General features: G+C 35.2%; 8 protein-coding genes and 1 long non-coding RNA gene across 13 annotated transcripts in view; 7 read left to right on the top strand and 2 right to left on the bottom strand.

Moving 5' to 3' along the window:
• SOS2 (calcineurin B-like interacting protein kinase) overlaps positions 1-1,534 on the top strand; it is a 7,481-nt gene extending 5,947 nt beyond the window's left edge. Inside the window, exons 12-15 of one of the 2 annotated variants that reach the window (XM_069291846.1) lie at positions 207-323; positions 840-896; positions 981-1,055; positions 1,162-1,534. In XM_069291846.1, the coding sequence (XP_069147947.1) occupies positions 207-323; positions 840-896; positions 981-1,055; positions 1,162-1,257 (345 nt within the window). In that variant the 3' untranslated portion in view covers positions 1,258-1,534. The remainder of the gene's footprint in view (positions 1-206; positions 324-839; positions 897-980; positions 1,056-1,161) is intronic. The other variant, NM_001247281.2, reaches the window with a different exon arrangement.
• A 416-nt stretch (positions 1,535-1,950) lies between these two features.
• Positions 1,951-8,026, top strand: LOC112940508 (uncharacterized). 3 transcript variants are annotated; one of them, XR_011213283.1, is made up of 5 exons: positions 1,951-5,605; positions 5,713-5,785; positions 5,878-7,172; positions 7,297-7,350; positions 7,451-8,026. It is a non-coding gene; the product is annotated as an uncharacterized lncRNA (long non-coding RNA). The 3 variants fall into 3 exon arrangements; XR_003244810.2 differs by having other exon boundaries at positions 1,951-6,147; positions 6,273-7,172; XR_003244809.2 differs by having other exon boundaries at positions 1,951-7,172.
• A 1,118-nt stretch (positions 8,027-9,144) lies between these two features.
• On the bottom strand, positions 9,145-12,887 carry EBF1 (EIN3-binding F-box protein 1). The gene is made up of 2 exons (NM_001247929.2): positions 12,621-12,887; positions 9,145-11,761 (listed from the first exon to the last, which is right to left on the bottom strand). Exons 1-2 carry the CDS (start codon positions 12,643-12,645, stop codon positions 9,873-9,875), a joined length of 1,914 nt encoding a protein of 637 aa, NP_001234858.1. The 5' UTR covers positions 12,646-12,887; the 3' UTR covers positions 9,145-9,872.
• A 14,420-nt stretch (positions 12,888-27,307) lies between these two features.
• On the top strand, positions 27,308-27,742 carry LOC138340688 (uncharacterized). The gene has a single exon (XM_069292616.1). The coding sequence runs from the start codon at positions 27,308-27,310 to the stop codon at positions 27,740-27,742; it is 435 nt and encodes a 144-aa protein (XP_069148717.1).
• Positions 27,743-46,677: 18,935 nt separating this feature from the next.
• Positions 46,678-48,713, top strand: LOC104644834 (receptor-like protein 9DC3). The gene has a single exon (XM_010315476.4). The coding sequence runs from the start codon at positions 46,932-46,934 to the stop codon at positions 48,396-48,398; it is 1,467 nt and encodes a 488-aa protein (XP_010313778.2). The 5' UTR covers positions 46,678-46,931; the 3' UTR covers positions 48,399-48,713.
• Positions 48,674-52,157, top strand: LOC138340577 (receptor-like protein 9DC3). Its single transcript, XM_069292447.1, has one exon. It carries the CDS (start codon positions 49,095-49,097, stop codon positions 52,005-52,007), a length of 2,913 nt encoding a protein of 970 aa, XP_069148548.1. The 5' UTR covers positions 48,674-49,094; the 3' UTR covers positions 52,008-52,157.
• A 2,440-nt stretch (positions 52,158-54,597) lies between these two features.
• Positions 54,598-57,988, top strand: LOC138340575 (receptor-like protein Cf-9 homolog). Its single transcript, XM_069292445.1, has one exon. It carries the CDS (start codon positions 54,748-54,750, stop codon positions 57,664-57,666), a length of 2,919 nt encoding a protein of 972 aa, XP_069148546.1. The 5' UTR covers positions 54,598-54,747; the 3' UTR covers positions 57,667-57,988.
• Positions 57,989-58,148: 160 nt separating this feature from the next.
• Positions 58,149-60,428, top strand: LOC138340576 (receptor-like protein 9DC3). The gene has a single exon (XM_069292446.1). It carries the CDS (start codon positions 58,544-58,546, stop codon positions 60,317-60,319), a length of 1,776 nt encoding a protein of 591 aa, XP_069148547.1. The 5' UTR covers positions 58,149-58,543; the 3' UTR covers positions 60,320-60,428.
• A 279-nt stretch (positions 60,429-60,707) lies between these two features.
• On the bottom strand, positions 60,708-63,846 carry LOC101258626 (elongator complex protein 6). 2 transcript variants are annotated; one of them, XM_010315473.4, is made up of 6 exons: positions 63,687-63,846; positions 62,960-63,212; positions 62,588-62,660; positions 61,895-62,103; positions 61,610-61,756; positions 60,708-61,080 (listed from the first exon to the last, which is right to left on the bottom strand). In XM_010315473.4, the coding sequence occupies exons 2-6, from the start codon at positions 63,170-63,172 to the stop codon at positions 60,958-60,960; spliced, it is 765 nt and encodes a 254-aa protein (XP_010313775.1). In that variant the 5' UTR covers positions 63,173-63,212; positions 63,687-63,846; the 3' UTR covers positions 60,708-60,957. The 2 variants fall into 2 exon arrangements, with proteins under 2 accessions (XP_010313775.1, XP_019067200.1); XM_019211655.3 differs by having other exon boundaries at positions 62,960-63,174; positions 63,687-63,825.
• Positions 63,847-72,089: the final 8,243 nt, after the last annotated feature.

Genomic DNA, 72,089 nt, shown 5'->3' with positions numbered 1-72,089 from the left:
TAGATCAAATACGTCGCGATTATTTTTTCGTTTAAAAAAAAAAGTGTCAGATATGATCTGAATAGCTTATATTTTTAATGATTGAGTTATTTATGTTTCTACAAATTTAAAAATGCTGACATGTGTAGTAGGTTGTCTCTTTGCTATTAAGGTTTTGACAACTTCCTTCTTATAACAAAGAGTAATTTCCTCTCTCATTCTTACAGGATTATGTCAAGCGTCAAACTCGATTTATTTCCCGCCAACCTGCTAAAGTCGTCATTGAAACTATTGAAGCAGCTGCAGAGTCGTTGGGTCTTAAGGTCCACACACGCGATTACAAGGTATATTTCTAACTCTCCATATTCAGGGACAAATGATTCTCTTTTATTCAAATTTGAATTCAATCAGAATGAAGCATTGTTGTAACTAAATAATCAGTTTCCCATTGGATCAACTGTAATTTTCAGCATTTTTTTTTACCCTTTTCCCACAATCTATTAAACAGCAATTTCCTTTCAACATCAAAGAAAATGGAATATACAGGAGGAATTCACCCCTTCAATTTTTCCTGCTCTTTATAAGGAGCAAAATCGTAACTGTGCCACATAAGCTTTAGTCGCATTTTGCTTAACACTGAATGAATGATGGTTGTAAATTTATCTGTTGCTTAAGATGCAAACATCTTGGAACTAGGGGCAGATCTATAATTTTATAACACAGAGCGAGGAGTACCACTCCTTTTTGTCACTGGATACAAACTAATGGTAATTCTATCGTGTTCTTAAACGAGAATACCCTGGGTAAGTTTCTCGTTATTGAGTGGGAATTGATTTATTGAACCACTCTTCTCATTGCAGACAAGAATTGAGGGGGTAACGGCAAATAGGGCTGGTCAATTTGCTGTTGTGCTGGAGGTAACTTTAAACTTAATAAACCGATTCATCTTAAGATCGGTGTTTCTTATTTTCATTTGACCACTCTTTCTATAATTTGTGAAGGTTTTCCAAGTAGCCCCTTCCCTTTTTATGGTTGATGTTAGAAAGGCTGCTGGGGACACTCTTGAATATCACAAGGTTGCTTCTACACTCAACTTTGACTGATTTTTTTTTTTTCACTATAGCTTGCATTACATACTTATATTTAGCTTCTGCACGAAAATGACGTTATGTGCATTTGCAGTTCTACAAAACCTTCTGCACGAAAATTGACGACGTCATTTGGAAACCGAAGGAAGGCATGTCAAATGCTGTTCTGCTTAGGACAAGGACTCGCTGAACCAGATTTCTGGGAATGAAGTGAATCACTTATCAATTTGATGTGCTCCGAAGACGTTCGTTGTGTTAGGTATAGTGTGTGTAACTGCATGTTGTTAATCTTTTGTTCACTACATATCTTAAGTGATAAATCATGGGCTCAAAAGCAATACAAGTAGGGTTGTAAATGAGACGGTTCGATCAGTTGTAACCAATTTTTCGGATATTATATAATGTATAACCAAAACTAGACTTTTCAAAACCATCCCAATAATATCGGTTTCTCTTTGGTATCGGTACAGTTAGTTTTCATTTTTAAAAAAAAAAATAAATTATCACCTCAAAGTATACTATTAGTAGAATATTTCTTTATTGCAAACGTGTTTGCAAAGAAGCACTTCAATTCTTCACCAAGAAGTCAAGAATGTAAAACCTTATTGCCATATTGTTTGATCTTAAACATTTAATACGAGTGCTTGCGTAGGTTTTAGTGTATTTTTTGATAGAATGCCTATTATAATATCTTTTAATTTTAAACTTAATTAACTAAAGGTTAATTAAAGAGCAAAGTCCCACAGTTCTAAACCTACATATTGTTTTTTTTTCTTTCAAAATTCTTCATGGACGTCCGTTAATACCTTAGCTACGGATCGAGTTGTCCAAGACGGTCAAAATGATCAATTTTCAAGGTCAAACAAGTCCCGGAGAAGGTTAATCCCCCATTTTCCTGATTTTTATGTGCTATTGTGCAAGAATTTTTAGTGATTCAAAATTCCGATATCATATTTGCCAAAAATATTCATGGACGTCTGATAAGACCTTAGTTATGGATCCAATTGGCCCAGACGACCAAAATGACCCATTTTTAAGTTTAATCGGGCTCCGGAGTAGGTAAATCCCCAATTTTATCGATTTTCGTGTGATATAGTCCATGAATTTATGGTGATCCGATTCCAATGTCATTTTTGCTGAAATTTTTCAGACCTTAGCTATGGATTCAGTTGACCCTGACGGCAAAAATGACCCATTTTCAAGGTCAAACGAGCTCCAGAGCAGGTAAACCTCCGATTTTGCCGATTTTTATGTCTTATAGTTCACCATCTTTTTTGGTGATAAAAAGTTCCGACGATATTTTTTTTGAAATTTTTCACGGAAGTCCGTTGATACCTTAGTTATGGACCCAGTTGGACCAGACAACCAAAACGCTTCATTTTCAAGGTCCAACGAGCCCCGGGCAGGGAAACCCTCATTTTTGCTGATTTTTGTGTGTTATAGTCAATGAGTTTTTGGTGATTCAAAATTCCGACATCTTTTTTGCCAAAATTTTTAGTGGACGTCCGTTAAGACGTTAGCTACGGAATCAGATTGCCCTGACGACCAAAATGACCAATTTACGAGCCCCGAATTAGGTAAGCCCCATTTTGTTGATTTATGTGTACTATAGTCCATAGATATTTAATAATCCAGAATTCTAACATCTTTTTTTGTCAAAAGTTTTCATAGACGTCTATTAAGATGTTACCTATGGAGCTAGTTGGCCTTTACGACTAATACAATCCATTTTGAAGGTGAAACGAGCCCCAGAGCATATAAATCCCCCTGTTTTGTCGATTTTTGTGTGCTATAGTTCACGATCTTTTTTGGTGATCTAGAGTTCCAATGATTTTTATCCTCAAATTTTTTGTGGAAGTCCTTTAAGACGTTAGATATGGAGCCAATTGGCCAACACGGCCAAACCGATCCATTTTGAAGGTCAAACGAGCCGCGGAGTAGGTAAACCCCTAATTTTATCGATTTTTAATCCGAAATTCCAACGTCTTTTTTGTCTAATTTTTTTTAGGACATACGTTAATACATCATTATAGAGCCAATTGACCCTGACAATCAAAACAACTCATTTTCAAAGTAAACTTTATTTTGTCGATTTTTGTGTACTATAGTCCATGGATTTTTCGGTGATCCAGAATTGCGATGTCTTTTTTGCCCAAACTTTTTTTGGACGTCCGTTAAGACGTCATATATGGAACGAGTTGGTCTGACGGCCAAAACGATCCATTTTGATGATCAAACGAGCCTCAGAGCTGGTAAATCCCTTATTTTGCCGATTTTTTAGTGCTATAGTCCACGATCTTTTTTGGTGATCCAGAATTTTGATGTCTTTGTTAGCTAATTTTTTTGTGGAGGTCCTTTAAGACGATAGCTATTGAGCCAATTGGACCTGACGGTCATAACAACCCATTTTGAAGGTCAAATAAGTCACGGAGCATGTAAATCCCCGTTTTGCCAATTTTTGTATGCTATAGTCTATGAATTTTTGGTAATCCAGAACTCTAACGTCTTTTTTGCCCTAGTTTTTCGTGGAAGTTCGTTAAACGTTAGATATGGAGTACGTTGGCCCTGATGGTCAAACAACTAATTTTTAAGGTCAAACGAGCCCTGAAGCAAGTAAATCTCATTTTGCCAATTTTCGTGTACTATTGTCAATGGATTTTGGGTGATTCAGAATTCGGTCGTAGTTTTTGCCCAAATAATTCATGGACGTCTGTTAAGATGTTATCTATGGATCCAGTTGGCCTTGACATCCAAAATGACTCATTTTGAAGGTCAAACGAGCCCCAGAGCAGGTAACCGATCATTTTACCGATTTTTGTGTGCTATAATCCACATTCCTTTTTGGTGACCTAGAATTTCGACGTCTCTTTTGCCCAAATTTATTGTAGACATTTGTTAGCACGTTAGTTATGGTACAAGTTTGTCTTAACAGTCAAAACAAATTATTTTAAAGGTCAAACGAGCTCAGAGCAGGTAAACCACCGATTTTTCCATTTTTGTGTGCTATAGTCCATCGATTTTTGGTGATCCAGAATTTCGAAGTCTTTTTTGTCAAATTTTTTCGTGGACGTCCATTAATATGTTAACTATGGATCATGTTAGCCTTCATGGACAAAACAACTTATTTTCAAGGTCAAACAAGCTTCGATGCAGGTAAACCCCATTTTACCGATTTTTCGTGTACTATAGTCTAAGGATTTTTGGTGATCAAGAACTTCGACGTCTTTTTTGCCAAACTTTTTTGTGGATGTCCATTAAGACGTTATCTATGGAGCAGTTGGTCATGAAGGCCAAAACGGGCTATTTTGAAGGTCAAACGGGTCCTGGAGAAGATAAAATCTCTTGTTTCGTCAATTTTTGTATGTTATTGCCCACAATTTTTTTGGTAATCCAGAATTTCAACGTCTTTAAGACGTCCGTTAAGACGTTATCTATGGAGCTAGTTGGCCCTAACAGTCAAAAGTACCCATTTTGAAAGTCAAACGAGTCTCGGAGCAGGTAAACTATCCATTTGGTCGATATTCATGTGCTAGTCCATGTATTTTTGATGATATATAATTTCGATGTCTTTTTTGCCCAAATTTTTTGTGGTCATTTGTTAAGATGTTACATATGGATCCATTAGCCCTAACGGTCAAAATGATCCATTTTAAAGGTCAAACGAGCCCCGAAGCAGTCCATGGATTTTCGGTGATTCAGAAATTTGATGTCTTATTTGTGGACGTCCGCTAAGACGTTATCTAGGGAGATAGTTGGCCCTAACGGTCAAAACGACCAATTTTAAAGGTCAAACGAGCCCCAGAGCATGTAAACCCCTCATTTTGCAGATTTTCATGTGTTATAGTCCACAATCTTTTTTGGTGATCCAGAATTCTGGCGTCTTTTTGTCAAAAGATTTTTTAAACGTCCTTTAAGACGTTAGCTATGGAGTCACTTGACCACAATGGCCAAAACGACCCATTTTTATGGTCTAACAAGCCTAGAGCTGGTAAATCCCCCATTCTGTAGATTTTCATGTGCTATATAGTTCATGGTATTTTTTGGTGATCCACAATTTTGATGTCTTTGTTACCCTTATTTTTTGTGGATGTCTGTTAAGACGTTAGCTATGGAGCTAGTTGGCCTTGACGGTCCAAATAACCCATTTTGAAGGTCAAACGAGTCTTGGAGAAGGTAAACCTCCTATTTTTCCAATTTTCGTGTACTATAGTCTATGAATTTTTTATGATCCAGAATTTCGACGTCTTTTTTGCTTAAATTTTCCCTGAAAGTCCGTTAAGACGTTTTCTAGTGGAGCAAATTGGCTCTGACGGCCAAAAAAACCCATTTTAAATGTCAAACGAGCACAAAAGCAGGTATACCCCTCATGTTACCAATTTTCGTGGGCTATAGTCCATGATCTTTTTTGGTGATCCAGAATTCTGATATCTTTTTTACCCAAAATTTTTGTGGATGCCCCTTAAGACGTTAACTATGGAAATAGTTGGCTCTGACGGTCAAACCGGCCCATTTTGAAGGTCAAATGAGCCCCAGAGCAGGTAAACCCCTTACTTTATCGATTTTCGTGTGCTATAGTCCATGAATTTTTGGTGATCCAGAATAGTGACGTCTTCTTTACCCAAATCTTTTATGTACGTCCGTTAAGACATTAGCTATGGAGCCAGATGTTCTGAAGGCTAAAACGACTCATTTTCAATGTCAAACGAGCCCCAAAGCAGGTAAACCTCATTTTGCCAATTTTCGTGTGATATAGTCCATGGATTATTGGTGACATGAGATTCCTACGTATTTTTTGTTCAAATTTTTATAGACATCCGTTAAGACGTTATTTATGAATCTGGTTGGCCGTGACGACCAAAACAACCTATTAAAAGGTCAAACGAGTCCCAAAGCAGGTAAACCCATTATTTTTATCGATTTTCGTATGCTATAGTCCACAATCTTCTTTGGTGATCCAGAATTCTATTATTTTTAATGCCCAAATTTTTGTGGATGTCCATTAAGATGTTAGGTGTGGATCCAGTTGTCCGTGACGGGCATAATGACTCATTTTGAATGTTAAATAAAGCCCTCGGAGAAGGTAAATCCCTAATTTTGCTGATTTTCGTGTGCTATGGTCCATAAATTTTTTGTGATTCAAAATTTCGACTTCTTTTTTCTAAATTTTTTCGTGGAAGTTTATTAAGATGTTAACTATGAATCCAGTTGGCTCTGACGGCCATAGTGGCACATTTTCAAGGTTAACGATCCCCGGATCAGGTAAACCCCCATTTTGCCAATTTGCGTGTAATGTAGTCCATGGATTTTAGGTGATGTCTTTTTTGCCTAAATTTTTTGTGAAAGTCCATTTAAACGTTAACTATGGATTCAAATTGCCCTGACAAGTAAAACAATCAATTTTCAAGATCAAACGAGCCCCGAAGCAGGTAAACACCATTTTGCCAATTTTTGTGTACTTTAGTCCATGAATTTTTAATGATCCGAAATTTCAACGTCTTTTTTGCCCAAACTTTTCATGGACGTCCATTAAAACATTATCTATTAAGCCAATTGGCTCTAACGAATAAAATGACCCATTTTGAAGGTCAAACGAGTCCTAGAGCAGATAAACCCTTCATTTTGCCTATTTTCGTGTGAGATCGTCCACGATCGTTTTTTGGTGATCAAATTTTTTGTGTACGTCCATTAAGACGTTAGCTATGGAGTCAGTTGACACTGACAGCTAAAACGACCCATAGTTAATGTCAAACGAGCCCCAAAGCAGGTAGATTCCATTTTGTCAATTTTTGTGTGCTAGTTTAAGGATTTTTGGTGATAAGAGATTTCGACATATTTTTTGACCAAATTTTTATGGACATCCATTTACCATTTGTCCCTAACGGCCAAAACAACCCATTAGAAGGTCAATCGAGCCCTAAAGCAGGTAAACCCCTCATTTTACCAACTTTTGTGTGCTATAGTCCATAATTTTTTTAGTGATCTAGAATTCTAACGTTTCTATCGTCCAAATTTTTTGTGGATGGCCATTCAGATGTTAGGTGTGGAGTTAGTTGTCCCTGACCGCCATAATGTCCCCTTTTGAAGGTCAAACGAGCCCCAACGAAGGTAAACCCCCAATTTTGTCAATTTTCTTGTGCTATGGTCCATGAATTTTTGGTGATCCAAAATCCCGACTTCTTTTTTACCCAATTTTTTTGGAAGCTTATCAAGATGTTAATCATGCATCCAGTTTATCCTGAAGGCCATAATGGCATATTTTCAGGGTCAACGAGCCCCAGTGCAGGTAAAACCCTATTTTGCAGATTTACGTGTGTCCATAAATTTTAGGTGATCCAGAATTCTGACGTCAAAATTTTGCCAAATTTTTCGTGGACGTCCATTAGAACATTAGCTATGGAGTCATTTGGGTTTGACGACTAAAACGATCAATTTTTAAGGTCAAACAAGCCCTGAAGCAGGTAAACACCATTTTGCCAATTTTCGTGTAATATAATCCATGAATTTTTGGTGATATGAAATTCTAACTTATTTTTTGCCCAAATTTTTGTGGACATCCGTTAAGACGTTATCTATCTATTTTACCGATTTTCGTGTACTATAGTCCATGAATTTTTTGTGACCCGGAATTCTGATGTCTCTTTTAACTTAAAGTTTTCATAAACGTTCATTAAGACGTTATCTGTAGAGCTGGTTTGCCCTAACGGCTAAAACAACTCATTTTGAAAGTCAAATGAGCCCCGAAGCAGGTAAACCTCTCATTTTTGTCGATTTTTGGTGTTCTATAGTGCACAATCTCTTTTGGTGATCAAAATTTCATCATTTTTTTTGCCCAATTTTTTTTATGAATATCAGTTAAGATAGCTTTGGAGGCAGTTGGTCTTAACAGCCAAAATGAACTATTTTGAAGGTCAATCGAGCTAGGAGATGTTCTCCTTGGTCAATACTCGTATATTTTAATTAATCTGACATAGTTTAACCACAAATACAAAATTTGAATTAATAAAAAGATTCTTTAAATTTATATTATAACATTTATGTTACAAAGTTTTTTCATCAAGAAAAGAGGAGGAGGATGGATTTCTACTTTGATTCTTGTGAAAAATAAGAGCAAATTTCAAATCCATAGGCATAATAGTTGAGGGTTTTCTAAATAATTTAACAATTTACAATATTTTTGAAAACACAGAAACTGTAATAAAAGGGGATACAATCAAATCTCTAAAATATTATTATAGATAACACATAGTGTATAGCTAATAGTTAAAATCACACATGATATTTTTTTACAAGTTCCGCTCTTAACTACTAGTTATTCTTTTTTTTTATCTGAACTATCACCATTTAGCTAATAAAGTATATTTTTAATACGTAGATTATAATAATTTATATTGCCTAGCACAAGAAAACTAAAAAGCTATCGATATCACAAAAAAATAATAATGGAGATATGTTTCAACTATAATCTATATAGTATAGCATAATATTTTTTTTAAAAAAAATTAAAAGAAACATTATCATTAAATAGAATATCATTATAAAGAATAATTGTTTAATTTATTTATTTGTAGGCCAGCAAAGGTTCCCAAAAATTATTAGAAAAAGACTATATATAATAAGTACTTCTTTTGACTTTAAATAAAGGTGAAGAAAGAGACAAAATTCACCAAATATAATTTGAAAACATATCACTAAAATATTTGGTCAGTACTGGACCTACAAGTTCAGTACATTGAATCTGAAATTTAACATATCTAACTCCAATTCATTGAATCTGCATTACATTAGTGGTCAAATAATGTGAATTAAATTATTTTAAAATAATAAATTTTAAAATAATTTTTCCTATTTAAGAGGTAGAATAAAAATACTCCATTTTTTGACAAAATGAACCTAATTTTCGATAGAAGTGATACACACCCCTTTAATACCCTCGATCTTCCGACATAAGTAATAGATGTGATATACACTAATACCCTCAAAATTCCGAGGAAAGTGATATACACCCCTTTATTCTTACCAAACTTAGATATTTTCAACATTTATCTCAATTTTTCGTTACAAGATCAAACGTTGTTTTAAGACAAACAAACTATTACTTCATTATATATAGAAAAAAAAAACATAGCGGCAAGGAGTACAAATCTGAATATATGGAACCTGGTAAAAAAATAGGACATTGATAATCCTATCAAAAAACTAGGGACTGGTTAAAAAAACAACCTATATAAGGTTGTAATGGCCAAGCCCCTGGGAATAACAGGCACCACAACAACAGAAATTTGCTCAAAGCAACTAAAGACTAAAAGACACATAATAGAATACTTACAGTGAAAACACTAAAGACTCTTGAACATGAAAAAAAACTACACAACTAGTGTCTGATTCCTGCAATGTAGCTAAGCACAAAAGAGGCAAATGCGCGATGAATCTTGTCTATCGCAGTTTTAGCTGAATGATTCAAACCGCCTGGCTCTCGAGGAGCAGCATGAGTGAAAATTTTAATCTCAGTACTAGGTGACTGTATTCTCAGGAGACCATGGCATGATGGAGGTAAGTCTCCAAAAATGGCTGAAACAGGGTTTCGATTTGACGAAGCCCTGCAAAAAATGGTGGGAAAAAGATGTATGCCATAGCGTCCTGGAAAACAACCGAGACACTGAAGTATTAGATAGCCACGAATATATACGGGCTAAAAAAAGAACACTCATGTTTGCTTCTGTAATTGCCAGGCTGAATGAACCAATTTAGCTTTCTGCTTATTCGTTTTGACCATTTCGAATGCATTTCCTTGTGCCCTTTGTGGGTTTAGGAGAGGATGTCACACCTCCACAAAGCCTCCACAAGAAGCTCGACTGAGCTGCAACTAACGGAGCAATGCTGGAGATTCAAGCCGAGTAGATTCTCTCCTAACTTTTTAAGAGAAAGGACACTCTTGTTCGATACCATGGAGCAACCTGATAAGGAAAGGACCTGCAAATTCACTTGCACTCCACGGGATAAAGCAGCTACACCAGAATCAGTTATTGCACTCTTAGAAACATCAAGATCAATAAGTAATGGGCAATAATCTGCAATTGCCACTAAACTTGCATCGGTAACCTTCCTGCATCCGTCGAGATTCAACAATTCAAGGGTCTCGCCATGTCGCATAGCCAATGAAAGCACCACTTGGTCTGTCAAGTTCAGGCAGTCGCTAAGGTTCACCTTAACAAGTCCTTCACAGTTCTCCAAGAGTGGGAGAAGACCAGCATCGGTTATTCCACAAAGCCCACTGAGATCTAATTGATGCAGCTTGGGGCAGAGCTTACCAACCATAGCTAAGCTACTGCTCCCGAATCCTGGACAGCTTCGGATAGACAAGGACCGAAGAGATTCACATGGAGACAGCATGGAAGTTTGTAGAGCTAGATCCTTGATTCCCATGCACTTCACTAGGGAAAGAGACTTTAACTTCCTGCAGTTTGAAACTGCATTAAGGATACCTACTTGGGTAATTCTGTTGCACTCCTCCAAGATTAAACTCTCGAGAGATCCAGCCTCTTTAGCGAAAGCAACAAGACCACCGTCAGAAACAAAGCAACACTTGCGAATGCACATATATTTGAGATTTGGGCATCCCTTTCCCACAGCTTCAAGACCGACATCAGTGGCTCCCTGGCATAAGGTGATTGTCAAAGAAACCAAAGACTGGAGGCCTTGAGCATTACCCATGACCCAAAATCCCTTCTGACTCACATTACGAAGTGAACAAAGATTAAGACTGGTAATCAGCTTGCCGTAGTGACCAATGACAGCAAGCGAGAAATCGGTAATGTTTAGACCATGTAGTTTCACTTTTGTTAACATTGAAGCACCTGATGACAGAAGACTAGCAACTCCCTGATCTCCGACAAGCGGGCAGTCCTTAATTGTAAGAGACTGTAGTTTGGTGCAGTATTTTCCAACAGCTTGCAAGCCTTCGTTTCCAATATTTGGACAGGATTCAATAGTCAATGAAGTCAAGCTAGGGCAATTCTCTGCTATTGCAACAAGACCCTTGTTGGAGATTGAACGACAGTGGCTCAGATCTAGCTTTTCTAATGAATGGCATTCTCTTGCAACCTCCAAGAGACCTTCATCTCCGATAGAAGGAACATTCCACAATGATAGGACCCTAAGAGAAGGACACCCATGTGCAACAGCAGATAGACCGACATTAGTAATACCACGAACTGAGTTACTCCCTCGAATAGAAAGCTTTCCTAGTCCACCACGGGTAGACGTCCCAACTGCAATTGCAGCAAGTCTAATATCAGTAGCTTTCTTCCCTTCCACACACCTGGTAAGGTATCCATCACATTCAACTTCAAGATCTTCATCTTTAGAGATCATTATAGCGTCATTTAGATTGTTATAGCTCTTGCTCCTGCAAATTTCAGAGTTTTTCACGCTACTCAACACTGTAAGCCAGCGCTTAGAAACACAAGCTGCTGCACCCCTTTCTCGGCCTCCAGGCAATCGTCTGAGGATCTCAAATAGGCATTCATCAGGAAGAACCTCAAGAGATGGATCCTTTGATCGGTCTTCGACAACAAACGGGCCACTAATTCTAGCCCTCTTCCTAGGAGGACAGTAAACATCAGCATGACCCAAAGACAACATGAGACCCAAATCTGCAGAACAAAACGATCCACCAGAGTAGAACTCATCATCACCTGAAATCCAAGGAGAACATACACTGTCAGCTATATTTTCCCTTAAATCAACAAGCTATAGCATACTAAATTTTGTCTAGTCCATATGCCCATTTCTTATGAATTTTCACTTCAACTTCACAACAGATAAACAACCATCACATGTAAATTAAACCTTTAGATCTACCTATTATGTAGATACATCTTCAGATCAGATCAGATGGATCATTCTAGATAGAGAACCCAAAAGAGTAATCCACAGTTTCTTCAATATATTACCAATCTTTAACATAGATTCAGAACATAAGACAAAAGAAGATCTATCTAACACAGAAATTAATCTTCAAAGCCAAATATATAGCCTCATCACAACTTTTTTCCCTTTTTTTATCCATTTCAGTAAATTAATGTTCATATTCACCTCAACAATCATGCATCTATACAAAGTTTATATGAGTTAATTTCTTAGATAGTCACTCAACTTAGTTATTATCTCATAACCAACTTCCTTTTAAAAAAAGGAACATGATTGGATCTAAACCTAAAAGATCATCTTCATTTCAGTAAATTAATAAACCATATTCATCTCAAGTTATCAACAATCATGCACCTAGACATAGTTATAAACTATATTCATGGATCTAAACCTTAATAGAATTCATCTTCTTCTCAGTCTCAACAATCATGTAACTATATAAATTTATAAACTTTATTCATGATTAACAAATTACATGAATCTAAAACATAACAAATCAATCTCTATCTCAGTAATTCATGATGAAAAAAACAAAAAACTGTAACTGAAACTTCAAAATTCATTGAAATATGAACAACCCCATAACTTAAAATAACAAAGAAATGAAGTTTTTTTGAAACTCACCACTGTAATTAACAAGAGTAGGCATGATTGTTCTTCAATCCCAAACTGTAAAGCAAAAAAGATCAGATTTTGAACCAAGAAAAACACAACCCAGATTATATCCTTAACCAAGATTCGCATTCCAGATGAAAAAATCCAATTTTTTTTCAAGAACCCTCAAAAATACAGATTTTTAAAGAACCCCAACAGAGTAGGGCAAAAAATAGAGAGAGAAAGAAAGATTGAGGTTAAAGAGAGAACAAAGAAAGAATGGTTTTTTTTTTTTTTGGTTTTGAAAGTTATGTGTATAATATATATATATAAATATAATTTTTTTTTAAAAAAAGATTTCTTACAAATTAAATGTATTTGGTTAGTTCAATGAATCATTCCCTAAAACCGGTATTTCCAGTTATTCTTCAAAGCTAAGCCACTTGTGATTATACTCAGTACCTCGAACCAGCAAAACACCGTCCTGTTACCTGTTTTCGTTTTTGGTATAACTCAAAAAAATCGTAATAACTCAATTAGTTGATTAATTGATCTTTTATTTCATTTATGAAGGTTTGAGTTTTTATTTTTCTCGGAAAAAAAGATGATTTGATCTTGTTGTTGTAGTTATTGTTTGGTCCGATTTAATAATTTAGCGGTTTAACTTATTAGTTATTCATTGGTATCTTGTTATAGAATTATTAAAATATTAATTTATGAGTCGTTAATCGTCATCAGTTTAACGATAAAGATTTATGCACAAAAAGAAATTGATGAAAATTACTAACACATTGTAGAATAGTTGAGAGTTTGAAGCAATCAGAATTATTGACTTTATATACTGAATGTTATACAAGTATGGAATTAAATATTGATTTTGTATACTGAATGTTATATGTATAATCTATTAAGTTATCATCGAGTTATCGATTAACTCAATACAAGAAAATTCTATCTGAAACCATTAAATCAATAACTCATTAACAATAAATTAATATATTTTTTAAAAATTTAAATTATTGATTTCAGTTTAATTTTGAACAATCCTTCGTTCCATCCTGTCTCAATTACCTTTTTTTTAATTGATCAAGGGTCTATTAATATATTTCATCTCTATAACTTCACAGATTTTTACCTATAAAATTATATTAAATATATATCATTATTATTATATTAATTTAATGTAACTTCTAAAATTAATTTAACTCTCTCTCAAAAAGGAAGAACGATATTTATTCGGGAACAAAGTAAGTTACAATTTAAAATAAATTTGCATTTATTATTTTCTCAACAAATATTTGGCATAAAACTTCATTTTTATTTTAAGTAAAAATTGTACATGAACAAGAATAATTAGAAGTACAGCTCATTAAAAAGGAATTGCCACGTGGATTGACTCATGATGAAGTGTTACATTTTTTTAAATATTTTATAAAAAAATTTAAATGTGGCATGTTTATTATTATTATTATTATTATTATTATTATTATTATTATTATTATTATTATTATTATTATTATTATTATTATTATTATTCAGTTTTCTACAGAGTCTGAAAAGAACAGCTTGCATTTTTTGCAGTACAATGAACTTGTCCTTTAAATTTTAAAATAAAAAGTTGTTTTGTTAAAAAAAAAAAAAGGAAAATGAAAAGGACAGAAAGATAAAAAAGGCAACTTGGCAAATGGCTATTTATTAAATACATTTTAATTTTTAATTAACAAAACATATATTAATAAAGACTTTAATCACGAAATGTCACTCACGTCTAGTACTAATTTTATTTCATATGTGTATTAATGATAACTATGTAGAAATGATTATATCTCGCTAATTTATCCTCTTTAAAATATAACAATTTAATAATATTATATATTTTTAAAATAATCTCAAATTTATTGAAAAATTTAAAAATTTAATCTAAAAATACATCGATAACGCTTAATATGAAAAGAGAAAAATACCACATTTGAACGCGTGGAAGATGAATAATTGGAAGTCCAAATTGGCACCATGTTAATTTAGACATTCGAAACACTATATTTTTGTAATTTTATAATGTGAATCAACGTATTCATTGGTCCGATTAATTAATTCATGGTACGTTATTGTAATAAAAATATTTTTTAGTGATAATCAATATACACATAAATAAAATATGCTAAAATTTTTATTCATATTAATTAAAATATTATTAAATTTAGCATTGCTAAAACATGCTAATTATCGTTAACTAAATATCGCTAAAAATTTTTTTCATATACTGTATTATAGTGTTTAATATAAAGGAAACCAAAGTCCTCCCTTGCACAAAAAAAAAAATTAATTCTCATTCTCAACTGATTAAATTCGATCATATGATATCTAAGTGAAAAATAATTTTTTACCTATAATAAAAAAAATTATCATCTACTAAATACCAGATAGAAAAAAATTATTAATCAATTTTTTAAATTAGAATTTGGAGCCTAAAGAATATAAAATATTAAAATTTTAAGATGGTATATAAAATTTCAGCAATTTTACTGTTTTGATTAATATAAAATTTTATATACCATTTTATATTATTTATGCTTCGGACTCTTTTAAACTATGATGCTTCTTATCTTGAATTATCATTATGAAGGAAAAAAAAAAGTGGCTTAAAGTTATTATATGTATATGATTTCAATGGGGGTGGGGGGTCATCATCATGACTTGCATGAATGAACGTATAATTTTGACATATATATATATATATATATATATATATATATTTACGTCTCAATTAAGTGAACCTGTTTTAGAAGTTTTAATTTGTTTGAATCTTCGAAACAAAAATAACACTAATATATTAAGAAATTATAAATAAAATATAATTTTATTAATTCATCTTTTAAATTTTTTTTTGAAAAAATTATAAATAAATATAGAAATGAATTAATTGCAAAGGTAATATATATAGAAAGATTTGAACTAATGTTTTTCGTAATTTAGTAAGATGGTGAATTAATCTGAGACAGTAAGATAATCAATTACTATGAGATGGAGGAAGTAACAATCAGCATTTCGTAATAAAATTTCTTTATTTTTAATTAAAATTTTATCTTGAAACTGATTTGTGTGTTGAATTCTTTTTGTTAGAGAATACTTTCCCCTAGTAAACCTTATGCAAAGCAAATTTAAATTAATCAAATTTTTATATAAATATCAATCATCATATAAAAAAAATAATAGCAACAATTAATGGATAACATTTGATCTATTTAAAAAAAAAAACTGAAATTCAGGGACTTAAAAAAATTGTCTCAACTTGATTGATTCATTTCGATTAACAAATAATGATATAGATTAATTTTTCTTCAAACAAAAATATTATAAATAAACTAATTTTTTAACGAATTAACATAAATATATTTTTTATCAAAATTTAATGACATATTTGAACATTTTCTCTTCATAAATTTATCATAATTGTTAACCAGCTTAATTACTCATATATATATATGGCATGTTAAAAATTTGTATGTGACGGCAACATATATTGTTCTATCAATACCTAATTCTAATATAATTTAGGGACCAAAACATACATTTTAATTAATAGAAGACCAAATAGATCGAATCATACTTACATTACAAGGATCGAAAATAAAATTTACCAATAATTTAGGGACCAAATTTTTTATTATTTGATCACTATTTAATTCATAATAATACTCCCTTTTTAGTTTCATCTTTGTAAGTTCGATATATTCCTTGAATAAATCAGTTCTTAATATATAATATTTATCGATTATTTTTAATTAACTAATTCAAATGGCGTTAATATCGATCACAAATTATACAACAAAGTCGTGATTCATAATTATTACCATAAATTTAAGACAAAAAATGTGGTTAATTTGTGCTAACGTGGGGCTCTCGTGGACATATATTATTTTTGCGATAATACTAAAAGTCATTTTTTGTTACAATTTGGAAAAGGGGTATGTAAGAATAAAAAAAAATATACAATGAATTTGCTATTAATTATGTCGACGATAAATTATTGGATAAATCCATTGCATGGCTCGAAATATATATGTCATAACTTCCCAATTTTGTCAAAACCACATAGTACATATCATAGTATTTTGTTTACTTAATTTTTTTTTTAAATGACTATGGTCAATATTGCATTATCTTGACTAGATAAATAAGATTTTGCTCTGTAACGACCTGTTTAGTCGTTTTGAGCAGCAGATTTTATTTCTGGAAAAACAGGCTGAGGCGACGGACTCCACGACGGACCGTCGCAGGGTCTCGTTTCAAAACACTTAGAAAATCTGAAATTGGGTACTGAAAATCGACTCTCTGAACTTCGTGACGGAATGGCAGGACGGACCGTCACAGGCGTGACGGACCGTCATAGATTGTTCAGTGGAAATTGACTCTCTGACCCTCGCGACGACCTGCAGGACGGACCGTCGCAGGCACGACGGCCCGTCACAGGTTGCGCAAATCCCAGGCAGAATCGGAATTCCTTACATGTTTTAAGGGACGTTTTTGACTATTCTTGCCTTAATTATATCAATAAGTCTAATTACTTGGGGGTTAAAAGAAGTAACCTTAAGTTAATTAGTGGGGTATTATTGTCATCTTTTATTCTTAATTATATACTAATTAGGGTAAAAGAAAGAGGGTTTGAATAAGAAAAATAGAAAGAACAAAGAGAGACAGAAAAAGAAAGAGAACGAGTAGAGAGAGAGAAACGAAGAGGATAGCAAGGATTTTGAGAAGATAGCTTGTTGATCGCAATTCTTCGGTGGAGGTAGGTTATGGTTTTCATGCTTTCATAGTAAACTCTTAATAGAGAATGATATGTATTAGTAGTATTGTAAACCCTACTATATGCTTAATTGTATGTTTGCATGAATATGATTATGTGATTGTGATAAGATAAGCATGATGAAAATATTGAATCCCAAATCTTGAAAAGAAACTTTAATATACATTATTAATGATGATGCCTTGGTATAGAAGAAGGCTTGATGAATTAAAGTAATGGGATTGATGATGCCTTGGTATAGAAGAAGGCTTGATGAATTAAAGTAATGGGATTGAGGATGCCTTGGTATAGAGAAGGCTTGATGATTTACAGAATGATATTAGTGGATCGGAGTGTCACGTTCCGACACATAGATTTGGTGGATCGGAGTGTCACGTTCCGACACATAGAATTAGGGGATCAGAGTGTCACGTACCGACACATGTAGGGGATCGGAGTGTCACGTTCCGACACATAGTAGTAGGGGATCGGAGTGTCACGTACCGACACAAGAGGAGGAAAGATAATGAATCTTGAAAGATGATAATATACTCAACTTAATATACTTAATTCCCAAATGAGTATGGTGTTGAGGCTTGAGCCCTCATGGATGAACTTGATGGTACTTATTGATGATTATAGTACTTGTTGTTGCTACGTGTTGAGTTTTATAGTTGATTTACGATAATATTTGATATATACTGTTCCCTACTTTGAGTTGACCGATGATATCTACTCAGTACCCGTGGTTTGTACTGACCCCTACTTTTATATTTTTCTTCTTGTTATTTGTGGAGTGCAGCAAACGTGCCGTCATCTTCGACTCAACAGTAACTCAAGCCAGTCTTCGTCACACCGGATCTTCAGAGTGAGCTAACGCTTCTAGCTTGGACTGGATCTTCTCCTTCATGTCTTGATGCCTTGAACCTCCGGCATGGACTAGCTTCTTATGTATTTTTAGCTTTTAGAAACTCTTAGAATTAGTAGTTTAAAGTAGATGTTCTTGTGATGATGACTTCCAGGTTTTGGGAATAATAGATGTTGAATATTGATAGTTATTGAATTGGTTTTTATTAATGAGTTTAAGTCTTCCGCATTACTTTCTGTTGCTATTACATTGAAATGTTAAGGTTTAGATTGGTTGGTTCGCTCACATAGGAGGGTAAGTGTGGGTGCCAGTCGCGGCCCGGATTTGGGTCGTGACAAACTTGGTATCAGAGCATTAGGTTCGTTGGTCTCATCACACAAGAACAGGTCTAGTAGAGTCTTAAGGAACGGTAGGGGGACGCCTTTACTTTTCTTTGAGAAGCTATAAGACTTTAGGAAAATTTCACTCTTTCATTCTTTCTTTCGTGCTACTATTTGAGTCCAATTGGTATCTAGGCGATACGAATTGGTATCTGACCATCTTCACTCTCTTTCGTAGATGGTTAGAACTAGAGCAACAACTACGCCAACACTAACACCGGCCAGACAAGAAACAACTGAGCCAGCCACTGGGGCTGTGGCTCGAGGAAGAACAGCGGCAAGGGGCTGTGGTAGAGGTCGTGGGAGGACGTCCTCTAGGGGAAGAGGACGAGCACCTAGCCCATCTGATACTAGGGCAGTGACTCCTCCACTGACTGAGGAGGTAATAAGAGAAGGGGAGGATGGGGAAACTGAAAAAGTGCAAAATAAGGAAATGCCACCCCAACCTACCCTAGAGATGATCAATCAGGTTCTGGCTTATCTTAGCGGGTTGTCTGATCAGGGCCAGACACCCCCGGTGTTTTCTGCACCAGCACCTCAGGCTCCGGAGGTACAACATGCGGCTACTATGGCTCCCCGCATGGATGTTCCATTGGAAATAAGCACATTTCCTCGTCTGACTACAGGGCATGTAATGACAAGTGATCAGCATGAACTTTTCAGTAAGTTCTTGAAATTGAAACCTCCAGTCTTCAAGGGTGCTGAATCTGAGGATGCTTACAATTTTCTGGTTGACTGTCATGAGCTACTACACAAGATGGGTATAGTAGAACGGTTTGGTGTTGAGTTCGTGAGTTATCAGTTTCAAGGGAACGCCAAAATGTGATGGCGGTCACATATCGAGTGTCAACCAATAGAGGCACCACCTATAACTTGGGCCTCCTTCTCTAGCTTATTTATGGAGAAGTATATCCCCCGAACTTTGAGGGATAGAAAAAGAGATGAGTTCTTGAGCCTAGAGCAAGTTAGGTTGTCGGTCAATGCATATGAGGCTAAGTTTCGTGCACTATCCAGATATGCCACTCAACTCTGTTTTAGTCCTCAAGAGCGAATTCGTCGGTTTGTGAAGGGGTTGAGGTCAGAATTGCGGATTTCGGCCTTACAGATAGCGGCAACGGCAAAATCCTTCCAAGAGGTGGTAGACTTTGTGATAGAAGTGGAAGGAGTGAAGCCAGACGACTTCACTACGACATCGACATTAAAAAGGTTTCGAAAGGGAGGTGAGTTTAATGGTACTTACACTAGAGGGCAGGGTTCGGGAAGTTACTCAGTTCGACCAATTCAGTCTTCACTACAGACTGTAGTTGGGGGACCACCTCAGACCGGTCAACACTTCTCCGAGGGGCCTATGCTTGACTCCAGAGAATGTTATGGATGTGGGGAGATTGGACATATTAGGAAAAATTGTCCCAGACAAAGTTATAGACCCCCAATAGCTAGAGGTAGAGGTGGTCATGGTAGAGGCCGTTAATCTGGAGGACGTGGTGGTCGAGGTAATGGTGGTCACCAAAACGGCAGAGGTAATGGGCAAACTGGGGCCACCACATCACAACATGGTAGGGGCAACGGACAGACGAACGATAGGGCCCATTGTTACCTTTCCCTGGGCGGTCTGAAGCGGAGGCATCTAATGCTGTCATCACAGGTAATCTTCTGGTTTGTGATTGCATGGCTTCCGTATTATTTGATCCTGGATCCACGTTTTCTTATGTATCTTCCTCATTTGCTAATGGTCTAAATTTACATTGTGAATTTCTTGATATGCCTATTCGTGTTTCTACTCCGGTGGGTGAGTCTGTGGTAGTTGAAAAGGTATATAGGTCTTGTTTGGTAAACTTTGTGGGGAGCAACACTTATGTAGATTTGGTTATCTTAGAAATGGATGATTTTGATGTGATTCTGGGTATGACTTGGCTTTCTCCGCAATTTGCAATCTTGGATTGTAATGCTAAAACGGTGACGTTAGCCAAGCCTGGGACAGACCCGTTAGTGTGGGAAGGTGACTACACTTCCAATCCGGTCCGCATCGTCTCCTTTCTTCGTGCTAAGAAAATGATTAGTAAAGGGTGTTTAGATTTCTTGGCACATCTCAAGGATGACACTACCCAAGTACCTTCGATTGAGTCGGTTTCAGTAGTTCGTGAGTTTCTGGATGTGTTCCCTGCAGATCTTCCTGGTATGCCACCGGATAGGGATATTGACTTCTGTATTGATCTCGAACCAGGCACACGCCCCATTTCTATACCCCCTTATAGAATGGCTCCCGCGGAGTTAAGAGAGTTAAAGGCACAACTTCAAGAGTTATTGAACAAAGGCTTTATTAGACCAAGTGCATCTCCTTGGGGTGTTCCGGTTTTGTTTGTAAAGAAGAAGGATGGGAGTTTTCGAATGTGTATAGACTACAGACAACTAAACAAGGTAACCATAAAGAACAAGTATCCTCTTCCCCGCATTGATGACTTGTTCGATCAGTTACAAGGTGCTTGTGTCTTCTCTAAGATTGATTTGAGATCCGGTTATCATCAATTGAAAATACGGGCAACGGATGTGCCAAAGACTACTTTTCGAACGAGGTATGGGCATTACGAATTTTTAGTGATGTCTTTTGGTCTAACGAATGCCCCTGCTGCGTTCATGAGCTTGATGAATGAGATTTTTAAGCCATATTTGGACCTCTTCGTGATCGTATTTATTGATGATATATTGGTATACTCAAAGAGCAAGAAGGAACATGAAGAGCATTTGAGAATGGTATTGGAAATGTTGAGGGAGAAAAAGCTTTATGCCAAGTTCTCTAAGTGTGAGTTTTGGCTAGATGCAGTGTCCTTCTTGGGGCACGTGGTTTCTAAGGATGGAGTGATGGTGGATCCTTCTAAGATTGAGACAGTGAAGAATTGGGTAAGACCAACTAATGTGTCAGAAATAAGGAGCTTTGTTGGGTTAGCTAGCTACTACAGTTGATTTGTCAAGGGATTCTCTTCTATTGCTTCCCAATTGACGAACTTGACTAAGCAGAATGTTCCATTTGTATGGTCGGACGAATGTGAGGAAAGCTTTTAGAAGCTCAAGACTTTGTTGACTACCGCACCTATCCTTACCTTGCCAGTAGAAGGTAAGAACTTCATTGTTTATTGTGATGCATCCTATTCTGGTTTGGGTGCAGTACTAATACAAGAGAAGAGTGTGATTGCTTATGCTTCAAGGCAATTAAAGGTGCATGAACGTAACTATCCAACTCATGATTTGGAATTGGCTGCGGTAGTGTTTGCATTAAAACAATGGAGACACTATTTATATGGGGTTAAGTGTGAGGTCTACACGGATCATCGTAGCCTTCAGTATGTCTTTACTCAGAAGGATTTGAACTTGAGACAGAGGAGATGGATGGAACTACTGAAGGACTACGACATCACTATTTTGTATCATCCGGGGAAGGCGAATGTTGTAGCGGATGCTTTAAGTAGAAAGGTGGGAAGCATGGGAAGTCTAGCTCACTTGCAAGCTTCTAGACGCCCTTTGGCTAGAGAGGTTCAGACTCTAGCTAATGACTTGATGAGATTAGAAGTAAATGAGAAGGGAGGATTGTTGGCTTCTGTGGAGGCAAGATCTTCCTTTCTTGACAAGATTAAGGGAAGACAGTCTGATGATGAGAAACTAAGGCGAATCCAAGATAAAGTATTGCGAGGGGAGGCTAAGGAAGCACAAATCGATGAGGAAGGTGTTTTGAGAATCAAGGGAAGGGTATGTGTACCCCGCGTCGATGATTTGATCAACACTATTCTGACAGAGGCTCATAGTTCAAGGTATTCTATACATCCGGGTGCAACCAAGATGTATCGTGACCTAAAACAACACTTTTGGTGGAGTAGAATGAAGCGTGATATTGTTGAATTTATTGCTAAGTGTCCAAACTGTCAACAAGTAAAGTATGAACACCAAAGGCCCGGAGGAACACTTCAGAGAATGCCCATTCTGAAATGGAAATGGGAGAGGATCGCAATGGACTTCGTGGTTGGTCTTCCCAAGACATTGGGAAAGTTTGATTCTATTTGGGTGATTGTTGATAGGTTAACTAAATCTGCTCATTTCATTCCGGTCAAGGTGACTTACAATGCAGAGAAGTTAGCCAAACTTTACATCTCGGAATTGGGTACTAGGTTGGACCTTAGTACTGCGTTCCATCCTCAGACCGACGGTCAGTCTGAGCGAACAATTCAAGTGTTGGAGGATATGCTTCATGCATGTGTGATAGAGTTTGGTGGCCATTGAGATAGTTTCCTACCTTTAGCAGAGTTTTCATACAATAATAGCTATCACTCAAGTATTGATATGGCCCCATTTGAAGCATTGTATGGGAGGAGATGTAGGTCTCCCATTGGTTGGTTTGATGCATTTGAGGTTAGGCCTTGGGGTACTGACCTTTTGAGGGATTCGATGGAAAAAGTGAAGTCTATTCAAGAAAAGCTTCTAGCGGCGCAAAGTAGACAAAAAGAATATGCAGATCGAAAGGTTAGAGACTTAGAGTTCATGGAAGGTGAACAAGTCTTGTTGAAAGTTTCGCCCATGAAAGGGGTGATGCGGTTTGGAAAAAGGGGTAAACTAAGTCCAAGGTACATTGGACCATTTGAAGTACTCAAGCGAGTAGGGGAGGTGGCTTATGAGTTAGCCTTGCCCCCAGGGCTGTCCGGAGTACATCCGGTATTTCATGTGTCGATGTTGAAAAGATACCACGGGGATGGAAACTATATTATCCGTTGGGATTCAGTTTTGCTTGATGAGAACTTGTCTTATGAGGAGGAGCCTGTTGCTATTTTAGATAGAGAAGTTCACAAGTTGAGGTCAAGAGAGAGTGCATCCATCAAGGTGCAATGGAAGAATCGACCGGTTGAAGAAGCCACTTGGGAGAAGGAGGCGGATATGCGAGAAAAATACCCACATCTGTTTACAGATTCAGGTACTCCTTTTCGCCCTTGTTTTCCTGTTTGTGATCGTTCGGGGACGAACGATGGGTAAATTGGTATCTAATGTAACGACCTGTTTAGTTGTTTTGAGCAGCAGATTTTATTTCTGGAAAAACAGGCTGAGGCGACGGACTTCACGACGGACCGTCATGGGCACGACGGACCATCCCAGGGTCTCGTTTCAAAACACTTAGAAAATCTGAAATTGGGTACTGAAAATCGACTCTCTGAACTTCGTGACGGAATGGCAGGACGGACCGTCACAGGCGTGATGGACCGTCATAGATTGTTCAGTGGAAATTGAATCTCTGACCCTCGCGACGACCTGCAGGACGGACCGTCGCAGGCACGACGGCCCGTCACAGGTTGCGCAAATCCCAGGCAGAATCGGAATTCCTTACATGTTTTAAGGGACGTTTTTGACTATTCATGCCTTAATTATAAAGTTCGTGGGTTTATATTAATAAGTCTAATTACTTGGGGGTTAAAAGAAGTAACCTTAAGTTAATTAGTGGGGTATTATTGCCATCTTTTATTCTTAATTATATACTAATTAGGGTAAAAGAAAGAGGGTTTGAATAAGAAAAATAGAAAGAACAAAGAGAGACAGAAAAAGAAAGAGAACGAGTAGAGAGAGAGAGAAACGAAGAGGATAGCAAGGATTTTGAGAAGATAGCTTGTTGATCTCAATTCTTCGGTGGAGGTAGGTTATGGTTTTCATGCTTTCATAGTAAACTCTTAATAGAGAATGATATGTATTGGTAGTATTGTAAACCCTACTATATGCTTAATTGTATGTTTGCATGAATATGATTATGTGATTGTGATAAGATAAGCATGATGAAAATATTGAATCCCAAATCTTAAAAAGAAACTTTAATATACATTATTAATGATGATGTCTTGGTATAGAAGAAGGCTTGATGAATTAAAGTAATGGGATTGATGATGCCTTGGTATAGAAGAAGGCTTGATGAATTAAAGTAATGGGATTGAGGATGCCTTGGTATAGAGAAGGCTTGATGATTTACAGAATGATATTAGTGGATCGGAGTGTCACGTTCCGATACATAGATTTGGTGGATCGGAGTGTCACGTTCCGACACATAGAATTAGGGGATCGGAGTGTCACGTACCGACACATGTAGGGGATCGGAGTGTCACGTTCCGACACATGTAGGGGATCGAAGTGTCACGTACCGACACATGTAGGGGATCGGAGTGTCACGTACCGACACATGTAGGGGATCGGAGTGTCACGTTCCGACACATGTAGGGGATCGGAGTGTCACGTTCCGACACATAGTAGTAGGGGATCGGAGTGTCACGTACCGATACAAGAGGAGGAAAGATAATGAATCTTGAAAGATGATAATATACTCAACTTAATATACTTAATTCCCAAATGAGTATGGTGTTGAGGCTTGAGCCCTCATGGATGAACTTGATGGTACTTATTGATGATTATAGTACTTGTTGTTGCTACGTGTTGAGTTTTATAGTTGATTTACGATAATATTTGATATATATTGTTCCCTACTTTGAGTTGACCGATGATATCTACTCAGTACCCGTGGTTTGTACTGACCCCTACTTTTATGTTTTTCTTCTTGTTATTTGTGGAGTGCAGCAAACGTGCCGTCATCTTCGACTCAACAGTAACTCAAGCCAGTCTTCGTCACACCGGATCTTCAGGGTGAGCTAATGCTTCTAGCTTGGACTGGATCTTCTCCTTCATGTCTTGATGCCTTGAACCTCCGGCATGGACTAGCTTCTTATGTATTTTTAGCTTTTAGAAACTCTTAGAATTAGTAGTTTAAAGTAGATGTTCTTGTGATGATGACTTCCAGGTTTTGGGAATAATAGATGTTGAATATTGATAGTTATTGAATTGGTTTTTATTAATGAGTTTAAGTCTTCCGCATTACTTTCTGTTGCTATTACATTGAAATGTTAAGGTTTAGATTGGTTGGTTCGCTCACATAGGAGGGTAAGTGTGGGTGCCAGTCGCGGCCCGGATTTGGGTTGTGACATGCTCAAGTTATGATTTGAATCGCATTCTAATGAAATTATTGAGATGTTTTTAGTTATCGAAATTAAATTTGAGAGTAAAGCTCAGTTAATTTCGAATATCATATTTATATAAAAAAATTATAATCATTCATAGAGGTAGGCATATATATACATAGGGACTAGGTTATGGAAACGAAAATGGTGGAAATTTGATTATATAATCAATGAGAGAGAAGATTACAAAAGCTAACATATCATGCTATATTGCTAGATAACATTGATTCCAAAGACTAAATCAAAGCAATTATGACAAAAAGAAAAAAAAAAGTGGATTTAAAAATTAAAGTTTATTGATTTTGACGATTTTTAGTTGTTATTGAATCTATAATTTATTCCGTAGACATTTAGATATGCAATTTAAAATCATAATTTTAAATTTCTATTGGACATGTGATTTGAGATTATAATTTAAAACTAGGGTTTGGATATATATGTGATTTGGTAACATGATTCTAAATCTCAAATTTTCCAAGCAAAAAAGTTATATATATATATATATATATATATATATATATATATATATATATATATATATATATATATATATATATATATATATATATATATATATATATATATATATAAAAACATTATTATTGTAAATTTTGCAAGGAAATAAAGCATATTCGCGTGATGAAATTGTTTGTACCGTGTAAAATGATTATATGTTAAAAAATAGTCAGTTGTTAGTTTTTGTTGAGGGGTAGATCTTTATAGAATAACATGTCTTTGAAAGTGTTGGTGTATATATCACAAAAGTATAATAAATTACAGCTGAAAAATAAAATGAATAAACAAATCACTTAAACTGGTACATGGATATCTCGCTCTCTTATAAAAAATTCAAGCCCATGATGGTATTAATCTATATCGATATTACATTATATCTCTTGACATGTCTCCTCCAGCATATAACAACTCAACAACGTCTTACAATTCAAATAATTTAAAATTTTAGTTGAAGAGTTCAAAGCTTCACAAAAAAAACATATCTCCCTTCAATATAAAATTACTCTCTTTTATATAATAAATTATTTAAAGCCTTAAAATACTTTTCATTATCACAATTCTCTCGTTCACTACACTAACCTCAATATAATCCTTCTTTATTTTTCTTCACTTTATATTCTTGTACTATTACCCAATGAAGAAACCATCTTTATATAGGTAAGAAACTTTTCTTTATATTTATAAAATTATGAATACAAAAAATATATGAGATAGTAAATTAAGTAGATAAATAATCTTAAAATTGATGAAATAGGAATAGGTTGAAGTAAATATAATTAGTGAGTCAGTTAGTCTTTTATCAAGTTAGTTAGAAATTAGTTGTTAGCATCTTAACTTGCACATGATAGGTAGTTAGATATAATTAGTCACATTATAAATATGTTGTAACAAACCAATATTGCAATTTCAATTTTCTGCAATATACTATATACAATTTTCTCAATGAGCTTTCTTCTTCTTCATCTTCTCCATCTTCTCCATCTTCTATTCTCTTCATCTTCATAGATTTAGCTACAGATTTTCAATAATTCAACATGGTATCAGAGCAGAAACTCATGATTATAAGTTAGATCCTGCATAATCTTTGTAGAATTCTGTAATTTTGTTGAGATTTTCTGTTGATTTGATCTTTAACAATGTCTAAAACTGACATTGATCATAATCATCCACTTTATCTTCATCCTTCAGACACTACTGGAGTTGCTATCATCTCAATACGATTGACACGATCAGAAAACTACTCATTATGGAGTCGAGCGATGCGAATCCAACTGTTAGGAAAGAACAAGTTGGGATTGATCGATGGTACCTTGAGTGTAGACAGTTTTGATAAAGAACTTAGTCATCAATGGAATCGTTGCAATGCAATCGTAGTGGGATGGATTATGAGTTCAGTAGGAAAGGAGTTACTTACAGGAATATTATATGCCAAAGATGCCAGATCAGTCTGGGAAGATCTAAGAGAGCGTTTTGACAAGGTCAATGCATCAAGGATCTATCAGTTGCACAAAGGAATAGCAACAATTGTGCAAGGTTCAGATAACATTTCAGTATATTTCTCAAAACTTTGAGATTTATGGGTCGAATTCGACAGTATGGTTCCCAATCTTTGTGATTGTCCTAAATCCAAGGATTTTGTTGCACATATGGAGAGTCAAAAGCTAATGCAATTTTTAATGGGACTTAATGAATCATATGATCATGCGAGAAGCCAAATTCTAATGACTACTCCTACACCTAGTGTCAACAAAGCCTATTCTATGCTTATTGAAAGGGAAAGCCAAAGAACTATGGCAAGCACATCTATCATGGGACAAGAAAATGAAGTAGCTACACTTCTTGCTAGTAAGAGAGATGGTTATCAGAAATCACAAAGAAATTGGGAGTTGCAATGTCAGCATATAATGTTCATACAGAGAGAGATGCAGAGATGACAGAGAACAGTTCTAATGATAGGAATATGCAGAGAGCACCAACTTTTAACAATGGACAGTATGATCAGATAGTAAAATTGCTAGATAAAGAAAAATCTCATGCCAATATGGTGAATATGGCAGGTATGATCCATTCTTTTATGGCTAATATAGAACAAGAGAAATGGATAATTGATACAGGGGCATCCAATCATATGACTGCATATTTGGATAATTTGTCTGATGTTAGGATTATTAATCCAGAGAAATGTGAGAAGGTTTATTTGCCAAATGGAGGAGTGACTTTAGTTTCACACACAGGGAAATACAAGCTTACTGGAAAGGAAGATGATGACATGTTAGAAGATGTAGGACAGTATCAAAGAGTCATTGGAAGATTATTGTACTTGACTTTAACAAGACCTGATATAGCATTCTCAGTACAAACTCTTAGTCAATTTTTACAGTAGCCAAAGAAATCTCATTGGGATGCAGCAATGAGGATAATCAAATATGTCAAGAGACAACCAGGCCTTGAAATTTTGATGAGTAGTAATAAATCTAATACTATGGTAGTATACTGTGATTCAGATTGGGCATCATGTCCAAATACAAGAAGGTCGGTATCAGATTTTTTGGTCAAGTATGGAGATTCATTGATTTCTTGGAAGTCAAAGAAACAAACCACTGTGTCTAGGAGTTCAGCAGAGGCTGAATACAGAAGTATGGGAAGTGCAGTAGCTGAGATAGTATGGTTGACAACTCTAATGAAAGAATTGGAGGCTGGAATTGAGATACCTGTTAAAGTTTACAGTGACAGCAAAGCTGCATTGCAAATTGCTGCAAACCCTGTGTTTCACGAGAGAACAAAGCACATTAAAATTGATTGTCATTTTATTAGGCAGAAAATTCAAGAGGGGTTAGTAAAGACTGAACATATGGGAACTAAAGATCAAACAGCAGACATATTGACAAAAGGGCTTCCAAGAGTACAACATGAACATTTAGTTGGCAAGCTAGGAATGCTTAACATTTTTCCACCTGCCAGCTTGAGGGGGAGTGATGAAATAGGAATAGGTTGAAGTAAATATAATTAGTGAGTCAGTTAGTCTTTTATCAAGTTAGTTAGAAATTAGTTATTAGCATCTTAACTTGCACATGATAGGTAGTTAGATATAATTAGTCACATTATAAATATGCTATAACAAACCAATATTGCAATTTCAATTTTCTGCAATATACTATACACAGTTTTCTCAATGAGCTTTCTTCTTCTCCATCTTCTATTCTCTTCATCTTCATAGATTTAGCTACAAATTTTCAATAATTCAACAAAAATTACATAACTTATAATATATATAATGAGATAGAATAGCTAAGAAAACGAAGAGTTAAGTGGTTATAAGAAAAATAAAAGACCACTCTATGCATAATTAACAATAATAAGCATTATGTGGCCACAAACATCAATGACAAATGCAGCACAATTAAACATTAAAGAATGACCACTTTAATAAAAATAATAATATTAAAATGCTCAAAATCACCTATATAAAATTCGTAATTATTAATTTTTTTTATAAAAGTAATGAAAAATATACGATTTATTAATATTATGCCTTAGCTATTAGTATTTAAAAATAATGAAATTATCCAGCAATTTATTGGTAATTCATCGCTGATCTGTCACTAAATAAAATTAAAATTTTGTGTTCTTTGCTATTTAAGGTAGAAGGAAATCTGATATATTATAGTTTGCTTATTTGATAAGACTGCATAAAAATAGGGATAATTTTGATAGTTTTCACAAGTTATGATTCTTTTCGTGACATATAAGCAAAAATACAATTTAATAAATTTAAATTACATGTTCAAACAAAACTTCAACTTAAAATCAATCTAATTACAAATCAGTAATTTCAAATCATATATGAAAATAAGTCTTATACTATAATGTTAATCACAATTTATTATATGTATATATTCAATAAAATTTCAAATATTTTATGTATATGGTCTAAATGAAAATTACTTTTAAAGTTTTTTTTAAGACATTAACCAAATTGAACCTAACAATAGTAGTATACGAAGAAAATTTGTTAGGTTCAAAATTTGTACAAAATAAAATAATATGTAGGCCACCATGCATGATGCTACCAATTAATTTCTAGGGACCTAGCTAGTACTTCACATAATTAAACTTTTTGAAAATTTATTTTATGTCTATGTGCATGTATATAATTATATATATATTGGGATCTAGGAGCATTCAAGGCCTAATGCATATAAAGACTACTTACCTAATAATTATAATGATGATTTTATTTTAATTTTTTTTGTACACACGTACTTATTATATATCGATAGATCATTAAATTTTTATACTGTAATATAATGAGATGCGATAAATATGATTTTAAATTAGCTTTACGACATGATAATATAAAATTTTCTTTATACTATAGTTTGTGAAAACATGAAAAAATATTAGAGATTAATGAAAGTGTTTCGATATAAAGAGTTAAAATGACATTTAAAAAAAAAATTCAAATAAAAGGATCAAATGGGTTATATATACAAATTAGTTGGGCATATACAATACGTTATGAAATTAAATTGTTCTATTGCAAATAGAAGATATTAATATCTTAATTAAAAAGATATGAAAGTCATTTTATTATTTATTGAATATAAAACTATATGTTATTGACTCTCGGAACGAAATCAGTATTATATTTTGGAGTTCTAAATGTCTATCCCCTTTCTTATATTGAGTTGTCCATCAGTTTTATCAAAATTCACAAGTTATTACTTAATACAAATATATATATCAATGAAAAAATTACTGAATTTATGTGAACTAACAAATTCGTATCGAAACTCTTTCGATTGTATAAGAGGGAAGGAGAAAGGAAAAAAGTAATAAAAGGTGCATGCATTTTATATTTTTAAAAAATTATTCCCTCAATCTATGGGAATATATGATTAAATATAAAAAAAATAATAATAATAATTTGGTAGTGGGAAATAGTGCATTGAATACAAAGTCATTTGCCTGTAATAAGAATGATTTGCCAAATAGGAGATTTTAATTAATTTAAAAACCAAACAATGCCAGCTCAACATCAACTAATTAACACACTAATTAATTCAATATTAAATGATGATGAAGACAAAAACTGGGTTGGACGGTATCTTAACCATATAATAATATTCTTTAAAAATATATTTTAGATTAATTCTCAAGCTATCGAAAATAAATAAAAATAATTAACCCTAGGATTATGGTCCAGGGATAATAAGAGTGTAATACTTAGAGCTGTCAATATGGGCTAGCCCATCTCATTCGAGCTAATTCATATAGGCTTTAATATTTTACGGGTCAGGTCGGGCTAGCTCAATTTTAGTGTGGGCTGGAAAACGGCCGGCCTAACCCACAAGTACGTGGGCCACATACTTGTTGAGTCAACTCACTTTATTTAAAAATTATTTTACTTTTAGAATTATTAAATTAAATTATAAATTATAATTTAAAATATATTATCATAAATATCGGCAAAACAATGTTACATGATGTTAATGTTATTACTTTTTAATCAAATCCACAAATAAAATTATCTTTGTAGTATTTATTAAGTTTTTTTCAAGTAAAAGCATAAATATCTAAATAGAAATATTAACCTAATTGTTTTGAGTTTGAACTCTTTTTAATTTTAAATTTTAATATTATATTATATTTTTTAATTAATTTTTATTGACCCACGGGCCGATCCTACTGATATTTCTCAAGCCCTACAAATCAACAGACTTATTCAGGCTAGGTTAAAAAGTCCTTTTCTCAAATGAGCTCCAAAAATTATAGTCCAATCCTATTAAATTCCATGTTAGGCCAAGCCGGCCCAACAAGCGTAGCCCATATTGACGATTCTAGTAATACTGATACGTGAATTAGACATATATTACGAATTCAAACCATATCACAAAATATGATATTTAAGTGGGAAAAAAAAAGTTAAAGAAACAGAGTGTGTCCATTGTCCAATAACTTTTAGATCACGTACCATTGACCATGAAAATTAATAATTAATTTCATATAAAGTTTTTGCTTAGAAATTATTAATAAAATCATGGTGCTTAGTGATAGTAAAAGAGTAAGACTTAAGTAATCAAGAAATTGAAGCCACACGGTTTTGCATTTGTTTAATACAAATAGTTAATTTAATTATACAAGTATTAAAATAATCATAATTAAGCTCATTTTAATATTACCAAGCATTAATTTAAAATAATCTGAAGATAATAATATAAATATATAATAGAACAAAATGTAGATGGGAAAAGAGACCAGGCATATGTGGTGGGGTAATATTTTGCAAGACCAGATTCACTGTAATATTCATCAATTTTTTGTAATAAAAAAATGCAATTTCTTTTTCAATGGCATGGGAAAATAAGTTGTAATAGTTCAAATGTTTTTTAAAATTAAAGGAGACATAAAAACATATCCGATAGAAAGTATCGAATATAATTGAAATATTTTATCATGTGTTTACATGTTCAATTAATGAAATAACTAATAATGCAAGTATTTTCTAAATGAAATTTACTAATACAAGTTTAAAAGAATTGACATATATTACGTCAAAAAATGAAAAAAAAAACACGAAATAGATTTGATACATCAAATATAGTAAATGCTAGATGTACTTAGTATTGGAAATGTGACGATTCAATCCTTTATTGTATTATCCGATCTTACTATAACAAAAATGATTATTAGCGGTATTTAATTCTTAATTGTCGTTAAATGTGTATTTTTAGCGACAATTGTCACTCTTTGTATATGTCCGTAAAGCCTTTAGCGATATTGGTTTTAATGAAACTTAACTAATGCCGGTAAAGACTTTAGCACTCTATTAGTGTCAATATTTAATGCTGCTAAATATTTTTTTTTTATAGTGTCTGACCTTAGATGCGCGGTACTAAGTTATAAAAATTAATTATATAGTATTTTATTAGGACTCTTATCATAAGAAAGAGTCTCAAAGTAAAATGAATTTATCAATTTGCAACAATATAAGACAATTTAGAGAGTGAACAACTAAGACAATTTTGATGGCAATCACTAAGATAATTATTAGACTTCCCAACATAAAAAAAAATATGAGAAATTTTGGGTTGTGGTGTAACAGTGAGATTATTTTATTCTTAATCAGAAGTCTCGAATTCAATCTGGACTTCAACGTAGACTTCGAAAACCATGTGAAAAACTAAAATAATAATAAAAAAAACTTGTATATTAGAGAGCTCTTGATTCCTTTTTAATGAATATATATAGTACTTGAATTTCTTAGATTAAAATATGGGCTGGGCTGGTTCATGCAGCTTCTAAAAGCCCATTAAATTTAGAATGTTGGAAGAGTCCATTAGCAAATAAATTAGGCAAATGCAAAAGGAACAAGACATCCTTATATTCAACAAATTTTTTTTTTTTATCTTACAAACAACGATTATGGATAAATTCCTTCGAGTTAGACCTTAGAGAATGAAAAAAAATCTTGGTAGGAGTTTTCCCCCCTTTAACGAGCTTTATACATTGGACCGTATCAGTCAGGCTTCAAAGTAGGCATCACACGTTAATCTTTCCAGATGACATCCAAGACATCGTAAAATGTATTGAACAAAGTTACGAGTTCATCCGAACCCAATTTAGTAGCATTATTATTAAAGGAACAAATGAATTACACATTTTTGGACCTTCCATGTTGAACCTAAGTATAATGCTTATCCCAAATTTTGTAAAAATTTGCAATATAAGGTCTATCAGAAACAACCTCTCTACCTTAACGTGTTACGATAAGGTATACATACATACTACGCTTAACACTCCCCTAGACCCCACTTGTGGAATTACACTGAGTATATTGTTATCGTGTATCATGTTTTGTTATGTGTTACACATGGTTCAGTCCTTAAGACAGCAAAGCTGGCCCTCTGTATATGTGGTCCTCTGTATATTTGTCTCAAGTTCACATTTCTACTTTATTGAATGATCAGTTTTTGGATTGGAATCTCCATTGTTTGATTTCTTCTTCTTTGTTATTTGAGAAAACACGGAAGAAGATACGCGTAAATCCATCACTATCTTTGAAATTTGTTTTGAAGTTACATATAGTTTATGAACACACTAGCTTTGTAGAAATTTTTCTGCAGTGTGTGTTACACATGGTGGAATATTCAACGTTAATCTATATATATATATATGGATAATGATGATTGATTTGTAAGAAGAGAATATTCATTGTTGCTGAGTACGAACAAGAAAGATGGAACGTCTCTTTTTCGTTTATTCATTTCTTTGTTTTGTGTTGCTAATAAGTCGAACTTTTTGTTCTTCCTTTGAGCATCATCTTTGCTCTCCCACTGAATGTTCTGCTTTGCTTCAGTTTAAGCAATCCTTTGGAGTTAATTCCGGCAACTCCGACTGTTTTCCTTCTTTCCCGAAAACAAAGTCTTGGAATGAGAGTAGGGATTGCTGCAGTTGGGATGGAGTCACTTGTGACTTGTTAAACGGTCATGTTATCGCCTTGGAACTTAGTTGCAGTCAGATTGTTGGCACTTTTCATCCCAATAGCACCCTCTTCCAACTTCATCATCTCCACACACTAAACCTTGCTTACTGTTGTGCGGAATTTGAGATAATACGAGAAAATATAAACGCGAAAAACAAGACAACAGATTTACGTGGTTCACCAATAAATTGGCTATGTCCACGGGAAGAGAGGGAGCAGTTTTATTATGGAGAGGCAAAAACAGAATTACAGAATAGGGTTTCCCATAGCGTCTATATATAGTGCTAAGCTACGCCCTAACAGGCTTGGGCCCAACATACAGAATTGACAGAAAATTAAGGGCCCAATACAACAACATTGTATACCCCCGTCCTTTCTGTTTGTAGCGGGTCCGATTCAAGGCATTCAACACTTACAATGACTTCAATTATTCTTTAATCCCACATAACATTGGCCGATTGAAGAATTTGAGGCATCTCAACCTTTCTGATGCTTGGTTTCAAGGGAAAATTCCAACGGAAATCTCATACCTTTCCAATTTGGTTTCACTTGATCTTTCTTATAATGAATGTGAACTTGATGAGAGAACATTTGAAACAGTGCTTCGCAACTTTACAAATATGGAGCTACTTTCCCTTGTTCTTGTCAACATCTCTTCTCCGATACCTGTGAATTTGTCAACCTCCTTAAGGTACGTTGATCTTTCTGCTACTTATATGCGAGGTGTTCTCCCAGAGAGTCTTTTCCTTGTTCCAAACAGCTTGGAAAATCTCAGATTGAGTGATAATCATCTTCTCAAAGGAGTTTTACCAAAGATCCACGCGAGCAACACTGCTCTGTTGGAGTTGGATATTTCAAACACAGGCATCTCCGGTGAGCTGCCTCATTCAATTGGCACATGAAGTTCCTTGAATATCTTGAACCTCAGAGGATGTCAATTATCTGGTTCCATTCCTGATTCCATAGGCAACCTAACACAAATTACAGAGTTGGATTTATCTTATAATCATTTCACTGACTACATTCCTTCCACAATCTCTAAGTTCAAGCACCTCACACGTTTAGATCTTTCATCCAACTCCTTCTCAGGTGAAATTCCTGACGTTTTCTCTAACCTCCCACAACTACGTAATTTATATCTTAATGATAACAGCTTCATCGGTTCATTTCCCTCTTCAGTTTTAAACTTGACACAACTTGATACCTTAGACTTGTCGAGTAATTCCCTATCTGGCCCACTGCCTGGCAACACAAGCATGCTTCCAAAACTAACTGAACTGGTTTTGTCATACAACTCACTGAATGGTACTGTTAGACCCGCAATCTACTTGATCTAACTACGTGCAGACATGCCAAGGATTTGGGCATTGGTCTTGGCATGGATGATGGCAAAACAGTGCAACACAAGTTCAAGGTGCTTGGGTGTTGGCAAGGCAACTTGAACGTGCATGGTTTACGTGCGGGCTAAGGGCGTTGGCAAGACAGCATGTTGACTTGATGAAGCAAGGCTGTGAAGACTTGGCAAGATCAAAGACAAAGGCAGTTCACCCGAAATTGCTGAGATAAAACTAAGTGTGGAAGACAGCTAAAATATTCTAAGTGTTGGAAGCTGGCAGGATTATTCTAAGTGTTGGAATGAAGCCTGAAATATTCTAAGTGTTAGAATATTAGTATTTCGTGTAGATAAGAATGTAATTTGAATTAGATTCTATCTGTTGGAAATATAGTTGTTGGAAAGTTAGTTTTGAACCCTGGGCTGACATGTGTCGGACAGGTGTCATGTGTAACCGCCGCATGTAACCGCTTGTAACTGCCATTGTGCAGAATTTTGATTTAAGGTGGAAATTCGTCTAAGGCAAAGGACAGAGAGTTTTTTAGCCTTAGACTGATTTGTGAAGCCTTCCTTTGTATTAATTATCGATTAATAAAGGTTGGGACTTAGTCCTGTAAACGCTGCCTGTTTATTGTTTGACATTGCTGTTTAAGTATTTCTATACTTAGTCAATTCTGTGGGTGTAAGTAGGCTGAAGTATTACAGACGCTGTAAGACTGCCTAGAGTGGTGTGCGAGAAAAATAAATCGACCCTCTTTCAATTGGTATCAGAGCACGGTTAAACAATGGTGAAAAACGCAGAACTATGGAAGTTGGCACGAAAAATTGAATCCTTCGTCGGGTTTACTGAAGATGTTCTGGCAGACCCTACGTTTGTGGATTTATTCACACAAATCATTGAGTTGAGAGTGGACGCTGAGAAAGTTCAGGGAGAAATTGGTGGATATCGACAAAATGTTGATAACCACATCACTGAAATCTTGGACTTTCGTGCTACAACTACACAGAAATTGGAGGGACTGCAGAAGGAAAATGAGAACCTTCGTGCAGAACTCGTCGTTTTGTGTCGGGCTAAGGCTGCGTTGAGTTCGACTCGTGTTGAATTATCTAAGGTTAAGATTCCAGATCCTAAAGCCTTCAGTGGCGCAAGGAGTGCTAAAGAACTTGAAAATTTCATATGGGACATGGAACAGTACTTTACCGCTGCAAGAGTGCCGGACGCTGATAAGTTAAACATTACCACAATGTACTTGTCGGGTGATGCGAAACTTTGGTGGAGGACTCGTAATGCAGACGACGTAAGTGCTGGTCGTCCTAGAATTGATACATGGGATAAGCTTATAAAAGAAATGCGCGATCAATTTCTTCCTAGCAATGCATCTTGGCTTGCAAGGGATAAATTGAAAAGGTTAAGGCAGACGGGTTCAGTAAGGGAATATATAAAAGAATTTACCTCTGTGATGTTAGACATACAAAATATGTCTGATGAGGATAAACTTCACAATTTCATTTCGGGCATGCAAGGCTGGGCTCAAAACGAACTACGAAGGCAGAATGTTAAAGATCTGCCTGGGGCAATTGCTGCTGCTGATTCGTTGGTAGATTTCCGGACGACTCGTCCTTCGACAGATGTCCCTTCTACTTCGAAAAATAAGAAAAAGAATGAAAAGAAAGGGGAATGGAGAAAGGATAGTCGTAAAGAGAATGCAAACGATAAAGGAAAGGCACAAATGAAGGATGGGAAAGACAGACCCAAGAGTAAAGATGGAAACTCTAAAGGCTGTTGGACTTGTGGTGGTCCTCATTTGGCCAAATCTTGTCCAAACTGGGAAAAAGTGAATGCTTTGCTTGCTGGTAATGTGAATCAAAGGGAGGAGGATGAAGAAATCGTGGCTGCAATGGCAAACCCATTGGGATTATCCTTCAATCACATTATGGGGATCAATAATGTTGGAGAGATCTTTAGCACTTCGAATCCTCATGCTTCCTTAATTCATATAGAAATGAAAGTGAAGGAACAATGTGTGATGGCAATGGTTGATATAGGGGCCACACACACGTTTGTAGATGTGAAGATTGCTACAAAATTGGGGCTGAAGTTGTCTAAAAGCCCTTCCTACGTAAAGACAGTCAATGCTAAGGCACAAGCCATTGTGGGCATGGCTTATAGTGTGTCTATGTCGACTGGAAACTGGGTGGGAAAACATAATTTGATGGTGATGCCGCTTGGAGACTTTGAAATTATACTTGGGATTGATTTCCTAAGAAAATACCAGTTTGTTCCGTTTCCTCACTTAGATGGAGTGATGGTAATGAGTGGAAGTGATGCTGGTTTTCTGAAGGGTGTTCATCCGTTTGGAAACATTAATAAAGTTGCGAAGAAGAAAGACAAGGAAATGTTGTTGTCTGCTATGTCGATTGACAAAGGGCTGAAGAAGGGTGATGAAACTATACTTGCTGCCTTGGTCGAAATTAAACCTGATGTGAAGATGGAAGTGCCTGATTGTGTTGCTGAATTACTTAAACAGTATGCTGATGTTATGCCACCTGAATTACCAAAGAAATTACCACCAAGGAGGGATATTGATCACAAGATTGAGTTGCTGCCTGGTACGGTTGCCCCTGCACAGGCTCCTTATCGTATGGCTCCTAAAGAATTGGTTGAACTACGCAAACAATTGAATGAATTGCTAGATGCTGGATTGATTCAGCCGTCTAAGGCTCCATATGGCGCCCCTGTTCTATTTCAAAAGAAACAGGATGGAACAATGAGAATGTGTGTAGACTACCGGGCGCTGAATAAGGCAACTATAAAGAACAAATATCCGGTTCCGTTGGTGCAAGATTTAATGGACAGGTTAAGCAAGGCATGCTGGTTCACAAAACTTGATTTGAGGGCAGGCTATTGGCAGGTTAGGATAGCAGAGGGTGATGAACCAAAAACAACATGTGTAACTAGATATGGTTCCTATGAATTCCTTGTAATGCCGTTTGGGCTGACTAATGCCCCGGCAACATTCTGCAATTTAATGAACAATGTACTGTTTGACTACCTTGATGACTTCGTTGTTGTTTACTTAGATGATATTGTTATATATAGTCGAACGTTGGAAGAACATGTTAATCACCTAAGTCTGAATCTGTCTCAATTGAGAAAATACACACTTTATGTCAAGATGGAAAAGTGTGAATTTGCTCAACAAGAGATAAAGTTCTTGGGGCATCTTGTTAGTAAAAACCAAGTTCGAATGGATCCTAAGAAAGTGCAGGCCATTGTTGATTGGCAGGCACCTCGTCATGTGAAGGATTTGAGGTCGTTTCTTGGCTTGGCTAACTATTATCGAAAGTTTATTGCTGGTTACTCAAAGAAGGCAGCGTCTTTGACAGATCTGTTGAAGAAAGATGCAAAATGGGTTTGGTCCGAACAGTGTGAAAAAGCATTTCAAAATTTAAAGAATGCTATTGCATCAGAACCTATACTCAAATTGCCTGATTTTGAGTTACCGTTTGAAGTACACACTGATGCGTCAGACAAGGCGATTGGTGGCGTATTAGTGCAGGAAGGTCATCCAGTAGCCTTCGAAAGTAGAAAGTTGAATGATGCTGAACAAAGATACTCAACACATGAGAAAGAAATGGTTGCGGTGGTACACTGTTTGCAGGTTTGGAGAGTCTATCTCTTAGGCACTCGATTTGTGGTAAGAACTGATAATGTAGCAAATACATTCTTCAAAACACAGAAAAAGTTGAGTCCTAAACAAGCACGGTGGCAAGAATTCCTGGCAGAATATGATTTCATGTGGGAACATAAACCAGGAAAACACAACCAGGTTGCTGATGCGCTGAGTAGGAAAGAAGTGTTTGTTGCAGTATATTCAATTTCAAAACTGGAAACTGATTTCTATGATAGAATCAGGTTGTGTGCTGCAAATGATTCGTTATATGTTAAATGGATGGGTCAGGTGCAGGAGGGCACAATGAGACGGTATTGGATCGAGGACGATCTGCTCTATTTTAAAGGGGGGAGAATCGTTGTGCCAAATCAGGGCGGGTTGCGCAAAGACTTGATGAAAGAAGCGCATGACTCCGCTTGGGCTGGACATCCAGGCGTTGAAAGGATGTTAGCCTTACTGTCTCGTGTGTATTTTTGGCCGAAAATGGAAGACGATATAGAAGCGTACGTTAAGACTTGTCATGTTTGTCAAGTTGACAAGACAGAACGTAAAAAGAAAGCAGGGTTGCTGCAACCTTTGCCTATTCCTGAAAGGCCATGGCTATCGGTAAGCATGGATTTCATTTCTGGATTCCCTAAAGTAGATGGCAAAGCATCTATCATGGTGGTAGTTGACAGGTTTTCAAAATATTCTGTTTTTATTGCCGCTCCTGAGTTATGCTCATCTGAAGTTGCTGCTGAGTTATTCTATAAACATGTGATTAAATACTTTGGTGTTCCGGCTGACATTGTGAGTGATAGAGACACAAGGTTCACGGGTAGATTTTGGACAGCATTGTTCAATATGATGGGAACTGAATTAAAATTTTCTACGGCAAATCACCCACAAACAGATGGACAGACGGAAAGAATTAATCATTTGTTGGAAGAGTACTTGAGGCACTATGTGACTGCAAGTCAACGGAATTGGGTGGCATTGTTAGACACTGCGCAGTTTTGCTATAATCTGCACAAGTCGTCTGCAACAGAAATGAGTCCTTTTGAAATCGTCTTAGGCAAACAGCCTATGACGCCATTAGATGTTGCTAAATCTAAAAATCAGGGAAAGTGTCCAGCAGCATACAGAGTTGCAAGGGACAGACTTGAAATGTTATCTGAGGCACAAGATAGCTTGCGCAAGGCTCAGCAGCGCATGAAGAAGTATGCTGACCAGCATCGTCGCTCAGTTGAGTTCAGTGTGGGGGAAGAGGTGTTGCTGAAACTTACCCCACAAATCTGGAAACAGATTGTAAGTAAGACCAGACATCGGGGTTTGATACCTAAGTATGATGGTCCATTCGAAGTGGTAAAACGAGTGGGCGAAGTTGCTTATAGGTTGAAGCTGCCAGAAAGGTTGAAAATTCACCCCACCTTCCATGTGAGTTTCTTGAAACCTTACTTTGCAGATGAAGATGATCCTGTTGTGCGGAATTTGAGATAATACGAGAAAATATAAACGCGAAAAACAAGACAACAGATTTACGTGGTTCACCAATTTGTTGGCTACGTCCACGGGAAGAGAGGGAGCAGTTTTATTATGGAGAGGCAAAAACAGAATTACAGAATAGGGTTTCCCATAGCGTCTATATATAGTGCTAAGCTACACCCTAACAGGCTTGGGCCCAACATACAGAATCAACAGAAAATTAAGGGCCCAATACAACAACATTGTATACCGTCCTCTTTCTGTTTGTAGCGGGTCCGATTCAAGGCATTCAACAAATCTCCACCTTGACTTGAATTCTCCGAACAGATTCTTCAGACGCACTATGATAGTGCCAGGCCTCCCCCTCTTCCTCAGAGTTGCCCCACAGGGCAATTAACAGCTTCTGATGTTGAGCAAGTCCAAACAGTGTTGAAACTTGCTCTGTGGAACCAGCTTTGTGAACATATCAGCAGGATTATCAGCAGTTCCTACTTTCTTCACCTTGATTCTCTTCTCACTTCTCAGAAAATGATACCTTACGTCGATATGCTTGGTTCTCTCATGATGGACTTGATCCTTGGCTAGACAAATTGCGCTCAAACTGTCACAATACACCGTAGCCTGATCATGATGCAGATCAAGATCACTAACCAGCCCTTTCAACCAAATCCCTTCTTTTGCAGCCTCTGTCAAGGCCATGTACTCCGCTTCCGTAGTAGACAAAGTCACTGTAGGTTGCAAAGTTGCCTTCCAACTGACGACAGATCCTCCAAGGGTAAACACATAGCCAGTCATCGATCTTCTTGTGTCAACATCTCCAGCATAGTCTGAATCAGAATAGCCAGTAACCAAGCACTGAGTATCACCTCCATAAATGAGACCAACGTCAGATGTACCTTTAAGGTACCGGAAAATTCTCTTCACAGCCTGCCAATGTTCTCTCCCTGGTTGTCCCATGAATCTGCTCACTACACTGACTGCATGTGCTAAATCTGGCCTTGTACAGACCATAGCATACATCAAACTTCCTACGGCACTGGCATAAGGGACTCGTGACATATACTTCTTCTCTTCTTCTGACTGTAAAGCGAACATGGCAGTGAGATGGATATTGGCAGCACTGGGGGTATCAATGGGCTTAAATGAAGACATGCCAAACCTCGCCAAGACCTTCTGAATATAGCTTCTCTGTGACAAGAAAAGTTTCCTTCTCTCTCTGTCTCTAATGATCTCCATCCCTAAAATCTTCCGAGCGGCTCCCAGATCCTTCATCTCAAACTCAGCACTAAGTAAACCCTTCAGCTTCTGAATGTCATACTTCTTCTTTGCAGCTATCAACATATCATCTACATAAAGCACCAGATAGATGAATGAATCATCATTGAGCCTATTGTAGTAGACACAACAATCATATGAGCTCCGAGTATAACCCAACTTCACCATATAGCTGTCAAACCTTTTATACCACTGCCTTGGAGACTGCTTAAGTCCATATAAGGACTTCTTCAACTTGCAGACGTGATTTTCCTTCCCTGGAACTTGGAAACCATCCGGCTGAGTCATGTATATCTCTTCCTCCAACTCTCCATGTAGAAACGCTGTCTTCACATCAAGTTGTTCAAGCTCCAGATTCTGATGTGCAACTATCGCTAGTAACACTCGGATGGAAGTATGTCTGACCACTGGTGAGAAGATCTCATTGTAGTCCACTCCCTCTCTTTGGTTGAAACCTCTAGCAACAACCCTGGCTTTATACTTGACTCCTTCTGCTGGTGATATCCCTTCCTTCTTCTTGAAAACCCATTTGCAAGTAATAATCTTTCTCCCCGAAGGCTGTATGACCAGATCCCATGTCTGATTCTTGTGTAGGGACTCCATCTCATCTCCCATAGCGGCAAACCATTTTTCAGAATCAGAACTTAAAATGGCTTCTTTGTAAGTAGACGGCTCAGATGTATCTACCTCTTCAGCAACCTGCAGTGCATAACCCACCATGTCCTCAAAACCATACCTCGTAGGTGGCCGAACTCCAACCCTCCTTGGCCGATCTTGAGCTATACTCTGATGGATATCTGATGGCATAGATTCTGGAATATCAGTTTCAGTCTGTGGCTCTTGATCCTCCTCTTCAGGTTCCTTTAAATCGCTCTCGTTCTGAATGACTTGAAACTCCACCTGTTTGTCAAGACTCCTAGTTTCTGACGTAGTTGTAGGCTTCACAATGGTTCTAAGCAGAGGACTTTCATCAAAGACAACGTTCCTGCTCATAATAACCCTCTTTTCTGCTGGAGACCAGATTCTGAAACCTTTCACTCCATCTCCGTAGCCCACAAATACTCCCTTTTTAGCTCTTGGTTCTAACTTACCTTCACTGACGTGATAGTAAGCCGTACAACCAAAAGCTTTCAGATTTGAATAATCAGCAGCTTTTCCAGACCACATCTCCATAGGTGTCTTGCACTGTCTGCCTGTATGTGGTCCGCGGTTAATCAAGTAGCAAGCTGTACTAACCGCTTCTGCCCAGAATCTTCTATCTAGCCCAGCATTAGAGAGCATGCACCTTGCTCTCTCCAGAAGTGTTTGATTCATCCGCTCAGCTACACCGTTCTGCTGTGGTGTATTTCTGACAGTGCGATGTCGAGCAATCCCTTCATCCTTACAGAATTGATCAAATTCAGACCAACAGAATTCCAGCCCATTATCAGTTCGCAACCTCTTGATCTTCTTCCCTGTTTGATTTTCCATCAAAATTTTCCACTCCTTGAACTTCTGGAAGGCTTCACTTTTATGCTTCATCATGTACACCCAAGTCATCCTTGAGTAGTCATCAATAATGGACACAAAAAATCTGCAGCCTCCCAAAGACTCAACACGGCATGGACCCCAGCAATCAGAATGGATATAATCAAGTGTGCCTTTTGTTCTATGAATGGCCTTTCGAAACTTGTTGCGATGTAGTTTTCCAGAAACACAATGTTCACAAAACTCTAGGCTCTTAACCTTATGACCAGCAAGTAAATCCTCCTTTGACAGAATTTGCATCCCTCTTTCACCCATATGACCAAGTCTCATGTGCCATAACTTAGTCATATCTTTCTGGTGAAATTCTGACGATGCAACATGGGCTGAACCTGTAACCGTGGAACCTTGTAGAAAATACAAAGTACCACGCATGACACCTTTCAGAATCAAATTTGAACCCTTCCAGACCCGCAAGACTCCATCTTTTCCCGACCAGCTGAATCCCTTGCTGTCCAAAAGACTGAGAGATATCAGATTTTTCGTCATCAATGGAACGTGCCTGACCTCGTTCAATGTGCAGAAGCTACCGTCATGTGTCCTTATCTTGATCGAGCCTGTCCCAACCACCTTGCAGACAGAACTGTTGGCCATCGAGATGCTGCCTCCGTCTACCTGCTCATAAGTCGTGAACCACTCTCTCCTAGGACAGATGTGATAGGATGCCCCAGAATCAAGAACCCACACATCTGAATGATGAGTGTGCTCATCCGCAACTAGGGCAATATCTTCTTCAGAATTGGTGTCTTCTTCAGCAACAGCAGCAGACACTGATTGTTTTTCCGATTGCTTCTTCTTCTTCGGACAATCAAATTTCCAATGTCCCTTCTCCTTGCAGTAATTACAAACATCATCCGGCTTTGCACCCTTCGACATCGGCTTATTTTTCTTTCCGCCGTTTTTCCTTCCCTTTCCGCTACTGGTGAACAGACCGGAAGGCTGTATGTCCGTACTTGTGCCGTTAGCCTTATGCCGTAATTCCCTGCTATGAAGGGCTGATCTGACTTCTTCCAGTGACACAGTATCTTTCCCAACAATGAACGATTGAACAAATATCTCAAACGACATTGGGAGAGATACTAACAGAATCAGGGCAGCATCTTCATCCTCGATCTTCACATCGATATTACGCAATTCTAATAACAAAGTATTCAATTGCTCTAAGTGTTCCCTGAGTTGTGTACCTTCAGCCATTCGTAAACCGAATAGACGTTGTTTCAGAAGCAGCTTGTTGGTTAGAGATTTTGTCATGTACAAACTCTCCAGCTTCAACCACAGACCAGTAGCAGTCTCTTCATCCGAGACCTCCGTGATGACGTCATCCGCGAGACACAGCATGATCGTCGAGTGCGCCTTTTCCTCCAGAATCGCCATCTCAGGAGTAACGATGGCGTTCTTGTCTTTCGACAACGGCGCCCAGAAGCCTTGCTGTTTCAACAAGGCCCGCATCTTGATCTGCCATAAACTGAAACTGTTCCTCCCTGTGAATTTGTCGATTTTCACGTTCAAAGCAGACATCTTGAATTCTCCAAGAACACCGATTAACCGAGAGACTCTGATACCAATTTGTTGTGCGGAATTTGAGATAATACGAGAAAATATAAACGCGAAAAACAAGACAACAGATTTACGTGGTTCACCAATTTGTTGGCTACGTCCACGGGAAGAGAGGGAGCAGTTTTATTATGGAGAGGCAAAAACAGAATTACAGAATAGGGTTTCCCATAACGTCTATATATAGTGCTAAGCTACGCCCTAACAGGCTTGGGCCCAACATACAGAATCAACAGAAAATTAAGGGCCCAATACAACAACATTGTATACCGTCCTCTTTCTGTTTGTAGCGGGTCCGATTCAAGGCATTCAACAGATCCGGACAGGAACAGATCAAAGAGGGCTCCTCCATCAGTACCTACACAGTATGATGCTGAAATTGAGAAGATCCTTGATCACCGGGTTTTGGGCACGAGTAAGAAGAATACTAAGACTGAGTTCTTGGTCCATTGGAAAGGCAAGAGTGCAGCAGATGCTGTTTGGGAGAAAGCAAAAGACCTATGGCAGTTTGATGCTCAAATCGATGACTATCTCAAAACAGTCTCGATGAGGACATCGAGTTCAAGTGGTGCGGGTGGTCTGTTAGACCCGCAATCTACTTGATCTAACTACGTGCAGACATGCCAAGGATTTTGGCATTGGTCTTGGCATGGATGATGGCAAAACAGTGCAACACAAGTTCAAGGTGCTTGGGTGTTGGCAAGGCAGCTTGAACGTGCATGGTTTACGTGCGGGCTAAGGGCGTTGGCAAGACAGCATGTTGACTTGATGAAGCAAGGCTGTGAAGACTTGGCAAGATCAAAGACAAAGGCAGTTCACCCGAAATTGCTGAGATAAAACTAAGTGTGGAAGACAGCTAAAATATTCTAAGTGTTGGAAGCTGGCAGGATTATTCTAAGTGTTGGAATGAAGCCTGAAATATTCTAAGTGTTAGAATATTAGTATTTCGTGTAGATAAGAATGTAATTTGAATTAGATTCTATCTGTTGGAAATATAGCTGTTGGAAAGTTAGTTTTGAACCCTGGGCTGACATGTGTCAGACAGGTGTCATGTGTAACCGCCGCATGTAACCGCTTGTAACTGCCATTGTGCAGAATTTTGATTTAAGGTGGAAATTCGTCTAAGGCAAAGGACAGAGAGTTTTTTAGCCTTAGTCTGATTTGTGAAGCCTTCCTTTGTATTAATTATCGATTAATAAAGGTAGGGACTTAGTCCTGTAAACGCTGCCTGTTTATTGTTTGACATTGCTGTTTAAGTATTTCTATACTTAGTCAATTCTGTGGGTGTAAGTAGGCTGAAGTATTACAGACGCTGTAAGACTGCCTAGAGTGGTGTGCGAGAAAAATAAATCGACCCTCTTTCAGGTACCATACCATCTTGGGTGTTTAGCCTATATTCAGTGTCCCTCCAACACAACCGATTAAGAGGACTAGCCGATGAAGTGATCAAAATGAACCCAACACTAAGAGAACTGCATTTAAGCAATAATCAACTTAGTGGTATTTTTCCTCAATCACTTGCGAATCTCACAAATCTTAATATCCTTGACCTTTCATCAAATAACATCACCGGTGATGCGGTACCAAATATCACCTTTCCTAGTCTACGAATTTTGGGGTTATCATCTTGTGAATTGAAGGATTTTCCACTTTTCTTGAGAAATGTAAACACACTGACGGTGCTGGATATTTCTAACAATAAGATTCGTGGTCAATTCCCTAACTGGTTTAGCGGCAAGAGGTGGGAGTCCTTGTTGCACCTAAACCTTTCGCATAATTCATTAACAGGCCACCTACCACAATTTCATAATTACCATAGTCTAGAGTATCTTGATGTTAAATTTAACTCCCTTAAGGGTCTACTACCTTCGTCTATTTGTAACATGAACAAGCTTGAATTTCTAGATTTATCACATAACAACTTCAGTAACTCGATTCCAAGTTGCTTGCGAAGCATGGCTAGTCTAACGGTACTGGACTTAAGAAGGAACAATTTCACAGGGAGTATTCCACCATTATGTGCGCACAACACTTCATTGAGAACCATTGTCCTGAATGGTAATCGTTTTGAAGGAACTGTCCCGATGTCGTTGCTCAAGTGTGATGGTCTAGAAGTTCTTGATGTGGGGAACAATGTTATAAATGACACGTTTCCAGCTTGGCTAGGAACACTTGAACAACTGCAGGTCCTAATATTAAAGTCCAATGTGTTCCATGGACCAATAAGTACTTGTCAGACTAAGTTTTGCTTTCCCAAGTTGCGAATTTTTGATCTTTCTAGTAATGAATTCAGTGGCTCACTTCCTGCAAAAGTTTTTGGACACTTCAAGGCAATGATCAAATTAGATGGTGAAGACACAGGAGAGATCAAGTACATGAAACAATTTACGAAGTCATCTTACAAATCATATGAGGATTCAGTGAGTTTGGTGATCAAAGGACAGAATATTGAGCTACAAAGAATCAGCACAATTATGACAACCATAGATCTCTCAAGCAACCATTTTGAAGGTGTCATTCCGAAAACACTAAAGGATCTCAGCTCACTTTGGCTACTCAATTTATCACATAACAATCTCAGAGGTGATATTCCAATGGAACTAGGAGGATTGAATATGCTTGAAGCGTTAGATCTCTCTTGGAATCAACTCACTGGAATGATTCCGCAACAATTGACAAGGCTAACCTTTCTGGCATTCTTAAACCTCTCTCAAAATCACCTAGTTGGACGCATTCCTCAAGGTTCACAGTTCAACACATTTGAAAACCGCTCGTATGAGGGCAACATTGATTTATGTGGTCCTCCTTTATCAAGGCAATGTGGAACGGGTGATCCATCGCATATTCCTCAACCATTAGGGTCTGAAGAAGATGAAGACGAGTCATATTTTTTAGTGGATTTACGTGGGAATCCGTAGTCATAGGCTACAGTTTTGGACTCGTTGTTGGAACTGTCATGTGGAGCCTCATGTTTAAATATCGTAAGCCAAAATGGTTTGTCGAATTTTTTGAAGGCATTTTCCCCAAGAAAATGAGAAGGTCACAGAAGAGAAGGACGAGACGGCGGATTTGATTGAAGATTGAAAGAGCCAGTAATCTTTGTATAATAAGTAATGTTCTGTTAATGAGAGAACAAAGTATCATATTAGTAGTTGAAAAGACAAATAAATTACCAAGTGTCATCAGAATTTTAGTAATTTTATATCCTCTGAAATCATCTAAAAAGTACCGAATCGTGTCTCAATGTTTGATCATGATTTCTTAAAAAGAACTATTTGATGTCAGATTATTATTACATATTGGAATAGAATAAGATCAAGTTGTCACATGCCTGTATTTAATAACATCAACTTGTCATTAATCAAGTCAATATAATAGGGGACAAGTATTAACTTTGGCCCCATTAAGTTTTTTCTACTACAACTAGGCAGAAAAATTGATGTGAAAAGGTCTTGTGGAAAATTATAGAATGTACCTAACAAGTTTGAAAACTATTGTGGAAAAACAGAAGAAGAGATGTTGATGGAGAGTTGTACAAAGTTGACTTAAAACAGGAGTTCAAATATCTATAAAAATATGTATGGATTTTTTGTAAGAACATAACATTCTGTTCTATGTTGAAAACAAATATAAAAATGTGGCCTCTCCTTTTCATTTATTCACTTTTCTGTTGTGTATTTCTAAGAGTAAGTTTTTCTTCATCCTTCGATCGTCATCTTTGCTCTCCCAATGAAGCTTCTGCTTTGTTTCAGTTTAAGCAATCCTTTAATTTATTGGACTTCTCCCCGTGTGATACGTCATTCCCGAAAACAGTTTCATGGAATGAGAGTAACGATTGCTGCACTTGGGACGGGGTCACTTGTGACATGTTAACCGGTCACGTTATCGGATTGGACCTTAGTTGTAGTCGGCTTAATGGAACTATTTATCCCAACAGCAGCCTCATCCAACTTCATCATCTCCGGACACTAAACCTTGCTAAGAACTACTTCTATCCTTCTACGATCCCAAATGACGTTAGCCGGTTGAGGAATTTGAGGCATCTCAATCTTTCTGATGCTTACTTTCAAGGGGAAATCCCAACAGAAATCTCATACCTTTCCAATCTGGTTTCACTTGATCTTTCTGTACCTTCTTATGTGAATGGATTACAATTTGATCAGAGAGCATTTAAAGCAGTGCTACAGAACTTGACAAATTTGGAGGTACTTTCTCTCTTTGGTGTCGACGTCTCATCTCCCATACCTATGAATCTTTCTTCCTCCTTAAGGTATCTCGATCTTAAGGTAACTAATTTGGAAGGTGTTCTCGCGGAGAGCTTTTTCCTTCTGCCAAAATTGGAAACACTCTATTTGAGTAATAACTATCTTCTCAAAGGAGTTTTACCGAAGATCCACCCGAGCAGCACTCTGTTGGAGTTGGATATTTCATACACAGGAATCTCCGGTGAGCTGCCTGATTCAATCGGTACCTTAAGTTCCTTGACTCGCTTGTACCTCTTTGGATGCCAATTCTCTGGTCGCATTCCTGATTCCATTGGCAATCTTACACAAATTAGGTATTTGAATTTCGGTAATAATCATTTCACTGGCAGTATTCCTTCCACAATCTCTAAATTGAAGCACCTCGCAGTTTTAACTCTTTCATCTAACTCCTTTGGAGGTGAAATTCCCAGTTTTTTCTCTAACCTCCGAGAACTACGATATTTAAGTCTTTCTAATTGCAGCTTCATCGGTCCGTTTCCTTCTCCAATTTTAAGCTTGACACAGCTTGAAACCTTAGACTTGTCGAGTAATTCCCTATCTGGACCACTTCCTAGAAATGGAAGCATGCTTCAAAAGCTAGCCGAGCTGGATTTGTCTTACAACTCACTGAATGGTACCATACCGTCTTGGATGTTTAGCCTACCTTTGCTATCTTCAGTGTCGCTCCATCATAACCGGTTAAGTGGTTCTTTTCCTCAATCACCTGTGAATCTCACAAACCTTAATACCCTTGACCTTTCATCAAATAACATCACCCTCGATGCGGGAATACAAATCACTTTACCTAGCTTACAAGTTTTGCTGTTATCATCTTGTGAACTGAAGGATTTTCCACACTTCTTGAGAAACGTAGAGACAATTATGGTCTTGGATATTTCTAACAATAAGATTCGTGGTCAAATCCCTAACTGGTTTAGCGGTATGAGGTGGGACTCCTTGTTGCACCTAAACCTTTCACATAACTCATTAACAGGTCACCTACAACAATTTCATTATTATAGTCTAGAGTCTCTTGATCTTAAATTTAACTCCCTTCAGGGGCCACTACCTTCATTCATTTGTAACATGAGCAGCCTTAGCCTTTTGGATTTGTCAAACAACTACTTCAGTGACTCGGTTCCACATTGCTTGGGCAGCATGGTTGGTCTATCTGTGCTAGACTTGAGAAGAAACAATTTCACTGGGAGTCTTCCATCATTTTGTGAGCAGAGCAATTCATTGAGAACCATTGTGTTGAATGGTAATCGTTTTGAAGGAACTGTCCCGATGTCGTTGCTCAAGTGTGATGGTCTAGAAGTTCTTGATGTGGGGAACAATGTTATAAATGACACGTTTCCAGCTTGGCTCGGAACTCTTCAAGAGCTGCAGGTCCTTATATTGAAGTCGAACAAGTTCCATGGACCTATAAGTACTAGGCTGAATTTTAGTTTCCCTGTGTTACGGATTTTTGATCTCTCTCATAATGAGTTTGGTGGCTCACTGCCTGCAGAAGTTTTTGAGAACTTCAAAGGAATGATCAAAACAGATGACGGAGACAAAGGTGAGATAGAATATATGCAACCACAGTCTTACAACGGATTTGGTAACGTAATGTATGAGGTTTCAGTGAGGTTGGTGATCAAAAGCCAGGAAATTCAGCTAGAAAAGATCACCACGATTATGACAACTATAGATCTCTCAAGCAACCATTTTGAAGGTGTGATTCCGAAAACACTAAAGGATCTCAGCTCACTTTGGCTCCTCAATTTATCTCATAACAATCTCAAAGGAGATATTCCAGTGGAACTGGTGAAATTGAATACGCTTGAAGCGTTAGATCTCTCCTGGAATCGGCTCACTGGAAAGATTCCACAGGAATTGACAGCAATGAACTTTCTGTCATTCTTAAACCTCTCTCGAAATCTCCTTGTTGGACGCATTCCTCAAGGTTCACAATTCAACACATTTGAAAATGATTCATATGGTGGCAACCTTGATTTATGTGGTCCTCCTTTATCAAAGAAATGTGGAACGAGTGATCCATCGCATGTTCCTCAACCATTGGAGGAAGAAGAAGAAGAAGATGACGAGTCGTATTTCTTTAGTGGATTTACGTGGGAATCAGTAGTCATAGGCTACAGTTTTGGACTTGTTGTTGGAACTGTCATGTGGAGTCTCATGTTTAAATATCGTAAGCCAATATGGTTTGTGGAAATTTTTGACGCACTGATGCCTCACAAAAGAAGAAGGCCAAAGAGGAGAGCTCTGAGACGACGGACTTAATGGAAAATTGAAAGCATTTCCTTTTATTGTTTGTATATGCTTAATATATCATATCATATCATATATTATTATAAGCATGAAGCTCAAAACTTAAAAGTTGAATTACCATTTTATCCCTCTAATAAATTAATTTTTTTTATAATTTTCATATATATAATCTTCTTATTCTCATTCCATAATCTTGACCTTTCAAATTTCTAACATAAATGTAAAAAAAATAAAAATTAGTAATTATTCCTTATAGAGAAGAAATTAAAGTAGATTCATGTATCTTTAAAATTAAATTTTATCTCTATCTTTTTTATATTTATTTTAACAATAATTCATTTGACTTTTCATATTTTCATAATTTTGTTCTATAAATTTAACTTTTTGAAGAAATTTTTTTATTTACCACTCCTATAATTCTTGTGTGTATGAACTCTAAACATGTGAAATAATGTCACAATTTGAGGTGAAAGTTGTGAGATTCCCTTCTGTAGTCACGAAAATAGACAAGAATTCAAATTACTGAAGCATCGGAGCTTGGTGTGTTAGTTCTACACTTATTTGTAGTAAGAATTATAATAAGACTTTTTTATCTCTATTCATATAGTTGAATTCTTGATTTATTAGCAAGTTGCTCTAAATTTATATTTGTATTTTGTATGCTCAAATATTCAGTTTTACTATAGAGACAAAAATAAAATGAAATGTCTAATTATCTTTCTCATTTGTACCTTTTCTTTTTTTCTTTTTGCTTCGTACTTATAATTTTACATATACATTAATTTTCATCTTTAAGAATGAATTTGATAAAATAGGATGTTTATTCTTTTCTTTTCTTTTTATGGAAAAAAAAGGTGAAACATATAATATTAGAATAATGTTGGATAAGTTATGTATGAAGAGAAAATTAAATTTTATATAAAAATATTAGTTATTCATAAATATTCTGATTTTCAAAATATAAATAATAAGACTTTTTACATCATACTTTTAAATATTTATAGTTAACTAATTAGTTTAAAGTGTTTTGTGGATTAAAATTTAATACAATACTTTAAACACATTCATTATAATTATCAGGAGATTCAAAAGGCAAAATAAAAAAGTTGAAAGGATTTGTTTTCTTTTTACTCAAAGTTAATCTTACACTATTTCTTCTAACATTATTCTACCAATAAAATGGAACTATCGAGAAGGTCAGAAAATTGGAGTGTCACAATTAGTAGTAAAATAAAGTAAGAAATCTGGAGTGTCACAATTAGTAGTAAAATAAAGTATGAAATCTCAATTAGACATATTTTATTATTTAGTAATATTATCTTTTAAGAAATAATACACTCATGGGTTGCACGCGCAAAGCGCGTGCTCGGAAACTAGTATTATTATAAGTGGGAAGCTCTTAATCTCAAAGTTGAATTATAATTTTACCCTTCACTTAAATATTTTTTCTATTTTTTAAAATGTAAAAAGTATTTTTAATAAATAATTAGATAATAAACTTTAAAGTAATAAAGATATAATGAAAGATAAATAGTCATTCAAACAAATGAAGTCCAAACATTTCAAAACATCTCTTATTTAATTTGAAGTTAAAGAATTTGAAGAGTTCCATTGATAAAATTATATACATGATTTGTTCAACAAAATACATTATTTTGATGTCTTCTCGTGACAATAGCATGTGAGTTGATTTACCTCACAAAATTCTTCTTCAAAATTTTCATGTTTCTTTTGATCAATAAATTTTAGACATATATGTATATAGATAAAATTAATATTACATGTTTTATTTCATTCTTTTCATAGAAAATTTATGTTTTTATCGCAACATGTGATAAATAATTCTAAAGAGTTTTTCATTTGGACAAAAGTCTGCTCAACATTCATGAGGTAAAACAAATCTACTTGTGTGAGAAAGAATATGTATGTTGTTTCGTTAATTTATTGACGGTAAATTCTTGGAGAATATAGATATTTGAATTAGAATTTAATCATTTCAGTGCATTCGATGCATTCTTCAAGAAGGTTAAAGGCGTCATGGACATTTATTTGTTGTTTGGTAAGTATTATTTTTCATTTCAATGTTGCATAATTCTACTTAGTTCATTGTTTGTTACATTCAATTTTTCGGTTGAAAGAATGTAAATTTACGAATATTTATACTAAGTAGCGTGCAATACAAATATATTTTCTATTCTGAAATTCAATTTTTTTAAGTATGCATACATTTTGTAGTAATTACAAGGGACAAACGTGCAACGCACGTTATCAGAAACTAATAGCGATATAAGGACTCTTTTTAAGTTAAATAAAATATTTTGATCTGCCAGTAACTGCATTTGAGGATTTCTTTTAGGTGCTTAATCCTTTTCCTCAAAAAAAATAATATTTGAACTCTTACCCGACTCTGATTTTCCAAAAACTTTTAAATCGGTTTCTATTTTTCCATAACGGAAGTTAGTATGCTTTAGTTGTTGTGAACAACCATATAAGATAGTATCATTTTTTGTTGATGTGTTTACACATGGTTCTGTTTTTATAACAGTAAAGTTGATTTTTCTACTACATTGAATGATCACACTGCTGGTTTTGCAGAAAAAAACTTTCAAGTGTGTTACACATGATGCAATGTTCAAGATCACTATTAACTAACTAACTAACTCGTTAACTAAAATATAAATATTGATGGATTATGATAGATTGATTTTGTAACAACATTCTGTTAATCGCTTGATAATACATAAAAAGAAAGATGGAATGTCTCTTTTTCTTTTATTCACTTGTCTGTTGTGTCTTTCTAGGTCGAAGCTTTTCTTCGTCTTCTGTTCATCATCTTTGCTCTCCCACGGAAGCTTATGCTTTGCTTCCGTTCAAGCAATCCTTTCAAATTCTCGACAACTTTAGTTGTTTGGATTATGAATTCCGGCATCATGATTACCCAAGAACAAAGACGTGGAATGAGAGTAGGGATTGCTGCACTTGGGATGGAGTCACTTGTGACAAGTTAACTGGTCATGTTATCGGTGTAGACCTTAGTTGTAGTCAGCTTGGTGAAAGTATTCATCCCAATAGCAGCCTCTTCGAACTTGATCATCTCCAGACACTAAAGCTCGATAACAATAACTTCAATCATTCTTCAATCCCACACAGCATAGGCCGGTTAACGAATTTGAGGCATCTACAACTCTCTGGCTTCGAGGGGAGAATCCCAACAGAGATCTCATACCTTACCGATTTGGTTTCACTTGATCTTTATTGTTCAAAATGTGAGCTTGATGAGAGAACATTTGAAGCAATGCTTAAGAACTTGACAAATCTGGAGCTACTTTCTCTCTCTGAAGTCAACATCTCATCTCGTTTACCTGTGAACATTTCTTCCTCCTCCTTAAGGTATGTGGATCTTGAATCAACCAATTTGCAAGGTGTTCTCACAAAGAGCTTATTCCTTCTGCCAAAATTGGAAACGCTCAAATTGGGTTACAATGATCTTCTCGAAGGTGTTTTACCAAAGATCCACCCGAGCAACACTCTGTTGGAGTTGAGTATTCCACACACAGGCATCTCTGGTGAGCTTCCTGATTCAATTGGCACCTTGAGTTCTTTGAATCTCTTGTACCTCGAAGGATGTCAATTCTCCGGTTCCATTCCTGATTCCATTGGCAACCTAACACAAATTACGGAGTTGTTGCTTTGGGGTAATCGTTTCACTGGCCATATTCCTTCAACAATCTCTAAATTGAAGCACCTCACACAATTAGTACTTTCAGACAACTCCCTCGAAGGCGCAATTCCCCATGTTTTCTCTAACCTCCAAAAGCTAGTTTCCTTGGATCTTTCGAATAACAACTTCACCGGTCCATTTCCCTCTTCAATTCTAAACTTGACAAGTCTTCGATACTTAGATTTGTCTCACAACTCACTGAATGGCACAATACACTCTTGGGTGTTTAGCCTCCCTTCCTTACATGATTTGAAGCTCCATCATAATCAATTCAATAGAGTGGATGATGAGATCCAAACAAACCCAACATTAGAGACTCTATATTTAAGTCATAATCAACTCAATGGTCCTTTTCCTCGATCACTTGCGAATCTCACTAGCCTAGACTTCCTTGACTTTTCATCAAATAACATCACCGGCGATGTTGGAATAAACATCACCTTTCCTAGACTATCAGCTTTGTTCTTATCATCTTGCGAACTGAAGGACTTTCCATACTTGTTGAGAAATTTAAAGACACTTCAGTTCTTGGATATTTCTAACAATAAGATAGGCGGTGGAATCCCTAACTGGTTTAGCAACATGAGGTGGGACTCTTTAGAGCACCTAAATGTTTCACATAATCTTTTGACAGGCCATCTAGGAGAATTTCATTATCATAATTTAGAGTATTTTGATCTTAGATTTAACTTTCTTCAGGGTCCACTACCTTCATCCATATGTAACCTAAGCAGCCTTAGAATTCTGGATTTATCGCGCAACAACTTCAGTAACTCGATTCCAAATTGCTTGCATATGATGGCTAAGCTAACGGTGTTGGACTTGAGAAGTAACAATTTCAGTGGGAGACTTCCACTGTTATGTACTCAAAGCACTTCATTGACGACCATTGTCTTAAATGGTAATCAATTTGAAGGATCTGTCCCTGAGTCGTTACACAACTGTGTTGGCTTAAAAGTTCTTGATTTGGGAAACAACGGGATAAATGACACATTTCCAGCTTGGCTTGGAACTCTTGAAGAGCTGCAAGTACTTATATTGAAGTCGAACAAGTTCCATGGACCTATAAGTGCTAGGAAGAAGTTTGGATTTCCCCAGTTGCGAATTTTTGATCTCTCTCATAATGCATTCAATGGCTCACTGCCTGCAGATTTTTTTAGAAACTTCAAGGCAATGATGAAAAATGGCAGAGACAAAAGTGACAGTAGATATATGGAAACACCCATTTTCATTAGACATAAGATAGTCCTACCACTTGAGTTCGAGCTAATCAGCAATAATGAAGTGTACGAGGATTCAGTGAGGTTGGTGATCAAAGGAAACGATATGGATCTAGAAAGAATCAGCACAATTGATACAGCCATAGATCTCTCATGCAACCATTTTGAAGGTGAAATTCCAAAATCACTAAAGGATCTCAGCTCACTTAGGCTACTCAATTTATCACATAACAGCCTCATAGGTCATATTCCAATGGAATTGGGGAAATTGAATACACTTGAAGCGTTAGATCTCTCTTGGAATCGGCTCACTGGAAAGATTCCACAGGAATTGACAGCAATGAACTTTCTGGAGTTCTTAAACCTCTCTCAAAATCATTTCGTTGGACGCATTCCTCAAGGTTCACAATTCAGCACATTTGAAAATGACTCCTATGGTGGCAACCTTGATTTATGTGGTCCTCCTTTGTCAAAGCAATGTGGAACAAGTGATTCATCGCATGTTCCTCAACCATTGGCGGAAGAAGAAGAAGATGAGTCCTATTTTTTTAGTGGATTTACGTGGGAATCAGTAGTCATAGGCTACAATTTTGGACTCGTTGTTGGAACTATCATGTGGAGTCTCATGTTTAAATATCGTAAGCCAAAATGGCTTGTGGAATTTTTTGATGCACTCATGCCTCCCAAAAGAAGAAGGTCAAAGAAGAGAGCTCAGAGACGACGAACTTAATGGAAGATTGAAAGCATTTCCTTTTATTTGTTTGTATATGCTTGACTGATATATAGCAATATAATTGTCTGTAGCATTAATGTTTTTATCTCTGTTTCATTTTATTTCCAACTGTACTGAGTAATTAGAAGATTGCATGAGTGAAGTTTTCTGGTTTTAATTTTCTTTTTGTTGTTTTCATATGCTTGATAGCAATATAATTGTATGTGCTATTAAATGATTTTGTGAACTTCTGCTGGATTTCTCAACAGTTTTTGCTTCTGCATTTATTTCTGTTAAAGATCATTGCGCCCCAATTTATCTCGTCTTTGCTTCAGTTCAAGCAACACTTTGAAATATCCGAAGAGTACTCTAGACATTATAGTACTTCTCTCCCAAAAGCGTCGTCTTGGAGTGAGAGTACAGATTGCTGCAGTTGGGACTGGATCACTTGTGACATGTTAACTAGTTATGTTATTGGCCTAGACCTTAGTAATGCAAAATTAGCGGAACTATTCATCCCAACAGCAGCCTCTTCCATCTTCATCGTCTTCAGACGCTAAACCTTGCTTACAATAACTTATCTGGTCTCATTCCTGATTCCATTGGCAGTATCACACAAATTAGAGAGTTGAATTTTGGTTCAAATAATCTCACTGGCCATATTCCTTCAGCAATCTCAAAACTGAAACATCTCACACGTCTAGATCTTTCGTTTAACTCACTTGGAGGTAAAATTCCCGATGTTTTCTCTAACCTCCAAGAGCTAGTTTCATTGTATCTTTCTTATAACAGCTTCATCGGTCCATTTCCCTCTTCGATTTTAACATTGACACGTCTTGAAAACTTAGACTTGTCGAGTAATTCCCTATCCGGTCCGTTACCAAACAATGTCAGCATGCTTCTAAAGCTAGTTGACCTGGATTTTTCTCACAACTCACTAAATGGAACAATACCATCTTGGGTGTTTAGCCTCCCTTCTTTATATATGTTGGAGCTCCATCATAATCTATTCAATGGACTATCCGATGAGATCAAAGTGAATCGAGCAGTTGGGCGTTTAGATTTGAGTTATAATCAACTCAGTAGTCCTGTTCTTCGATCACTTCAGAATCTCACAAACCTTGTAAACCTTGACCTTTCATCAAACAACATCACCGTTGATGGGGGAACAGAAATCTCTTTTCCTAGACTAGAAATTTTGCGGTTTTCATCTTGTGAACTGAAGGATTTTCCACAGTTTCTAAGAAATCTGAAGACACTTCGGGTCATAAATCTTTCTAACAATAAGATTCGCGGTCAAATCCCTAACTGGTTTAGCGGAATGAGGTGGGACTCTTTGTTTCACCTAAACCTTTCATATAATTCACTCAACGGTCACATAGATCTATCTCATTTCTATGGTCTAGTGTCTCTTGATCTTAAATCTAACTTCCTTGAGGGTGCACTACCTTCATCTATTTGTAACATGAGCATCGTTAGCCTTTTGGATTTATCACACAACTACTTCAGTAACTCGATTCCAAGTTGCTTGGGTAACAAGACTCAGCTAACGGTGTTGGACTTAAGAAGGAACAATTTCAGTGGGAGTCTTCCACCGTTATGTAGTCAACACACTTCATCGAGTACCACTAAACTGAACGGTGATGGTAATCGATTGACAACCATTATCTTGAATGATAATCATTTTGAAGGACATGTCCCTGTGTCGTTACTCAACTGTGTTGGTTTAGAAGTTCTTGATATTGGGAATAACGCTATAAATGATACATTTCCAGCTTGGCTAGGAACTCTTCAAGAGCTGCAAGTCCTTATATTAAAGTCGAACAAGTTCCATGGACCTATAAGTACTAGGCTGAGGTTTGGGTTTCCCAGGTTGCGGATTTTAGATCTCTCTCATAACGAGTTCATTGGCTCACTGCCTGCAGAAGTTTTTCAAAACTTCAAAGGAATGATCAAAACAGATGACAGCGACAAAGGTAAGATTGAATATATGAAAACATCAGACTCATTTTTTGTTATGTACGATGATTCAGTGAGGTTGGTAATCAAAGGAAACGATATAGAGCTAGAAAGAATCACTACGATTATGACAGCCATAGATCTCTCAAGCAACTATTTTGAAGGTGTGATTCCGAAAACACTAAAGGATCTCAGCTCACTTTGGCTACTCAATTTATCACATAACAATCTCAGAGGTGATATTCCAATGGAACTAGGAGGACTGAATATGCTTGAAGCGTTAGATCTCTCTTGGAATCAACTCACTGGAATGATTCCGCAACAATTGACAAGGCTAACCTTTCTGGCATTCTTAAACCTCTCTCAAAATCACCTAGTTGGACGCATTCCTCAAGGTTCACAGTTCAACACATTTGAAAATCGTTCCTATGGTGGCAACATTGATTTATGTGGTCCTCCTTTATCAAAGCAATGTGGAACAGGTGATCCATCGCATATTCCTCAACCATTGGAGGGAGAAGAAGAGGACGAGACATATTTTTTCAGTGGATTTATGTGGGAATCAGTAGTCATAGGCTACAGTTTTGGACTTGTTGTTGGAACTGTTGTGTGGAACCTCATGTTGCCAAAATGGTTCGTAGAATTTTTCGAAGGCATTACTCCCCACCAAAAAAGAAGGCCAAAGAAGAGAGCTCAAAGAAGACGGACTTGATTTTTGTTTGGTGTGTGTATATGTTTGACAGCAACTGAAATTGTATGTGTTCCTTTCCTACTAATCTAGAGTAAAGAGCAGTTGATAAAGAGTTGTTATCTAGTTGTTTGGGAAAAGAGAACTAACAGATAGTTGGAGTGTGAAACTCGCAAAAAAACGATAGTTCAATAATTACTGGTTTCTTGCATAATCCAAAACACAATAAAAATATTAACCACTCGAGGGGCTACATCACAGTAGGCTTTCATGCTATAATCAAATCAACGTAAATCCAGTGTATTCTTTGACCTTCGAAAAAAATTGAAAGTTGCGTTGATTGTACACCACGATAAGATGCACTTCATAGTATGTAAAAAACAGCTCAAGTATGAAAAGAGGCATTCCAAGGTAACAGAAAGCAACTGGATTTCCATAACAATAAAACTCGGAGAAATTCTGTCGACTACAACATACAAGAGCCAACAAGGGCAAAACTGAAGGTAAAAATCGGTTTGTATTACCATGTCAGGAGGCCAGAGATCAAAGATGAATATCGTTTGCTCCTCACTCTTTGTTATCTTTGTTTGGGCGTCAATCACAGCAACCTTCGGTCTATAATATGCAGGCCGATGTTCAAATTTAATGAACAGGGAATCTATTCACGTCTGAGTCCCTGGATAGAAATAGTCTACGATGTTTTCCTTGACTCTAAAGTGAAAATTGCGAACCTTAGAACTTGAGCCTCCCAGGTCACAAACACTTCCTTTATTTAAAACAGTCAACTGCAGGGAAAAAAGAGAAACGAATTAACAAGATGGACTAAACATCAAGTGCATGTTATCCCAACGAGTCATTTGATTGCAAGTAATCACAAGAAAACTGTTTTCAGCTAAAAGCCGTCGCAAATTCTGCACTAATTCTACACATTCCCGACTTTCTTTTAGCTCTTCAGCGATTGAAGTTCATAACCAGACCATCAGGGTCACACAAATGACCAATCGAGTTATTCGGAAAGGACGATCAGTTTATAGAACACAAGCAAAACCCATCTCATCTTCACTAAGAGTGTGACCACTGGATTTTTTAAAAAAAGTTTCTTTCTTTTTGGGTAAATGAGGTTTGTGGATTATAAAAGGGAAAAAGAGAGACCGAACAAAAGTTAGAAAACAGATAAATAAAGGTTTGAAGCTGAAAGACAAAGGAGATAGCCTTCTCGATTTTTCCTTCCTTTGGTCAAGGAGAGAAGGTAACACAGTATCAGTACGACTAACGCATATAGGGGAAAGAATAAAAGGTAGTATTAAAATATACCTGTCCATGCACGTCACTTGCTAAACCAGTTGCCAAAGGTTCTGCCTTAATTATAACATCAGCAAAGTACTCCGGTTGCAAGATTAACGGCAACATATTTGCACTGGAATAGATATCCTCGTGATTAAGAGTAACAAAGGAACAGCCCTGGATACAGAGAATATTAAGATTGTAATCCATGCTATTGAGTATTGACCTTTTTCTACTTACAAAAAGAAACAATTGATCTTAGCTGAAACTATTGTTTGAATTAGATGCAGGGTAATAGTGGATAAAATTGCTCACATATTTTGCTTTCAGAGTGTAGCAGTAGTGTAGAAAATCTAACACGTGATTTGATGAACCATTAGCCGCCACTTCAATAAGGGAGACGTCATCAATCATAATAGTAATGGTTCTACTACCTTCAAGTGAAGAATATATCTCTACTGCTTTCTCAATTTCCCCATACAATGCAAGCAATCCATCTTGTCTTCTTTCCTTTCCATTTCTGTCTAATTATGAATTGAGCGCAAACAACTAAGAAGGTCAAGTAATGCTAAGACAGATTGGTAGAATTAAAAATCACTCGCATAAAAAAGTACTCCCTTTGTCCCTATTTAAATGTCTTATACTATATTTAGTAACTTTTTCAATTTCCAATTATTACATGGCAAGTTAAGAGCACAACATTTAAATGACTACACACATCTTTAATTTAAGGACCACAAGATTCAAAAGTCTTCCTTTATTTCATAAATTTTGTGCATCAAACCATGACACTTAAATTGGACGGAGGGATTGTTTAAACATAAAAAAGGCAGTGCAGTATGCATGTAAACTTTCCAATTCATAGTGGAACTCTTCTGCATAAATTTTAGAACTGATTTTTGTCTCTTCATTCGATAGAGATGCATGGGTTCCCAAAAGTTCCTAAATCTCAGGTAAATCAACATTATAAGAAAATAGCTAACAAAACTTTATGCTTGATATCTTCACCTGGGCACTCCAATGTAAGCATGTCAAGAAATACAAATCTGTGATTCTTCCTATGCACAGTTAAGTTGCAACCCTGTTTAGGAAATAACAGAAAAGGGATTGTGAGGCTTTAAAAGTATGAAAGCCTAAATATTCCATTAAAATGACTGGCACAAAGAAGAAAAATGGAACTTCTGAAAACTCGGGAACATTTATCTTATTGAGTAAAGGATGATGCTAGATGTCAAAAAAAATTGAACTCAGTCCTAGTCATAAGAAGTTCAAACTTTGGTTACTTTTTCACTTAAGTAATAGAGACAACTGTTGCTGAAAATGAAACATGGAAGTAAAATAAATATACACAACCAGGCCATGAAGAGAGGGAGAGCTCACCATCTTTCGGAGAATCCGTTCATAGTGAGAGAAAGGGTGGGAAAAGGCAATGAAAATGACAACATCAGAAGAGTCAGGGTGGAGAGAGCGCTTAAGGAAATGATAGAGCACAAAGGCACCACTCGTCTCAACACAATCCTCCACCGCCACAACTCGCCCGCCTTTGTTAATACCAACCGCTTCCTCCAGCAGGTTTGCACGCGAATTATCCATACCTGAAGAACTCTCCAAGGAGTTTTAGTAAAAAAATTCCCTGCCAATATCAAAAAAACAACTAAATTTATTCAAGTGAACTTCATAACACTAGCAAAAGAACCATCAAACCGAAACACAGATTACAAGTCTTAACAGAGAATCCAAACAGGCAGCCGCAGCATGTTTAAGAATTACATTTACTGAATGTTCATATGCACTAGATCATAAACAAACAACTAGCTTATACAGTAAAGGAAGCTAATCTCAAAACCTAACAGCCTCTTTGCCAATTTTCGAGTAAGAAACGTAGATAGAGAAGAGCAAATGATGCAGTTAACTCAAACTCGGAAACATAACAAAAAAAATAAATTTAGTGCTCCTACAAAGCCATAGCTAAATAAATATACAGTTAAACTGCTGCAAAACTAAGAACAAAACATGACTATAAGCAACGAGATAATCAATTCCGGCGAACAGGAAAAAAAAATCAAACTATTCTAACATATTACTCTAAAAAAGAAAGAAACATTACCTCTTCTTCTTCGAACGCGTTGAGAAGACGACTTCACCTCTTCTCCTTTGAACGCGTCTGGTTCGCGGCGTTGGAGTTCTCTGTTGATCGGAAAAGGAAGAGAAGAGCATTTGGGTTTTTTGGGCAATGGGCCGGGTATGAGATAGTTGGGCCATGAAAATGGCCCGAAAGATTCGTAAATAATTATTTCAAATTGTTTGAAATCAAAGAAGCTTTGAAAGTTAATTAAATGTGTAAATTAGGTACATAACATATTATTTAGTCATATTCTCAAGTTATGGCATAAGAGTTTGATTTTCATTCTATAACATTTAATATATCAACTTATAGCATTTCTTTAAATTAAAAGGACGAAAAATAAAATTAAAAAATGAATAATTAAAATTGAATAATTTCCTTGAACGTAGTTACTGTTATTAACTGATAACAAAATGTGCACCTTTTAAGGATTTTAAAATATATCAATTATAGATATGCACCTTAATTATCTCAATTCGTTTTTAATGGTAATTATTTTTGATTTTTTATCCTTAAAAAATTGTATTATGTTATCTTTCTTTCCATAAACGTGTATCATTTTTTTTCAAAAATTGAACTATATTCATATATTCGAATTCTGTCATATTTTATCATTTTTTTTTTTTGAAAAACAATTAAAATTGAAGGTTGAAAAAGTTTAGATTTGATTTGATGGAGAAATTGTGTCAATTTTAATTAAACATGGTAGCAAATGAAATTCATCAGGTTAGTTTTTTTTAATATTTTATTAATGTGTCGTATTTTTTTCCCATGTTATATTACATATGTTAAATTGCATGTTATATTGCATATGTTAAATTCCCATGTTATATTGCATATGTTCTGCTTTTTATAGCCTCAAGAATTTCAAAGATACTTATGTCATTTCTGTCGAGCTTACATGGGATATACCAAGTTATATTTCAGATCCTAAATTGATGACGTCTGGTCCAAAAAGAGCAGCAGAAAGACCCAAACTTGAACAGCGGAAGGGGTTCGCAGATTTGAAATTCAAGAAGACAAAAAGCACATGCAGTAGATGTCATCGGGTTGGACACAATCGGAAGACTTGTTCAAATTATCTTGTACAAAAACAATGATGTCGTAACGTTAAATCTGTGTTTTTGAGGCATTACATTGTTATAAAATGTTTTTTTATTGAATAATATTACTTTTCATACAAATGTCATACATTGTATATACAACTGTTCGTATATTGACATATGTTAACAATAATAATTCATATAATCATATAACATTTATTCAGTTATTGCATTCATAATGGGGACTACATACAAAATTTATACATTTATACAAATTCAATACTTGCATATAAAAAAATAATGTATGTTTATGTTGTACATATTAAATTATAATATGTTATAATTCATATAATTTTCATACATTATTCATACCAGTAATATACATACAATTTGTTTCTGTTTGTATTGTGAGAAATATATTTTATAATTTGTCATAATTCATACATTTTTCATACAGTATTCATACCAGTAATATAATTAATATTTGTTTCTGTTTGTATTTGAAAGTGTATAGTATTCATGCAAAACAAATTTATGGAATAATTTAACATTACTATGTACTATATATCAAATTTTAATATGACATTCATAATTCATATGATTTTCATACATGATTCATACAATGTTCATATATGTTAAAGTGAGACACATTTAGTAATAATCAGTAATAATTTATATAAAACAATCAGTAGTCATAATAAAAATACAAACAGAAACAAATTGTATGTATATTAATGGTATGAATAATGTATGCAAGATGGTGATACACATTTATTAATGTATAATTGTATGATATAATTCATACAATATTCATACTAGTAATATAATTAATATCCCTTTCTGTTTGTATTTGAAAGTGTATAGTATTCATGCAAAACAAATTTATGGAATAATTTAACATTACTATGTATTATATATCAAATTTTAATATGACATTCATAATTCATATGATTTTCATACATGATTCATACAGTGTTCATATATGTTAAAGTGAGACACATTTAGTAATAATCAGTAGTAATTTATATAAAACCATTAGAGTAGTCATAATTAAAAAACTGGAAAAATACATAAATTGTTCATAAGTTAAAAAGAAATAAGTCATTCAAATAAATGTACATTGTGCCATGAAGATTTCTACTTCCTGATACGGAATTTTGGAGTAGGATAATTGGTGGTGTCCATAACTTGTTCTTTATGAGTTCGAGGTCCACCCTTCTTGCTAGCAACTGTTCCTGTAACTTCACTTTCACTGATTGCGCCTTCATCATTCTTTGATTTTCCATAATGCCAAAGTCATCCCTAACATTTTCATTCCCCATTATAAATAAGTATCTCAACAATTGACATTGGATTTTAATGTGATGCAAATTATAAAAAAATCCAAAAGGTGTTTCATCTAGGAATTGTTGAAATTTATCTTGACCTAAAAAGGTCAACAAATCCGCAAACACATTCATGTTAATACATGAAGACAAATGTGTTTGTGTCTTCTTCTCCTAAAAAATTGTAAAAATTAAATACATTAATCATACACATATTCATACACATGTAATACAAAACTAATACAGTGAATCATACACAATTCAAACAAACTTACAACATAATATTGAAAAATACATAATTCATACACATAGTATACAAAACATAATGCAGTAAATCATACACAATTCAAACAAACTTACAACATAATATTGAAAATACATAATTCATACACATAGTATACAAAACATAATACAATATAATCATACACATTTCAAACAAACTTACAACGTTCTTTCATACACAATATATTCAACACCAAAATATACAAATCAAAACATAAAGTATAACTAATTATGGATATTACTATTCAACAGTATCAAAAAATTTGATACAAAAAAATTTATACACAATTCATACACATTTTATATATACCGTGAATCATACAGTGAATCATACAAAATTCATACAGTGAATCATACACAATTTATACAGTTAATCATACACAATTCATACAGTGAATCATACATAAAAAATACATGTTTCAGCAATTGATATTGTAATATGAAGAGATCTGTAATTTCATACAATGAATCATACACAATTCATACATTATTTATTTACACAAAATTTATATTTTAACTATTTTATACCCAAATAACTGAAAATAAAAATAACAGAACATAAAAAAATTTTAAAAAATTAACTTTTACTAACCTTTGAACTTTTTTTGGGTTTAACTGTTTCTTCTTCTTCTTGTAAATGTGAAGTATCGATTTCAGATGCTCTTGGTTTTTTGGATTTTGATTTTATCAACTCTTCCACAAAATCAGATTCAGAATCTGATGATTCCTCGATTTCTTTTCCTTACCTCTTATTTTCTCTTTCTTTCGTCCTTTTCTCAGATTCATCTACATTTTTCTCTTCTTTCCCTTTTCTCTTCTTCTCGTTTTCCTTTGGATGTTTGTTTGTTTTTTTTTCTATTGTTGATTTCCCTGATCTAGATTTAACTTTAACAGATGAAGATTGAGATTGTGTTTGTGATAAAATTTTGAAAGATGGAGCATGAAAATCGTTTGAGCTTGCTTCTTCATTCAATCTTCTACTTTTTCTCGGGGTTTCGTTGCCACTTTTCGACATTGTACGGTTTGTTTATTGCAAGAGTTGAAGATTTGAGTGCTAAAAATGAAGATTTGAATGCAAATATTTGAGAATTCTTGAAGAAGACTGTTAAGAGAGAAGTGATTTTGAGAGAAAATTTGGTGAAAATAAATTAGGCGTGCGAATTATGGTGAAAAGTTTTGATAGGCGTGCAGAGGTAATGATTTTGAAAAAGAGTTGGGGAAGAACAAAAATTTGGGGAATATAAAATATTTTTTTTTAGATAACGTTTTACAGTTTTAAAAATAAAAATGTAACTGTTTTAGAGATAAAATCCCTATTATTTTGTAGTTATCTTAAAAAAGGTAACTATATAACATTTATTTTAAAATATATATATATATATATATATATATATATATATATATATATATATAATATAACATACAATTATATACATATACAATTTACCTCTCTCCCACTGTCTGCCCTTTCTCTCTCCCCTCTCTCCTCCCTCTTTCAATCTCGCTCGTCTCTCTCCTCCCTCTCCTAATTTCTCTTGTCATATATACAAATACATATGTATAATATACATTTATCTAACCAATATACATATACAATCCACCTCTCTCTCACTCTTTCCCCCCTCTCTCTCGCCTCTTCACTGTCTCTCCCAATCTCGCTCGCCTCTCTCCTCCATATAATGTAGCTACAAATTCTAATTATCAAACTATAGCTATGGAGAATATTAATTATTTTTAAATGGCTATATGTGAAAGTTTCCCTTAATTATTATTATTCATCGAATAGGAAAAAGAAATAATTGTTATGAAGTTGATGTGTGTGTTTTTAATACATAGATGGTCATATAATAGCTCACATGAAAAAAAATAATTAATTTATAGTTAAAATATAAAACTTATGAAAAAATGATAATTTAGACGTGTTTTTTTTTTATCGGAAATGAGGGTTTGGTTTTAATAGGCAGCTAAAGGAACTATATGTACGTAATTGAAAGTTGAAATTTATCACAAGAAATTAATGTAACTTGTCTTTTCATCTTTAATAATAATGGCATGCATGTAAATGACCTTTGATTTGTCCTTCACCATCTAACTTGCAAGTACAATAAACTTAATTAATTAATTAATTAATAAGTTTCCAAAAATTAATGAATATTAATTTGACATAAAGATCCCTCAATTGTCTCCATTTGATGCGACTTTATACCAAGTATATTTATTTTCTTAATATGAAAAAAAAAATTGATAGTTACTTTGTTTTAATTTATACAGTAGAGTTGAAATTTCACGATTAAATTTTAAATGTGAGTTGTAATATAACTAATCATAGTATTACTTTGTAATCGTTTACCCTTTGAGTTCGATTATTTTTTAAGTTTTTTTATATTTAGATTATCGTTTTATATATAATGACTATTATTTAGGATGATTTATTAGGTTATTCATAGTATTTTATCAAGACTTTCTTCATTTCAGTTATTCTTTTGAAATATAATTTTGGACTATTTTTTTTGACCGAAGGTTCTATATGAAACAATTTCTCTACTTCTAAGAGAATTATTACGTTTACGTATATTTTATCTTCTCTAAATTCGGCCTTTTACATACATGGTATATTATTGTTGATGTATAAAGAAATTAATTTGGGGAAAAAATTATTTAACTATTAAAATTTTAACTGTGTACCATAAATTAGGACGGAAAAGTGATGAATATAAATTTGTCAATTGTCATGTTACAATAATTTGCTCAGTGCAAGTTGTTAGGTAATAGATTTAGGTCATGTTGCAATTAATTTTAGGTGTGACAATATCAATACTGTAAAATTTCAATAAATTAATATAAGTGAGATTATAAAATATTATTATTTTATATATATATTATTTAATTAATAAATTAATATATAATAAGAGTGTTCGATACTGAAAAAATTGTTCAAGGATGAAATCTCAAATAATTTGAAAGAATCCATTCATGAAAAACTTCATTCATGAATTTGAGGTCATAATTAATGATCTCGATTGCCGTAATAAAATGAACGTTAATAACTTATTTAATAGGTAAAAATGATACATGTTTAGAGGTTCAGACCTTAGATCAATTGGAAAAAATGCTAGTGATAAAGTAGAAGATGATATACTACCTTAGGAACCCGTACGCATAAAGAAACACTTGCATCTATAGGACTCTTCACAATTTTCTGGGGCTATCAGAAAAGACAACATCGAAACTTTAGGATGCAATAAGAAAAATGTACTTCAACTAGATTTATATTTTATCAAAAAACAGAACATAATAGAATCATAATTCACTAAATTTTCTTAGATTTATTTGTACTTATAAAGAATTTTTAATGTATACTATTAAAGGGACCATATATCTATGTGGGGGTTCTCTGAAAATATATTATTTTATTATCATATCGAAATGAGTGATTTTTTCATTTATCCAAGTCGGAAACGGAGAAAATTATTATCTTAGAGAAATTATTAATTTATCGAGTATTAATTTAATGAGATTTTACTGTATTATTAAAACCTATATCATATGTGAAATTATCCTAATGAAAAATAAATTGAAAACGTGCATCGATCAATCGTTTGATTTAAGGGATAAAATTGAAACGCCCCCCCCCCCTTCCCACCCCCCTCATGCACACTTTTTTTTATTATTTAATATTTAAAAAATTGCTATAATTTATCTATTATTATGACTGACAATACTATTATGTGATTTTCAGATATGTTTACTAATTTATCTCGATAATTTGATGTTATATTAAGGTCAAAATAGTATGTATATGTATCATGTTGATTTTTCTATTCCTTAACGATATATGTTTGCTTGAGGTTTTATATTTGTTCATTCTTTGAAAATTTTGTCACTCGAAAAGTTATGTATACTAGTCAATTCTCTTTGATTTGTCATGATCAACCTTTTTTAATCATGGATATCACAATTCACGTTACACTTTTAGAGACCCAACGCTCCTCACTGAAATTTGTATTATCATTATTGTTCAGTTTTAGCAAACTTTATGCAGTGAACTGTCTCTTGAGCTATGTCACAAAAAATACAACACGTAAAATACCATATTAACATGGCTTTTTTGAATTTTTTTCTCTTTTTTAAATATGAAATTCATATGCATGTAGTCCTATTTTTTTTTAATTATAATTTAAAATAATTATCCTCGTATTGGAGTTTTGTTAGTGCTTAACCAATGTAAAATTAAGTAATTTTATAAGGGCAAATTTGATTTTCATTATTTTCATTTTTATTGATAAAAGCATGTCTTTTGGAATATAGAAAAAAGAAATATCCCATTTTCACTTTTTTTAAAATAATTAATTAATTAATTAATTAGTAGATACAACATGTTCCTTTATATATCTCTTCATTATAAACAAGAAAAAGAGGTTTCTCATTTATTAATGCAAAGAGACATGCAATGCTAATTTAAAGTATGGTCTATTATTATTTATGTATCTCTCTTCTTTAGCGTACAATGGTAGATTATCTACGTCATAATTTTTATATCGTAATTTTTCTTTAAATTTTTTTTATACGAAATATTTTATGTATTATTTTTTCTTTTTTAATGTTGGAAACATTTTTTAGGACAAATTTTAGCCACGAAACAACATACTAGGATGCCACATTTTGGTGATGCATTTAATGAAGAAATTAAATAAAAAATTGTACAAAAACTAATTAAAAGGCATGTTATTATTATCATGATGTAAAGATACCACATGGGATGTAATTATAAAATTAAACACATTTAATTGTACATAGTACTTAAAAATTTAAAACCTTTTTGATTAATTACCTCCATTTCCTATTAATTAATTTCCATTTCTAAATGTGATGAAAATCTATAAATAAATCTGATTTTGATCCTTAATTAAAATGTGTGCTTTTGTAATCTTTATATAAGGTCATATTTAGCAATTTTTTTATACTATATCAGTCTTAAATATGTAGTAACAATACAAATTTAAAATACTACTCAATAATTAAATTATTTAACACTTGATAATTTATTAAATTAGCGAATATTCGTATAGTTTGAGCGATCAATAGTCACCTATCAATTAATTAAAGTTAAAATTGCTGAATAAGAAATTATAAATACCAAAATTAAAGTTTATTGGTATCTAATAGGGATAGGCATAAACACCGGAAAACCAAAACATTGAATCGAATTTTTTTAGAATTTCGGTTTTGATATTTCGGTATTCGATTCGATATACTTTTTTTATATTTTTCGATATTTCGGTTCGATTTTTGATATTTTGATTTAAAACAAAATATTATACTATAATTTATATTATATTTATATTGTATTAATTAATAATTATTAATGTTAAATAATTTTTTTTTTAAAAAAGAATTTGAAACCCTATGTAATGTTCCTGTTCCTAATTTAATTTTTAATATTCATCTTGCAGCCTCCTCTTCCTTTTGCAGGCAGCAGCTCTTCCTCTTCTTTCTCTTCCTCTTTCAGGCAGCAGTAGCCGTCGCCTGCCAGCAGCAGCAACCGCCGCCAGACACCAGCAGCAGCAGCCTCCGCATGCAGCGACTTCAAGTCTTCAACCGACGATCCAGCCCAGTCAGATATTCGATACACAATTAATAAAAATCAAAATTAAAAAATTAAACCGAATTAATAAAAATCGAATCGAAATATTTTAGTTCGGTATTCGGTACATAATTTACAAGAACCAAAAACT

Source organism: Solanum lycopersicum, chromosome 12 (genome assembly GCF_036512215.1).
Source record: "Solanum lycopersicum chromosome 12, SLM_r2.1".
NCBI lineage: Eukaryota > Viridiplantae > Streptophyta > Magnoliopsida > Solanales > Solanaceae > Solanum > Solanum lycopersicum.
This window is presented reverse-complemented; position numbering and strand designations above follow the sequence as displayed.

Coding starts and splice junctions, on each gene's coding strand:
- EBF1 (NM_001247929.2), bottom strand. CDS start 12,645: ATGCCTACTCTTGTTAATTACAGTG. Junction 11,762..12,620: donor TACTCTTGTTAATTACAGTG/GTGAGTTTCAAA, acceptor CTTGGATTTCAG/GTGATGATGAGTTCTACTCT.
- LOC138340688 (XM_069292616.1), top strand. CDS start 27,308: ATGTCTAAAACTGACATTGATCATAATCATCCACTTTATCTTCATCCT.
- LOC104644834 (XM_010315476.4), top strand. CDS start 46,932: ATGAACCCAACACTAAGAGAACTGCATTTAAGCAATAATCAACTTAGT.
- LOC138340577 (XM_069292447.1), top strand. CDS start 49,095: ATGTTGAAAACAAATATAAAAATGTGGCCTCTCCTTTTCATTTATTCA.
- LOC138340575 (XM_069292445.1), top strand. CDS start 54,748: ATGGAATGTCTCTTTTTCTTTTATTCACTTGTCTGTTGTGTCTTTCTA.
- LOC138340576 (XM_069292446.1), top strand. CDS start 58,544: ATGCTTCTAAAGCTAGTTGACCTGGATTTTTCTCACAACTCACTAAAT.
- LOC101258626 (XM_010315473.4), bottom strand. CDS start 63,172: ATGGATAATTCGCGTGCAAACCTGCTGGAGGAAGCGGTTGGTATTAAC. Junction 62,104..62,587: donor GCTTACATTGGAGTGCCCAG/GTGAAGATATCA, acceptor ATTCATAATTAG/ACAGAAATGGAAAGGAAAGA. Junction 61,757..61,894: donor ACACTCTGAAAGCAAAATAT/GTGAGCAATTTT, acceptor CTCTGTATCCAG/GGCTGTTCCTTTGTTACTCT.